We start from the raw sequence: 65103 nt of genomic DNA on the forward strand, positions 1-65103 counted from the left end.
TATAGGTTAATATCTAGAATATCTTTTGTTGCCGAGGTGATTACTTTTTGGTTATGAAGGCTATTTATTGATTCATGGTCATGATAATTTAGAGGAATAATCTATCAATGGTCAACTTTGCTTTTCTTTTTCATGGATGATCAGTAGTGCTTTATTATTTTTCTCTAACTATTTATTTATTTGTTTGTATAATGATTTTGTTTTGCTCCTTAATTCCCCTCGATTCAAGGTCTCATTGCTCCTCATTCCTGTGCATCATTTTTTTGCTCCTCAATCCTAATTTTTTGTTCATGTATTGCTGGTTTATGGGGTTATTGTGGATTTTTTTCGTTTTGATGAAAAATTTGACAGCTGACTGTTGGTGTATCTGTTGTCTGTGTTCTCAACTTCTTGTTTGGTTGTAACATCTTATTCTAATTTATTTTTTTATTTGTTACAATTTATCTATTATTTGTTGTAACTTCATACTCCTGAAATCTGTTTATTAACCTCTATGAAGTAAAGAGGTAGAAACTAAAAAGTGTTTTACTCATTTCTCATGTTTCCACATGCTGAAATGGATAAAAAATTAACCTGTTTTTTTAAATATGCATCTTAATTCTACATTTTAAAGTTGCCATCTTTTATATATATATATATTTTCATGTTAAAACCCAACTCAAAAGGTTACTAAGTAAATGAGGTTTGGCCATTTGAAAATCGATTTGGCCATATTTTTTTTAAAATAAGCGATTTAGCCACACCTTGCATTTGATAACCAAGTTACTGAGTAAATGAGGTTTTCTCTCTTACTACCTTGACTCACAACCCTTCAAAGAATTGGGAACATCATGCTATAAAAATATATGCTCTCAAACCCAATTCTAAACGGTATTAAAGGGTTTTTCAACATTAAAACAACTTTTTTCAATATCAACATTAAAACAATATAGAAGTATATATTGTTGCATCATCCATAGTTTATTTTTTCTTTTACTATTGTCTTCTATGGCGCATAAAGAAATAGATATAAATATTTGTTGCAAATATTTTAATTTTAACAATGAAATTTTGTTTGTACTTCATTTATTTATTTATTTATTTTGTGTGTTTAATTGTATGCTTAATTACCTTGAGTTGCATTATGCAAAAAGGGATGGATCAATTTGTAACACTTTATTTCGTTTTGGGGTCATTGAAAATGCAAAGAGCACATTGCTTGGGTAAAATATTGAGGCAAAAATGTCTCAAACAAATATTTTTTTAATGAATTTTTATGTTCAGGAAAATTTACAAGCAAATAAGAAGATGAGGAGGGGACATGTGACGTGGCAGTATGGCACAAAAGTGAATGATAAAATAAGAGTTCGATGTAATTTTTGTAACAAGGGAATGGACACCATGATCCCCATCACCACTCTCATTACTACTAGCCATTGTTAGTTGGACTTTGTAACTTCATTAATTGAATTAATGTCAAATTATAAATTGCCTTGCATATCTCCATAGTATTTAAATATTAATTTATATAAAAAAAAATTTCAAATTTTTTTGGTAAGATAAATGCATGTAATATGATAGTATACACTTAATCTAAGTTTTTCTATTTATTTTTATTTATTTTTTTGGAGGTTTTTGACTCATTTTTTTTAAAACAAATCTACTTGACCGGTTAATCGTTCCGGTTCAATTTTACGAACACTGATATATATATATATATTCTTGATTTTTACTTTTAGCAATGCCTATGTTGGAAGCAACATGTTGTCTGATTAGATCACATATTTCAAATGTCTTATAGAGCTCTATTGCTATTTCTCAAGGTAATCCACATTGATGTAATAAAAGTGAAGGGCTCCCACAACAATAGAACGACCCGAATAATTGACTCGTTTACCGATTAGAGTTTCGTGAAATCTTCTCTCTTTGCTTTCAACTATATCTGAAAAAGATTTGTAAATTTTATTGTGATTGTCTCTCATTGATTGTGTGCGGATCCCATTATCAAGAAGTCCATATATAAATATATATATATATATAGAGAGAGAAAGAGAGAGAGAGAGTATTACAGTGCTCAACTTCCATTTGATTAGAACTTTGAAAGAAGGAAAACTTGTAGAAAGGACCATTTCAATCTCATTATGGACCAAATCAAACCTTACAATTGCAAAAGGGCAAAGTCATAGAACTTCAATTGCAGTAAGCTGTTCTCCTTATTATATTCCAAAAACCAGACCTTCTCTTGCCAAGATAAACATGACTTCCCTACTAAGGAGCCTGCTAAAGACTCACATAAACAAAACATAAAACCATAAAGAAATAGGAAACTGTGCCAAGAGATATAGTGACCTTCTACTAAAGAGCAACTTCCTTTGATATAGCAAACCAGGCAAGAGAGAGACTCATCAGAGAGAGAGAGAGAGAGTTCTACTTTAAACACAAACTTGGAGAGAAAGAGTTACTATCCTACCACTAAAGGTAGATACTGGAAAGAGGCGGACACTGAATACAGAGAGAGAAGTTTCTAAACACAAGATATATATATATATATATATAGAGAGAGAGAGAGAAAGAGAGAGAGAGAGAATTAGTAGGAGTACTTTTCTAAACACAAGATGAGAGAATTACTAGGAGTACTTTGCTAAACACAAGATGAGAGAATTACTAGGAGTACTTCTCTAAACACAAGATATAGCTATGGAGATAGATATATATTTAGTTAGACCACTATGCTAAACAGAGGACATAGGGAGAGAGAGAATAAAGAGTGAGTATGAAGAGAGAGTAAAGAGTCACTATATCTCTTGTGATCATCATGGCTTGATCACTTCTTGGGCTGCTGATCTCCCACTCCAAGAGTGCTCTTCACACTGTCCACAGCACCCTGAGCCATGTTCATCATTTGCTCTCCAGTCTGCATCACAGGCACACACATTACATAGCCATCCATTTTATCCACATTTATCGTTGGGATAGCATATACCATTATTATTCTTTATTTTTTATTTTTTAAAATTAACAAAGAGAATTGGGTGATTCTCAGTTCCTCTACGGAACCGGTCGATCCCAGTGGCAATTTCATCCTCCCTAAAAATTAGCGGCATATAAAAAATAGTGATTTTCGTACAGATCTTAAAATTTTAGGTAAAATAGAATGTTCCACTTATATATGAAAATTACAAACAAGATAAGTCAACCGGCTTTTGTTTTTCTAAAATTGCCCCTCGGTCAACCTAATTTCGATTTATTTATTTATTTTTAGTTTTTAGTAGGGCAGTGCCTTAAAGATTGGGGCACTACTATACTAATGAAAAAACTACAAAAAAAGCTTAAAAAAATTAATAATCAAAATTCAAGTTGACCGTGGGGCGATTTAAAAAAAAAAAAAAAAAAGCGGGTTTACTTGTAATTTATCAAAAAGTACCCAATATAGGAAATAGTCTCACCTATTCCTTTTAATTCAATTTCAGAATACCCATAAGTAATACACCCATGAATTACAATAGATATTTAAGTGTGTTCCATAAATGGGCGGAATATTAAATAGTTGATGTGTTAAGAGTGCTTTGGTAAATTCCCTCATGGGCGGAATATTAAATAGTTGATGTGTTAAGAGTGCTTTGGTAAATTCCCTCAGAATCAAGAAAAGTTCTCTTCTTAGAAAATTATCAGTGGATCTATTGCTAATGTTGGGAAAGGCTCATGCATCACCACCCAACATTGGAATATTTCAGTGCTAAATATTGGGAAAGCCCGTGAATTCTTACCAAACATTGAAATGAGCAGGATTCAAATTCATGGATCTCAAAAATTTATAAGAAGTTCTCAATCAGATAAATTCCCTTCCAAAAGTTTTATTAATTTCTTTTTTTGGGTGGTTCAATGAAGATAAGATCCTTTATTTGTGGATTGAGTGAAACTCTAGACATGGCAACCCACCATCCTAATCCTGACCATCTAGCTTAAAGCCCATTCCTCAACAAAAAGATAAGGTCATGATGGAAACGAAATTGACCTGTGCGAAGAAGTTGGAGGTCTCATCCTTGCTCTGTTGTGCAGAGTCTCGGGCAGATTCGGCTGCATCACATGTCTTATCTTTCGCCGCATTTGCGGTGTCCTTTGCAGACTGAATCCACTCGTCAGTCTTGGCCTACAAAACAGAAATTCAAAAAGTGTTAAATGTCGATCATTTTCGGGGCAACCTATACTATAGTCCTAATGACTATGTGAAAACCATAAGCTTCAAGGCTCCACCATCGTCCATTTAGGTGTCAGACAGTGATAGAGCAAGTGGGACGCATTACTTATGTGATGGTCGGTCCCACTCTCCCTCTCGATCATCATCTGTTGCTTTAAATCGACGGTGATGATCCTAAAGATCATGGAATAAAAGAGGCGAGCCAAACCTGAGCATGGCCTCGGGCTTCCCCAGCCTTGTACAATTGCTGAGAGTGGTCCATTTTCCCAGAAAACAAGTTTAAAAGTAAAACAAATGGATTAAAAAAACCAGGGAATTAACAACTAAATGTGCTCAAGTTTTTGTAAACTTCTTTTGGTGCCAAGAGATGAAGTGGAGTGAGGCTTATATAGCTCGCCATGCTTGACACGTGGCTATATCTGGTGGCCCCAAAGTTGAGGATGAGCGGTTCTCTTGTCCTTGTGACTTGGGCCTGGTTTGTTAGCACAAAGAACACGGATTATAAAACGTGATTTATGATCCCTCTTCCATTAACAATAAGGACATTGACCAATATGTCCTTCAATTAAAAAAGTTATTTGAAAGGGTCTTGAATGTTAAATATTTAAGGGACCCGGTTTTTATGATTCCCCCGTTTCATACTATTTTCATGGGAGCTCCCTTGAATACCCATTATTTGTATATCTAAATTTGTAGTGATCCATGATCTACACTATGATGGTCATGAATATAAAAATATAAAATAAGATTTTACAATATTTGTATTAGTATTTTTTCCTATCCATTGGATAGGAATCTTTAGTTGTGGATGTTTATCTTAAAGATGGACGTTTGTGATTGTGCGGGCTAGTGAGTCCCTCAACTCACAAAACACTTTTCATATCTAAGAAAGCCCCCCAAAAAACCAAAAAAAGTTGATATAATGCCATGGGAGCATGCTGTCTATTCACTTTTATTATCTTAATCATACAGGAAGTATTGTAGGACACCACAGGGATATAACCTTAGCAACCCAGTGAGTAATATCAAAAGAGAAGATTTTCATGCGCCCCTAAGCCTCAAAATGTAATGTCCTAATATTGAAGAGAGGCTGTCTAATTTTTGGAGTGTTGGATCTTAGTGTTTAGGAACTAAAAATAAGTTTATGATTTCTATTAAATACTTATATGGAGATTCCAAAATGGATCCTTAAAATAATTATCTTATACCTCATTGCATGAAGAAAATCCTCTCATTTACCTAATGGTGTATATTCAGTGTGCTCGAGCAGGAATGCATATCACTGAAGATTTTTGGGATCTCCAAAATGTTTGAGGTCCGGAGTTTATGATTTGACTTATGATTTTGCCGTTAGAAAATTCGGGATCTGAATTGGTGCGTCCACGATTTCATGCTGATTCTATGAGTGAGAGAGTGAGGGGGAGGGGGAGGGGGAGGGGGACGGCGAGGGGGAGGGGGGGAGAGATTGAGATTCTATCAGCAAGGCAACAAAAATAAAACTTAATGTACCACGCTTGTAGAAAGTACTGGAAATCAATATTAAAAAAATCAACTCGATTTGGCCAAGGTACTTGGGTCCTAGCCGAGGCGAGGTACTCGAGAAGTCCGAATAACCTGTCCATGTCCATCTCATTTTCTTTTTAAAGAAATGATGAAAAATAGTAGTTTATATATATATATATATAAAAGTGCCTTTTTTTTATCAACGAAATAAAGGAAGTCCGAGTAAGTTGTCAGATTCCATCTCATTTTCTTTTTATCAACGAAATAAAGGAAGTCCGAGTAACTTGTCGGAGTCCATCTCATTTTCTTTTTAAAGAAATGATGAAAAATAATGGTTATATATATATACAAGTGCCTTTTTTTATTAACAAAATAAGGGATGGCATGTTGGTTATTGCACCGTGTTAAAAAAAAAGGTATGGCCAGGATTCCATCCCTCATCAGGGTGAAGTTCTATCCAATAGACCATTCCAACATATCTAATATAAGTTTGCAGTAATATTATACTTAAAGCTTGAAAATATTGTGTACAACTAATTCGGCCAAAACTTACCTCGGCCATGGGTTGAGGCCAATGGTTTAAAAACCGGATCGGTGACCCGGATCGGGCTTTTCAAAAACCGATCCGGATCGGCGAATCGGCGATCCGGATCGGCGAATCGGCGGTCCGGATCGGAATCGGGTGAATCGGTCAGAATAAAGCTTCAAAAAAATCCGAAAAAATTATTAAAATTCATTATAAATATTGTTTTTTAGGAATTCAATAAAAAATGAGGGTACTCCATTAAGAATTTTCATGTTTTTAGATGAATATGCGAATATTGATATGTTCTTTCCCTGCATGAACCGCCATTCAACATTTAATTTACATCACACAAAAGGATAAACATAGAATTATCATGGAATAAGTATATCAACATACATGGACTACAATAAAGCATAAAATTAATAACATACGATCTAAAAATAAAATGATAGACGACGTTGTTGTTCTTCTTGGTCACGCTGGTGCCATTGATTGAATTCGTTTGACAATTCATTGATTCGATCTAAAAACGAATCATCGATATTAGCGAGCGTCTGACTATTCCCAAATCCCTGAGTGTTAGTGTTTTGTTGTGTTCCCAGTCCAAAATCCCCGAAGCTTGTCCATCCTTCATGCTCACCTGCACTGTCGTGCTCATCCCTACACTGTTGCTGTTGGGACTCGATATGTGAATAATATGGCTGGGATAGGGTGGCCTCAGAATCATCATCTCTCTCATTTTCTCTTAGACCCCCTTCCCACTCTCCCTCATTAGGTGCAATATCATCGACATATTGTGGATACATTGGCTGGCTGCTTCCTCTTTCATGCCGCTCATCAGTTTCTTCAATATCTTCATCACCGATAGCCTCAAGGAACGCTCTCTTGTGCAACACTGGCTCCTCCTCTTCGACTACCCATCGGTCTGCTGTGTCTGTGACAAATATTGTGTCTAAGTCTATCGGCCCATAGTCTTCAAGCTTCCTTCTTATTTGTCGCTCTCTGAGGTTTAAATTATAATGAACGTAGACTAGTTTATGAAGCTTCTCAGAAGCGAGTCGATTCCTTCTAGTAGTGTGCAACCATTGGAACGTACTCCAGTTGCGCTCACAGCCAGTAGCAGAACATGTTTGGGAGAGCACCTTGATTGCTATCCTCTTTAGGTGAGGTGCATCAGTACCATATATCTCCCACCATTCAGCTGGATTAAAATGTAAAAAGCATTGTAAGGGCAAGAACAATTCATAAGATTAAATATATGAATAAACAAAATATTAGCGAGGGGATAACCTGGATCCATCATAGTTCGAGAATTTCTGGCAAGTCTAGTTCCGAAGGATCCTATAGCATCCCTATACATAGCAAGCTAAAACAAATATATTACGTTTTAGTGCATTATTCCTCACAAATATAACAACTCAATGAAGTTCTTACCCGAACATTAAATAATACCTCTTGTATTGCTGCTACTTGGTTTCGATGGCTTCTCTCCAACCTTGCAATAATGTATCTGACCCCTTCCATAATCTTGTGGGGTTGTTCAGGTGTCAAATAGAAAAATTTTGGGTTGAAGTAGTAACCTAAAAAATATATAGGTAGAAAAATGTCATTTACAATTTCATAAAAAAATGATTTAAACTGAAACATTGTAATGATATAAATATATATTTACCAGCATAATGAATTGGACGTCCGAATTTGGTGTTCCACCTCTTTTCTATAATCTCGATCACTTTGCTAGCAAAATTACACTTCTCCCCAATAGCTGATTTCGCCCTCTCAATACCTTCATAAAGGATACCCATGGTAGCTTTCTTATCAGCATCCACCATTCTTAACACCGTGACCAAAGGGGCAGTGGCCTCTACAACACTGGAACATCGAGACCAGAACAGCCTATTTGAGATTATGTTGTCCACTTTTATACCGGTACTGGACTTCGAGAGGCGGTCATTTAACCACTCTTCACAAGTAAACAATCTCTTTAATGCACCTTCAGATTGTCGAATGGAGTCCACAGCTAAGTAATCGGTCGCAAAGCGGGTTATGGCAGGCCTGATTATCTCTTTTTTCTTAGAGTGTTCTCTAAACAGAAATAATATTTTCGAGTGGTTGTATATAAATCTCGACACCAACCTTGCTTCATCTAGAGTCTCCTTCACAATTTTGATCTCACCGATTTCCTCTAACATAAGATCGATGCTGTGTGCAGCACACGGGGTCCATACTAGATGCTTCCTCTTATCCATCAACTTGCTGCCCGCAGAAACACATGCACGCGCATTGTCCGTAATAAACTGGACTACATGCTTATCCCCCACCTCCTCCACTATCTGATCATACAGTCGTACGTAGAAATTTGCATCCTTCTTCGTCCTTGATACGTCTTTGCTAGACAAAAAAGCTGTACCTTTTGGGGAATAGGCCAAGAAGTTTAAAAACTCCTTTTTGCTAACTTTATTCAACCAACCATCACTCATGAGAGTAATTCCTGTCCTTGGCCAACTCTGTTTATATTCTTCAATCCACTTTTTAACTTCCTCTACCTCTTCGTCTAATATTGGCCCACTGAGCTCATATGCCGTCGGGGGTTTTACCCCGGGCCCGGCTCTCTGGATTGCACTAACCATAGGTGGAAAATATGGGCTATTGGCTGCATCAAAGGGAATCCCTTTATCGTAGAACCATTTACCAACATATCTCCCTAACATGTTTCTTGTACCTTTAACCATGCCTTTTAAGGTCATCTGTTGTGACTTAGGCTTTGAGAGAAATGGGTCTTTACGACCATGACCTGCAATACTGGCACTCCTAGGTAACTTAGAAACAATTTCTTCAACAACTGATTCTTCTTGATACATATTGCCACCAACCTCTCCATACATATTTGAGCTGGGCCCGCCATACATGCTCGAGCTGGACCCGCCATGCATATCTGAACTAGGCCCACCATGCATATCGGAGCTAGGCCCACCATGCATGTCTGAGCTAGACCCACCAGGCATTCTAAACCCACATTCCCTCTGATATTGTTCATATAAACTCAATCTTGTGGCCATGTCCAGCTCATTATTATATTGCTCTTTTAGGTCATAATTATATTGCTCTTCTGTATCATTCCTGCTTGATGGTGTATATAAACTAGCTATCTCCTCATTCATCCTATGTTTGGCAATTTTTTTACCTTTGCTAGCATTAAGAATTGCCACCATCTGTTTTTTTACATTACTAGGGACACTAGTGCATGCAGAAACTTCTCCCTTAACCCCTGCCAAGTGTTGCTTGAACCTATGTACCCCACTACTTATCACTCTTTGACAGTAATTACAAATAATTTTGTCTTTCTTGTTGAGATCAAGTCTGACCCCATGTTGCCATGCAGGGTCTTCTATAGATCTTGACATGATTCAACTGTTTTAAGATGTAAAAAGTTTAAATTAACCTGACAGTTCAAAAAGAAAAATAATCACAATATGTAGTGATAATATGTTGCGGTAGTTCATGTAGTCATATTCGTTGTTATTTGTTATTGCAAAATACCTTTTTTGACAATAATATTTCGTACATATCAATTACAAACATTTAGAATAATACAAAATGCAAGCTCCAAACATGGCTACAACTCAATTATCAAGAACATACATTTTTTGCATTAAAAAATTAATAATAAAAACAATTCTTCAAAGAGCCGGCTAACATCAGTCATTCCAACTTAAAAATCCATGAACAACAAATAAAAAAAATACAGTTTTGTATTGAAAATATAATAACATGCATTTTTTTGCATAAATAATCCATCAACATACAATTTTTTCAACAAAAACTTTAACAATAAAAATTTAAAATATGGTTTAATACCTCATGATAATTAAAACCTTGTCACGATTTTCACATCTTTTTGGAAAATCATCAATTTTCAAAAAATTCGATCATGAAAAAAAAAAAAAAAAAAATTACAGCAAACTCAAACAATAAAAATTAAAAATTAGGTTTAAATGTTTAATACATCATGATAATCAAAACTTTATCACGATTTTCACATCTTTTCGAAAAATCATCATTTTTCAAAAAATTCGATCATGGATAAAAAGAAATAAAAAAAAAAAGTACAGCAAATTTTCAAAAAATTCGATCATGGATTAAAAAAAAAATTAACAAATTTTCAAAAAGTTCGATCATGGATTAAAAAAAAAAATTCATAAATTTTCTAAAAATTCGATCATGGATTACAAAAAATTCGATCATGGATTACATAAAATTCGATCATGGATTACATAAAATTCGATCATGGATTACAAAAAAAAAAAAAAACATAAAAAAACAAAAAATTCGATCGTGGATTACAAGAACAAAAAAAAACAATTCCATCATGGATTACAAAAAATTCAATCATGGGTTACAAAAAAAAAAAAAACACAAAAAATTCGATCAAGGATTACAAGTAAAAAAAACAAACATTTTGATCATGGATTACAAAAAAGTTGATCATGGATTACAGAAAATTCTATCATGGATTACAAAAAATTCGATCATGGATTACATAAAATTCGATCATGGATTACAAAAAAGTCGATCATGGATTACAGAAAATTCTATCATGGATTACAAGAAATTCGTTCATGGATTACATAAAATTCGATCATGCATTACAAAAAAAAAAAACAAAAAAAAACAAAAAATTCGATCGTGGATTACTAAAAAAGAAAAAAACAATTACATCATGGATAACAAAAAATTCAATCATAGATTACAAAAAACTCTATCATGGGTTACATAAAAAACAAAAAACAAAAAATTCGATCATGGATTACAAAAAAAAACAAATATTTCGATCATGGATTACAAAAAATTCTATCATGGGTTACAAAAATAAAAAATAAAAAATAAAATTCGATCATGGATTACAAGAAAAAAAAACAAACATTTTGATCATGGATTACAAAAAATTCGATCATAGATTACAAAAAATTCTATCATGGGCTACAACAAAAAAAAAAAAAAAAAAAAAAAAAAAAAAAAAAAAAATTTGTTCTTCACAGAGTCGTTTTACATAAGCGATTTTAACTCAAAAATTCACCTCCAAGTGAATAAATTACATCCAATTGACTATATTTCTGATAAACAACAATATAAGGAATCAAAAACCTAAATTTTTAACACATTATTTCTAATATATCATGAAAACAAAATCAAAAGGCGGAAAAAAAAAAAAAAAACAGCGGAATTTTTTTCCCCTGACATCTCACTGTTCATATCAAATTTCTTGCTGTAATTGACCAGATTACGTAAAATTAAAAATTTTAAATCATACTAGACACAATAAAGATTAAAAACCCTAATTATTGAACTCATTTTGTTCAAAATATGCCATGAAATAAATCAAATGGCGGAAAAACAAAAAAACCCAAAGTTCTTACCTGTTTTTGTGAACCGAAGCCTTCAATCTCCAAAAAAGTCTGTTTTTCTCAACGATTTTCACAAATTAGTAACAAAATCTTTTGATTCACAGCTTTAAGATCAATATGCCTACAAATTTTGAAAGATTCATGCCCTATTTGGCATGAAATTTCAAAAATGGCGGAAACCCTAAACCCCGAAGTTTTCTTGATCCAAAAACAACCAATTTTTCCACCATTAAATCGTTAAAAAAGCTGAATAAAGCTGTTTACAGCTTGAAAAACAGATCACGTGCCGAAAAAAACAAAAAAAATGATCAAAAAATGACAAATTTGAAAAAAATCCGTGAAGAACACTGTGCAACCCGTGTTCTTCACGGACTCGCCGATTCCGCACAGTGAATCGGCGAGTCACTGTGCGGAATCGTCCGGTTCTCTCTAGAACCGGACGATTCCCGGTTTTTGAACCGATCCGGTCCCTTTTTCGTGAATTCCGAGTCGAACCGGGCGAGTCCGGTTCGACTCGGCAATTTTTAAAACGCTGGTTGAGGCCGAACTTACCTCGGCCATGGGCTGAGGCCAAAGTTTAGAACGTTGCTGGAAATTTACACACGATGATCCGTTTCAATGTTTTTTTTTCCTTTTTTGGTAGATAAGGGGAATACAACACCTATCTATGTTTAAAAATAATTGGTAGTTTAAGAATGGGGTTGAGGTCAAGGTGGTAGCACCACTTGTGACTTAGCTACTGGACTAGGTTTCCATTCTTATCAATGCCTAACCCATAATTAGTGGTCATAAGTGGGAATGGAAACCTAGACCGGTAGCTGAGACTGTATTCCTACCCCATAATTAGTAGTCATCAGTGGGAAACCTAGTCCAGTAGCTGAGGCTCAAGTGGTACTACTACCATGACTTTAATCCCCTTATTAAAACTACCCCATAATTAGTAGTCATCAGTGGGAAACCTAGTCCAGTAGCTGAGGCTCAAGTGGTACTACTACCATGACTTTAATCCCCTTATTACTTCGCAAAATGTTTAGTATATATCATAAACTAATGATGTATTTTACATGGTATGGCGTAACGGGTAATCTTTGTTTATGAAAAACTAACAATGGAGAAGACAGACCCCTACCTGTTTTTTCAAATAAATTAGGAATAAGCTTTTTAAAAGTATTAATAAAGTGATGTTAGTGGTGAGAATGAAAACATTGGTGAGTAGGGTGTGAAGCGCCACCATGACCCAACCCCTTCTCTAAAAAGCAAAAATGTGTTAGGTATATGGCTAATCCTCAAAAAAAAAATGGTTAGGAGACTGCCCTGTGTTGTAGCGTATTTCATGTATCAAGCATGTACTATACATCCCGTGAAGTACAATCTCATATTTTTGCCCCTTACAACTTTATCGATTTATTCTAAAATTTTAGGACTAGGCTAAAGTTAGGTGGTGAGGGTAAATTTTAGGATTAGGCTAAGGTTAGGTGGTGAGGGTGGCGGGTCGCTACAACGTGTGGGTGAGAATTTTTTGGAACGGGTTTGGATCCATTCAGATCTGGATCAGGATCCGATCGAATCCTAACTATTTGGCTTTGGATCTGAATCCAAAATTTTATAAAAAATCTGAATCAGAATCCAAAATTTTATATAGGATCCAAATCTAGATTCGGATTCAGATCCAGATCCAGATTTATTCCATTTGAATTCCATTCGTAATTTATTCCATTTGAATCCTATTTTGGGTCTTAGATGAACAAACTGTTGGCCATCCGTAAATTTTGACTAGTGTTAGGAATCTAATCTTCCCAAAAATATCCAAACCAAAAAAGAAGACCTCAAAAAGTCAAAATTTATCCAAACTTGAGGTATTATCGCCCGGAAGCCTAAATTGTGAAAAAATTTGATAAATAACAAAAATCAACGAGGGAAACCAAAAACGTGTTTGAATTTGATACAAAGCGAAGCAATAACGTGTTTGAATTTGACACGAAACCCTTGCTCCCAATTTTTGCAAAATAAGAAAACTCAATGATAAAAACCATTACATGTTTGAACTCTCTTTCTCTCTCTAGAAAAAAAAAAAAAAACAATTAGAAATGAACTCTCGTTCTCTCTCTAGCAAAATGAGAAAAAAAAAAAAACTCAATTAGAAAAGGCAACGACATGTTTGATATCCATGCAGAGCCCTTTACCTCCACCATCTTCACTCTTGCCCTCTCCCCAATTCAAAAACTGAAAATTTAGTGGAAATCACATGGTTTTCAACTAAAAATATATGTGGGTCTAAATGCTCTCCAAAGCCAATCGAGTTGTAAGAAGAGGACTGAAGCTCAGGGCATGGAGGATAGTGATTTATCCTGAACACTGATTCTTTCTCGCTCTTCTCGTTTCTCAAGAACCCACTAAATGCATTCCTTGGCTCAATTCCCATCTCTTTTGCCAATAAATCCAGAAGCTCACAAGCCAATTTCCTCACTGCTGACACATAATCGTTAACAGCCACACTGCAAAACAAAAAAATTACAGAGATGAGAGTGATGACAGAGAGAGATGGATTTCACTTGAGAGAGATATGAGAGATGGATTTACAGAGAGAAACCCAAACTTTTGATCGAGAGAGAGGCGAGAGAAACTCTAATTTTTTTTATCTAGAGTGACGAGAGAAACCCTAGGTTTTGTTTAAAGCAGTCTTATTAAAAATCAGCTATCCGGATAGGGTATCGCCCAACCTGTTCTGGTGAGAAGAATAATCGGGTCGATCTGTATAGGGTATTATTGGGTATCGCCCACCCGGTGAAAAAATGAGATCCTTTTTTTAGAATTTGATAATGTCATGAAAAACAAAGATCCTTTTTTTAGAATTTGATGATGGCATGAAAAAACAAGATCTGTTTTTAGAATTTAATGATGATGTCATGAATCATTTTGCCTTGCAATTTGCCATTGTCGAACACATCCCAATAACACATTCACGTTAAGGTGCATGCGTTACAAACTTTTTATAACAAAGCTTGGATATGGGATAATTCAATGCACACCATTTGTGGTGCACATCTACTTCTTAAACTCTTTTATAAATAACTCTCTCTCATATGTACAATAATGTATAAATTAAATACTCTATAAATAGATATCTCTATTATAAAAGGACATCTATCAAATGAAATGATCTATAAATTTTTTTTAAATTAATATATTTATTTATTTTTAAGATTTAATATTTTTTAAGATTTAATATTTTTTAAGGTTAATTTTATTTATTTATTTTTTATAATATACAAACATAAAGTGCATATAATTAATCTTTAATTACATATAATTACAAATATAAAATTCCATGTAATAATTTACAAAAATTAACATAATTGTTGTTTATTTATGTTAATAACTTAATAGAATTATGTTAAATTTATATCAATATAATTATTTTTATATACATTAAAATTATTTTTAAATTATATAGAAGTGTTTTCTAATATTTTTAAATTATTTTGATGTAATATTATAATACTATATTATAATTCATAATTATACAAATATCTAGATTATAATAATCCTATATTATAATTAAAACAATACTAATCTTAATTTAACATAAGTTCATACAGGGAAAGAACATGGATGAAAAAAATGAAAGTTAATAATGTAGTACCCCTATTTCTTATTGGATTCTTTGAAAACAACATTTATAATGATTTTTAATAATTTTTGTGTATTTGGTTTTTTGCCGAACCCGATCGATTTTGCCAATTCTTGATCTGAACCGTTGATTCACTGATCTGGATGGGTTTTGGGGTGCCCGATCCAGGGCACCGATCCGTTTTTTAAACCACTGGTTTAAAATGATAGAGAGAGAAAAACAAAGGATCCCCACCATTCATCTTCTATTAACCAATAGTGGGGGTTAGGTTAAAAATTTAAATTACATTCATAAATTATACTATTTAAATACATATGTATAAAATAAAAATATATTATTTTAGAAAAAAGGTTAGATCCCGATCAGGTCCACCTGTAATTTCATTTGGATCTGAATTTTGGATCAAAATCCGAATTTCAAATCCAATTCTAGGATCCATACCTGGATCCAAATAAAATCTAAAATCAAAATTTTAGATTCAGGTCAGGTAAATTCTCAGCCCTACTACCAAAGGGTTATGATAAAGACCTTCCTAGCCGCAGTACCCAAAATAAAAACTTTATTCCAAAATTTCATACACTTCTCCTTATGCCCCCAACCGGGAGTAAAATTTGTAACACGACCACGTAGGTTTTTAAACTCGATATCAGGTGTTGAATTGCTATTTTCGATCTCCCACTCATGTACCAATTTGGATTGGCCAAACAAATTAAAAATCAATTAAAAAAGGAAAAAGTTTATAAATGGTTGCAACTTTATAATGTAGAGCTATAGATGCGTCTCAAAAATTCATCGAAAAAACTAGTTTTAATGTTGAAAAACCTTTTGATTGATCATCTCGACATCGAGATGTATGACCATGAAAAATAAAAAGATTTTAAGTCTCAGAAATAGTGCATTTTACAACATATTATCTATACTGTCCATTTTCAAGATTTTCATATGTTTATAGATTTAGTTGATTTTAACTTTTTTTTAAATTTAAAATTTTATAATTAGATATAAAAATAAATTTTGAGATAATCCTAATAACATTTACATCAAAATTATATACCATGATAAAATTTGAAGGCGCACCTTACCTCAACAGCTAAGGATGCATGCATATGCCAACTGCACCCATTAAAAAAAAAACAATAAAAGATAATATTGATGGGACTCGGTGGGGTTGGGGCTAGCATCGCCGACCCAGTGATCGACAGTTCCTAATGGGATAGGAAGTTTTAAAGCCCGTCTATTTCCATTATACATGTTTCCCACAATTTCAAACTTAAGGCATGGTTAGGACTTAATTCAAAGTTTTAAGCTCACAATTTCTAGGGGCAAGCCTCTTTATGGCCTTCTACGTGGGGTATTTCCTTACCCTTACAGGTACGGCTACCACCGGGCTGGACCGCACCCGGTAAAAGCCTGAAAACTATTTTGGCCTGGCTTGGTAAGGCCCAGCCTTGATCAGCCGAAAAGAACATGTTTGGGGCCCATTAAGAGGCATTTTTATTTTTTAAAAAAAATATTATCTCCCTTCAAACTTTTTTTTGTTTGAAGTAAGAAAAAAAAAAAAAGTGCTAAAATACTTTTTGGGTTTCAAGAGAGATTGAATTTTTAGAGAGAGAAAGACATATGGGTTTAGAGATTGGGTTTCTAGAGAGAAAAAATGGGTTTTTAGATAGAACAAGAGAGATTGAGTTTTTAGAGAGAGAGTGGATTTTAAATTTTCTAAAAAATATGTTAGCAACTATTTTTTTTTTTTGGCTTACTACAACAAAAAAAAGTTTGAAGAGTGAAGATTTATTTAAAAAAACAGAAAAAAGAAAAGAAAAGAGCTTCTAAATGGACATGATTGAAATATTTTCGGACTCCCTAGGCCAGTCCGGCTTGTTGGCAAGTTTTTGGGCTTTACTGGCCTTTTCAGCCCGGCCGGAGCACATAAAAGGCCCAATGGTGGGCCACAATCCCGGCCTGGTCCGAAAGCCCAAAGGCTGGCATGGACCATTGGAAGAGAGTGAGAGACCAAGGCTTTTGCGTTGCTTTTAATTTGTGTGCACGTACACGGCTGGCTAGGACACATTTAGCCTGAGCCCTGGGCCAAATCCTTTTGGATATTCTGAGTTAGTGGCGTTCAATACCTGGAAGACACATGTGAGTCAGGGTGAGCCTAAGGATTGGGTAAAAGTCTTTTGGATCTTGCGAGTCTGATGCGTTAAATATCCCTAGGACAGCGAGAGCCTCTCGTGCCTTTCATTATTGGAGCAAATGGATCTATTGTCAAAGCTAGTTTCAAGTTGCCCTTTTGGGAACCCAGAATAATATAAATCAGATCAATCTGAGTTTTATTTAGAACTTGGAATTCGCAATGATACTACGATTTGTAGAGCTTGGGTTGAGCAGTTTTAGACCCTGGTAGTTCAATTCACAAGGATTATGACCCATAAGAGACATAACAATCTGTAGAAAGGAGAATTCGGTCAGATCCATTAATAATGATTGCTTTCGTACTGTTTCGAACTATCATGTCTGTTTTAAACTCATTCGAACTTTCTGTTTCCAAGGTCCTCTTCCTAGATCTTCAAGAATTTTGAAAATTTCTCAAACAAATGAACAATTGAAGTAAAAAATGATGCTACTGTTCCACCATTTTAGAGTGAAATTCTATTGAAAATATATGATTGTTTGAAATTGATAAAATTAGCCTTCTAAGGCTACCCATTAGGAGGATTTAATTTTGTTACCTCCGACGAGATGTTCTTTAATTTATTCCTAATTTCGGTCAAGTTTCTCTACATCATCTGTTATTTTTTCAAATCCCCATTCGAATGGTACCACGGTTGCTGCTACAAAGATTCGATTCCCATCAAATTAATAGAATGATTTCTGCCATGAGGATTCAATTTCATAGCTTACCCCGAAGCAGCACCATGTCCAACATATATTGCCTTCGGACTGCATATGGTGAAAAGCCGCTCAATTCAGATTTTGCATTGCATTTTCCTTCACCCGTAGATTCCTATTTCATAAACATTTTATTATTCTATGTTGTTTGAAGAAACTTTATTTTTCATAGACAGTTGTTTGATGAAACATAGATAGTTGTTTGATGAAACATATTCAATGCTTTTTTGGATTTTATTTATAATGTAAAGGGAAAAGTTTATATAGAGCCGAGGCTCTAAACAATCAAATTAGAGCCTACCACAAAAAGTTTACTAGAAGAGGTTGTTTTGATGCCCAAATATCCTCAAATTGATCATCCCGACATCAAGATGTATGGACATGAGAAAAACGTGGATTTAAAGTTTTGAAAATAATGTATTTTAATGCATTTTTGGACTGTCAATTTTCAAGATTTTCAATTTTTCATAGATCTTATGATCTACTTTATTTTTGAAGCTTTAAACTTCATAAATAAAGGTGAAATATATTTTTAAGGCTATTACAAAGATTTCCAGTATTGGAATCACATTTCTCGACACTATTTGAAGGTAGGCTCTAATTTGGTTGTTTAGAGCCTAGGCCCTATACAAACTGCACCCCTAATGTAAATCATTGGTGAATTTTACACATTTTCTCCAATATTTGATTTATGGTATTTTTTTAAAATGATTTATTTACATCTGTTTGCTTCTCCATTTTAATTGTGTATTGCATGTATACACATAAAAAATTATTCATTAAAATAACGGTCCAAGACAATTGTTTGATAACATATGCAGTTCTCTAATGTTTTATTTCAGTTTCAATTTGAAGACTTTTGATTTAATATTAAGTTGAATTTTTTAGCTAAGAGTTGTATTTGAAATGACTAATTACATGCTTGCTAACATGTATCTCTAACTTATAATTTTGTACAATTTGTCTATACAGTTATTTTTTGGAGGATAATTGGGTGTTGGTTATAATGTGTAGTTATAGGTAAGAGGTATGCTAGCTTGGACCGCGGTAGGTTTGAATTAAGGGTGTGGTTTGTATAAGGTTGAGGCTCTAAACAATCAAAGTAAGGCGTACCTCCAAGTAATTTCGAAAGATGATTTTTCAGTAGTAGAAATCTTTGTGATGACTTAAATTTTCATTTTCATATCTAATTATAAATTTAAAGCTTCAAAAACAGTGTAAATTAGGCTGATCTATAACTCTTGACAATATTAAAAATTGAAGGCCCAGATAATATATTACAGGAAATCCATTTTTTTTTCTTGTCTATACATCTCGAGGTTGAGATAATTGATTTGAAGGTTTTCCGACATTGGAAAAACCTCTTCTAATAAATCGTTTTTAAGTGCACTATATAAACTTTTTCCTTGATTTAATGTTTTTTTTCTTCGTTTGATAATTGTGTTTGATAAAACGTACACATTATGTTCTCCATTATTTTTCCCCATTTTTGTTGAAGTATAACAATGAGGTATGCTGGATGTAAATATAGCAAATGGGATGTTGGCATTGGCAAGATTTTAGAGCACTTTTTTGCTTCTTTGATTGTTGCATGAATATGACCAGGTAATTACTTCTTAAATAAAATAGCCAACATAATTATTTGATAGTAGATGCTCTTTTGTTGTTCTTTTGTAGAAATATAGTTACATTCTTTTAGGTGAATATTAATCGAAGTGGTCCTAGACCCAGACTAAGAGCTAAATGCATGAGATTTACTTTCTATAGCTTTTTTTATTGAGTTTCTATGTTGAAAACAAATTATATCTACTAGCTGTTTTCCTAATGGTTTTGTTTTTTCTATAATTGCCTAACATAACTAATTTAGGCTTTGGAACCACCAAAAAAATGGATTCTCTCTCTCTCATTCTCTTTTAGCACAATAAGGTCATAATTATTCTTGTACTTTAGATTTTCAAATATAGTGATTGCAAACTTATGTTATTAAAATGTCCCTCTAAAATCTTTAAAAAAAAAAAAGTTGTTTTGATGTTGCTAATCGATTATCTTGAAATCAAGATGTATAGTTATCAAGAAAAAAGAGATTTTAAGTCCTAAGGATAATACATCTTGCAATATCAGGACGGTCTATTTTTCAGATTTTCAATGTGTTTATAAATCTGCTTGATTTAAATCAGTTTTTGAATTTAAAATTTTATAATTAGAGACTAGAAGAGAATTTCCCAACTGCCTATGAATTTTTCACACCAAAATTGCATCTCATGATAAAATTGGGAAGAACACTTTAATTTGATTTGATTGTTTAAGAATACAGCCATACCACACCCATGTCAATAAACTTATTTTCTTGGTCTTGACTCAAAATTCTTGGCCTTTATATTGAAGTCTTTTCTTCAAACAAAGCAGGAAAACATATGACAAAGGGTTTTCCATGCTCACATCCTCCTCTAACGAAGCGGACGCCAAGGAGACAAACAACAAAATAGGAAACAAAAAAACCAAAGAAAAAAAAAACAAGACAATGCAATCTCAACAAATAATCTCAAAAATCCAAATAAAACCACGAGGCCACACATGGACGGCATCAATTGGGTCTGTTGTCGTTCATGCCAAGTGTGTTCTTCACAGTGTCCACTGCTCCTTGAGCCATGTTCTTCACCTGCTCCCCAGTCTGAAGAAAAAGGAAAAAGATAAAGAAAAAGATAAAGACGAATTTGGGGAAAGGCAAACATGAAAGACTTTTATGAGTGACAATTTTGAGAGAGAGACCTGTTGGAGAAAACCAGCAGCCTCTTCCTTGCTCTCTTGTGCAGAGCAACGAGCGGATTGCGAATTGCTGGACATGCTATCCTTCGCCGATTGCGCCGCATCACTCGCCTTATCCTTCACCGTCTGAGCTGTGTCTTTCGCCTTGTTCACCATCTCATCTTTCTTCACCTGAACACCACTCCACACATCAAAATTTTCAAGTAGAGGTCTACACTATCAAAAACCAACATAAAATTCTCCAAAATACTAGAGAGAGAGAGTACCTGAGCATGGCCCTTAGCTTCACCAGCCTTGTACCTAATATCCTGAGAGCGATCCATTCTTCCGTTTTAATCTTTTTCTCTTCTTGTTACAGTTGATATGTTAGTTTTGCTTGAAAATGGAGCTTTATATAGGCTACGGCTTTCCATCAGATGAGCAACAAGTGTACAAAATTTTACGTAGAGGAAACTTACAGTTGTCAAGCATTGCATAGGTCTTGTTGTTCAGTCATTTTGACTAGGCCTCAGGAGTGAACGCTTCTGAAGCATCGAAATCAAAGAAAGAAACACGTTTTATTAAAAGAGAAGTATTACTATATTAAAAGAGAAATATTACTATATATTAAAAGAGAAATATTACTATATATTAAAAGAGAAAGAAACACGTTTTATTTGTATGTTACGTGTCGCACTCTATTTTTTTTCTCATTCTAAAAACGATTCAACTACTATCTCACTATTCAAAAATATCGAAGTCAAACGTTCTCACCTTCTTAAATTTCTCAAACAATTTCTCTCCCTAAATAAATGGGGAAAGCTCTTTACGATCTCTTTCCTTAAATAAATGAGAAAGCTTTCTATGTTCTCCCTATAGAAGTTCTATCCAACCATCTATTTTTTAATGGAGTATTAAGATTGCTCCAATCATAATGTCATGTCTTTATATTATTTTATTTTTAATTTTTTTTCTATAAACTATTTTGATATCAAATTTTGGACGTCCATTCCTCTATTAAACTCGCACTAATGAAAAATATAAAAAATATATTTTCAATAAAATAAAATGACCAAAATACCTCTAAAAATCTCAAGGGGTATTTTGGTCATTATATTTTATCAAAAAATTATTGTTAATATTTTTTATAGGTGCGCTTCAATGAGAAGATATCACGTACCAAATTTCATATTCATAAAATTTGTATTAAAAAATTAAAAATAAAACACTTTGAGACGTCGGATCTAAGATCAAACAGCGAGTCGCTCTCTTGATAAAAATTGATGGCTGGATGGTAGGGAGAGGATAGAACTTCTATGTTGTAGAAAGAACATAAAAAACCTTTCCTAAATAAATACCCTCGTAATTTCCTCCTTATTTCTTTTCTTTTTCCCCTCTCACTTACCTCTCTATCCTTAAATCTCTCTCCATCTCTCCTTAAATATCTTTTTTTTTTTTTTCTCTCCTTAAATCTCTTACATTCTCCTCTTTTCACTTCTATATTTGTTGTGCCGTTTGCCACCTAGCCTAATCATTTTTTATTTATTAAATTAATAAAGTTAATTTATTATGTGATTCAAAAATAAAGAAGAATATCATTCGGCGTTAGGATTTGTGGTTGATCTCTATATGTACTTTCTATCTTGTTTTTAATTTTGACATTTTTTTGATCAAATCGTGATTTACGGCCAATATACCAGTTAATCATAGATATCTGGATGTTGTCAAATTTTAAACATCCTCTTAAAATATTAGGCAATAAAATGACTTTTTTTTATTTGTTGTAGTTTAGTATTCTATTTATTTGTGTCATTTGCCATTTAACCTAATTATATTTTATTTATTAGATTCAAAAATAAGGAGAATATCATTTTGCAGTAATTGTGGTTAAGTAATTTGAATAATGATGATAATATTTTCGTTTATTTTCATAACTATAGTGTTGTATAGAATTATCTAAATTATATATTTTAATTAATCGATTAGTAGCACATTAATTTGACAATAACAATTAATTATAATAGTATAATGACAGTTACATAAATTAATGTATTAGCATCGTTCATTGCTAATAAAGAATTATATATAACTAATATATACCTTATAATTAATACAAAGAATTAATAAACATAATATATTATTACGAAAACTATTATTCATAATAATTAACATGAATGGGGATATTAATATGAATAAATTTAAAGTTATTGAAACCATATAATATTTATTATTTATTCAAAAAATTATTAAATTTTACAATTTTTATATGTTTTATATCAATTTGTAATATTTATCAATAATAATTAACCATTTTGATTATATAAATAGTATAATTCTAATATTTTACTTATTGTTATACTTATTACACAAATAATTATTATAAATAGAACTATACAATAGTAATATTATTATAAAGAAATATTCCACATTAATTTTCTTATTTTTCGAGATACTTTTAGTTGACATTATAAATGTGATCAAAATGTGTACATAAATAATAATTATTATACTTTTATAATTATAATTTATTTAGTATAATGATAGGAAATATACTTTGATTTGTCCTATACGACAATTATGTTACATTCTTATAATTTTAGTTAAATACTATTAATCTATTTTAATAATTTAATAACATATGAATAATTATATAGTACTAAATTTATTTTTATATGTAATAAGTAGCACTATAGTTGAATTAATAATCATATAATATCCTTTCTATGTTATTAAATTTGATTTATTAAAATTTCGTGTTATTTAACATTATGTATAAACAATTTAATCATTTCGTAAAATTTGTCTAATTTCAATTGTTTATGAAAAATATTTTATCTCCCTTTCATTTTCTCCCTATATGTGTGAGAAGTTTATTCTAGAATTTTGTTTAGTTTTTATTTCATTCTATATTTTATTTTAGATTTTTTAAATTTATTTTTCTCATAAACTATCATTAAAAGATATACATGTATAACATTTTAATAACACCTGCAATGCAGGTGCAGGTTACTAGTATTAGATAATGTGCAAATATATGGCATCATAGGAATTTTTTTGCAAATATCCATTATGTTTTAAAGTGTCTTTTTATGATTTTTAATTTTTCTCAAAATATTCTGGGTGAAGAATTTCAAATATCCAAACCATGGTATTATTTTCCTGGGCAAAAAGATGGTTCGAAATTTAAAGTTCCAACTCATTTTATTTAGGAATTGGGGCAGTAGGGAGTTTGAAACAACAAAAGAAAACGTAGAATGCGCTCTTGTGAAAACACAATGTACACTTAATCCGTCGATAAAACACATGTTTAAATAGAAAAATCAACTTTTATTTCTTTTTTAAAATTATCACATGGCTGTTGTAAAGCGGATCTCAAAATTTGGAACAAAATTTTACATTTTAACCAAGGGGGAAAGTTTATAGTGAGCAGAGCACCCTGAGGATTACCTTATAAAAAAATTAAAAGAATGATTTGTGTGCATTTAATGAGATGATGTTCATTTGATTAATTTTAATTCCAAATGTGCATCCTTTTTCACTTTTTTACAGGGTGAATGTATTATTCTATCTAATTTTGAATCACCAAATTATTATTTTGACAAAGAAATTCGGATATCTAATTTAATTAGGTATTTTGTTTTGAGGAACAAAGTCTACAATGCACTCCTATAAGAGCACGCTACTTTTTATTGGGCTGAAAAAGCACATATATGATTGATTAGAACTTGAAGTTCCAAACCATCCCAATTACCAAAAAATTCACTAAAAAATTCAGTTCATAAATTCAAGTTCTGGACGAATCGCTCAGCCAAAAGAAAAAGACCACCATTCTAAACATAAAGTAATGAACTAAGGGTATTTTATAAAAAAAAGAAAAAAAAAAATGAAACAAAGGACATGGGCGTAATAAAAAAGGGGATATCTTCCAGCACCTAAATTATAAGGGCTTGGCATAATAAAATCTCTAGAAACCCTGTATTTCTCATTCACCATCGGATACCAAAGTTAATTTTCAAAAGAATTCTCCACCACCATTTTGCCAAACTAACCCGATCGACTGATTTCAATTTTCTTATCCCAAAACCTCCCTCAATTTTGGCTGCACATATCTTCTTCCAACTCGCCAAATGATACTTCTATTGCAATTCATATGCCCCCATCAGAAATTCCTCTTCAGTTTTTCAAGTTCTTTGCACACCGACACATGCATCACTAGCAAAGACATTATATAAATAGGAAGATTTGCTAAACATGATCTAACCAAAGTGATATGCCCCCCCAAAACCAACTTTACATTTCCAGAGATCAAGTTTCACATAAACTCTCTTTAGAACTGGATCCCAAACTGTTCTTGATGGTTTACAATCAGAAATGGGCATACCAAGATAGTTTATAGGGAAAATATCAATCTTACATCCAACCTCTAAAACCAAAGCTCCAACAAGATCTCTATCACAATTGATTCTAAAGAAAGGGGTCTTCTTAAACATTACCTTCAAATCCAAACTTCCTCACAAAATAATAGAAAATTGGTGATATAAGCTACTTCTTTCCCATTGGCCTCACAAAAGATCATGGAATCATCGGCATACTTTAGATGTGATATGGCTCTCCCATTTTGACATACCTTAAACCCATTAAACTGGCCAAAACCTTCAACTTTAGAGATCAACTGACTAAAGGCATCTGCCATTAATGTGAAGAGGAAGGAAGATAGACGATTACCTTGTCTTAAACCTATGCTTGCTGCAAAAAAACCTTTTGGTGAACCATTTACTAAGACTAAGAAGTCACTAGAAGATAGACATCCCCAAATCTACCTCTTCCATTTTGCCCCAAACCCCATACATCTCGTAATCCCTATAAGCATTTGCCACTGCACCCTAAACCTTCTCCATATCCAACTTTAGCAAAACCTCCTTTGAACTAAGCAATATTTTTTAATGGATACACTATTGAGCAACAAACATACTATCTGAGATATTCATCGCCTTCCCAAAAGCTTATTGTGGACCTTTTATAACAAAATGTAACACCACTTTTAGCCAAGACTTCATATACACCTTTGCCAACAAACATATTTATTTAGTTAAGCCGATGACACGACATGAATTGATATTGCCACTTTATCTTTTTTCTCTACATATCAATGATGAGAATGGAGGGTGGGATATTATGTTGAGGTATCAGCTTGATGCAGGGAGAAAATAACAACCAGAATACTAAAAATAAAAAAGAAAAATGGTTGAGAAAATAAATCATCTCTCAAGGTCTGCAAGGGAATCCACCCAAAAAATAAGGTCTGCAAGGGAATCCAGCTCAAAAACAAATCATGCAACCAACTAGGTCCTCTTAAATTATCTCTTCCTATACCTAATTAAAAATAAAAATAAATAAACTCCAAAGTTTTATTTGCATCATTCTTTTCGGGTTGAGAGAAGCTTGACATCGAGCTTGAAGCGAATCACCATCTAATAATTGATAATATAATCCCACCATGTGCCTCAACACCTTTTCTTCAATTTCATTATTAAACTCATTCATCGAATGCTTCGTGTAGAAGTAGAACACATTGATTTCGGGCTCAATCTTGATTATCCTTCAAACTCACTTAGTTGGATTTCGGATACTGCATCACACATATCTTCATCATCATAATTGATTTTCAAAATTTCTTCTTTTTCTTCACATCAACGTCAGCTTTTGTATCGAGACTTACCTCTTTATATTCTTTTTTCTCTTGCTCTGATTGCAATCTATGAAATAGGTCTTGTAGATAATTTTCTACTACTTTGCTAAAACTCTTTACTAGGTCTTCTTTGATTCTGTAAAATCTTTGATCCAATCGCTGCCATCGCTGATTCATGTCACGAACTTCGCTTTGAAAATCTTCTAAGATTTCAAGGCTTTCCATATCAGCATGAATCTAAGGGCTTTGATACCAATTGATACAGGGAGAAAATAACAACTACAATAATAATAATAATAATTATTATTATTATAAAATGGTTGAGAGAATAAACCTTCTCTCAAGGTTTGCAAGAGAATCCACCCCAAAAACAAGTTTTGCAACGGAATCCACCCAAAAAACAAATCACGTATCCAACTAAGCCCTCTTAACTCATCTCTTCCTATCCTTAATTAAAAAATAAAAATAAAGAAACTCCAATTTTTATTTGCATCACAGCCCCCAACTACCAATGCCCTAACCCCATACCCGAACCAATGAATCACATTTGTTGTGCCATAAATGATTCCCCAAATGCACCATGATAGTGTCCCATTTATGTGATTAAACTAGTAAAACTCTTTTATGTGGCACTACCCATATATAAGACAATCATATCTATTGTTCCTAGCAATATGACCTAAATAAACAACTGAAATAGCTTTAGTCATAATATCACAAAATAGCCTTTTTGAGAATCTAATTTTGAACAGATGGCTCATAGTGTATCGCATTAAATTTTTATTTTTATTTTATAAATGTTTTGAAATAAAATTTGGGGCATGTACACTTCTCATAGGGATGCCCCTAATGAAAATAAGAACAAATATTTATAATAAAGTTAAATGACTAGAATGCATTTATAATTTGTATGCATATTTAGATCATTTTGTTTTAGGGGAAACATATTTTTTAAAAAAATTACTAAAACCTCTTCAGGTTGGATGTTCCCCTCATAATGTTTCTAGTTGAAAAGTCTCTCTCACCCATTACCCCAACATGTTCTTTTTTCATATTAACCCCCGAGGTATTTTTATATCTTTATTTATGACATGATGCCCTTATAGCTCTCTCTCTCTCTTTCTTATTTGTTCTCTCTAGGCCTATATTCTCATTCATATTTATATCTCTCTCTAACAATATGAATGAGTTAGTCAATTTCTCTTTCTAGAGACATAATGGGTTAGGGATCTACTTAGAGAAAAAATGGGAAAGAAAAGAAAAACCAAAAAATCCATTTATATTTTTAGAAAGAGAAACTAACAAAATCTATTCATACTTTTAGAGAGTGAGAGGGCTTTAAAGAGAGAAGCCAACAAATCTATTCACATTTTTAGAGAGAGAGAAGAGAGAGATAGCACTTTAAAGAAAGAGGCCAACAAACCCATTTACTTTTTTAGAGAGAAAAAGAGAAGGATATGAATGGAAGGTACACTAAGAGAGAGAGAGAGGGAAAAAAAAAAGTGGAAAGAGAGAGAAATATGAATGTTTATTTTGTTTTTTGTTGGAGTCATTAACAAAGGCATTTTTGCCATCATTTGGAGGGGTTAACAAGAAAAAAAACATATTATGAGGTAAAAGCTGAGAGAAACTTTTCAACAGTAGGCATTATGAGGAGAACCTCTAACCTAGGGGGTTTTAGTATTTTTCCTACTCTTTATTTCTTATTAGGTACACGCATATAAAATCTAAAAACACCCTAACTTTCTTGTAAAAGAATCTAAATGAATGTAAAAGACAAATAATATAGGGTATGACATTGTGATGAATTTTTGTAACTTTCTATTTCGATAAGACAACCAACCGAAAATTAGAATTAAATGTGTTTTTTGTACCTAGGTAGTGTCGCATACAAAGATTTCTCTTTGAAAAATCCCCAACATACCCATTCCCTCCTACCATCTCCAGTATAGCAATGTTTTGTAATAGTTTTTCTTTGCATTGTAAATTGTCAACTTAAGAGTATGTGCTCATGGCTTGCGATTTTGGGCGATGAGTTAAAGTTTCAAAAGTATGTTTGAGATTCCAAACATAACCTATAGGAAAAAATACCCACGTTTGAAGGAAGAAGGCTCATTACTTTAGGGTATACTTGCCAAAACAGGATTTGAATATTTAGATTTTTAGAAATCTGAATGAAGATCTTGCCTTTTTTTTTTTATATTTAAATTTTATGTTATCCTGATATTTGTTTTTTTCTACACGTTTGATTGTCTATCTGTATTTTAGGATTCTACTGTAATTCTTCATTTATTTTCTACAGAATTCTTCATTTATTTTCCAAATTTTCATGCCCACCATCCAATTAAGAAAAAAAAAAAAGAAAAAAAATTGGATTAAAAAAGGAGGGAGCCTTTGCTAGCGAGAGAAGGTTTCCATTCAACAGCAAAGGAAGGCGAGTCAAAATCCTGAAGATTCTGGCCATCTTTGCATTTCTTTAAAGAGAGAGAGAGACCTCGAGATGTCACTACCTGCATCAGAGGCCTTGTCCTTAGCTGTTGAATTGGGTCAGTTCCATTGTTGAAGTTTGGATTGTAAATTAGAGAGAGAAACCTATTTGCTAACCATTAAAAAGAAAGAAACTGATTTGTAAAATATACAATGTGATTCTCATCGAAGCCATTACAAACATCTATAGAAGCACTAGTCCCACATTAAGGTCCTATATTATTACATGCTGACTTGATGGGGAGAGAGAAGCTACAGGAGTGGGCCTACTCCTTTGCCCTCTATATCTTTTTGTCATTTTATTGTTTTATTTTTAATTTTTTTATTGCATTTGTGTATTTCTATTGAATTAATTGAGAGAGAGAGAGAGAGAGAGGGAGAGAGATTGAGATTGGATTAATGGGTTTCTCAATTTTTGTCTTGTTATATAGCATACTTGACGGCTAGAACTCAATTCACCTATGTTGCTCCTGCTTCTACTGCAACAATGGAAGAACCAAGTTGGGAATTGAGAGTTTTCTCTCTCCAATATAGAGAAAAAATACACATATTTCTTTCCCCAAACTTGGTGGGAAGAAAATGAAAGTGGTTAGAGAGGGTGAATTTGGACTATTAAGGCAACAAGGACAACAAGGGTTGGTGTAAATTGGCTTTGAAATTTTGAAAAGGAGATAGAGAAGGAGAAGAAGAAGAAGAGGAGGATTGGATTGAGGTGTGTGGTTCTTTAGAAGAAGGGAAATATGAGGGCTCGGTATTTTTATTTTCATTAAAGGGGGAGGCAAGGAGGAGATGAAGAAGAAGCTAGAAAGCGAAAGATGTGGTGCATTTGTGAGGTGGATTTAGCTAGGTATTTTCCAAAGCTCCATTTGAGCATGCAAGAGATCATCGTGGATGCCATTCTCTTCTTCTTTGCGACTTTTACCTGGGTGATTGTTCCAGGTGAAGAAAGAGACGAGGGATTTAAGTAAGAGAGAGAGAGAATAGGGCTGGGAAGAGAAAGAGGGTCTCGTTTATAGAGAGAGGGTCACATTTATGGAGGGAAAGAGGCAGACGAGGGAGATGAGTGGACTCGCGAAGGAGAGAGAGAGCGCGAGCATCAATTGCGTGGAGTGTCACTCACAATTTTTTAAATCCTTTTCTTTGATACAACAATAAAAGAAACAACTTATCGTTCTGATCTCTGAATGAGGAAATCAGCCTTCACTTATTTTTTCCTCCAAGCTTGATGGGCAACTTCCTTATGGAGAATGAACAAGAATTGGGACCGTCACCGTCTATTATTTCCTTCTAATGTTTCTTTCCTTTATCCTAATCCATCATAAATAGTTATTTTTAAGAGAGGGTGGAGGAGATGATTATCACTAATCTTTAGCTTAATACTGGATAATTGATTCACTTAAATTGTGGATAATATTACCTTTATACAATTTTCATCAGACCACAAATTCTAACATTCTCTCACTTCTCCTAATAATAATTATAACTAAAAATACATCATCAATTTAAGCAAATACCAAAATACTCTATTAAAATCAAGACTTTGACAAGTGAAACTATTAATACCAAATCATGAAGGCTAGTTGTATGATATAAATGACACATTGTCAGTCCATGATTATAATATTAGCACTAAGACTCTTTATAGTCTCCAACATTTAACTTTAGTGGTGGACAAAAACTTTATGATATGCTAAAATACATATCCCACCTAAAAACGGTCCAAAACTTTATATCATGTTATCCTTATGTATACTTATAAAACAAGAACTTTGAGGCATCCAATATGCATAAATCAAATTGAATGAGTGTCACATACTGTATGCTAGCAATATACTCCCACTGACCAAGTGCATCCCACATATTAGTTAAATCCATATGAGCAACATGCTCTACAAACCATTTGGGACTCAAACATTTGGTCAAAGTAACAGCGACCGTCAGTTTTGTACTGATGTGCTCAATGGACACTACAAGTTCCCTTACCTTCTCCCTTACTACAAGATATTTAATTTCTATATGCTTGGATAATTCCAAGCTATTGTTGTTTAAGAGAAGAAAACTGCAAAGGAATCATCACATAAAAATATTAGTGGCTTGGAAATAAAATCTACAACCTGAAGCCCCGAGATAAAATTCTGCAACTACAAAGCTTGATTGGTAGCCTTAGAGCAAACTGCAAATTTTGCTATTGTAGTCGACGACTCTATCATGAAACGGCTCCACCAGCCGACATGAAAATATAACTTGATGTCGATTTCCTATCATCTGGATAGACAACAAAATCTGTAACCAAATATTCAACCCTATCAAGATGATCAGATTTACTTTATGTGAGCATAATGTTCTTAATCCTCTATATATACGTCTTTATTCTCTTAGCCGATTTTCAATGTTCTAGCCATTGGTTACTCTAATATCTAGCCAATATACTGACCACAAAAACTATATTTGGACAGATGTAGTCCTGAGTATACATTAAACTTCCCAAAACTAATCCATAAGGAATATTTTTCATATTCTTCCTTTATAAGTTATTTTAGGAGATTGTAATTTTTACTTTATCACCCTTAATAATAGGTGTTATACTTGGAGAACAATCATGCATATAATACCTTTTGAGCACCCTCTCAATATATGTCTTTTGTGATAGTCCCAGAATCCCTAAATGCATTTGTCCACAAGATTATCCATAAATCCAAATGACCTAAAAAGTAACAACTTATAGACCTTAAATCTAATTTTTTAAAAAAAGGCTTATCAAATTTGGCTTCTACAGGGCATCCCCATAGATGCAAATGTCTTAAACTAGGCTTCCTACCAGTCCATAACTTCAAAAAAGGCCTTTAGTATAACCTTTTTTTTCTTTTTACTAAAAACATGATTCACTATATAAACAATAGTCTTCAAGGCTCCTGGTATAGAAATATGGAAATTTGAGTTATAAACTATGCTTCTTATTTGACTAATCTCTTAGGCATTTCTCTTGAAATATGCCCTAGCCTCCCATGCCACAAGATTGAAGAATTCTCATTCACACTTGCATGTTTCACATTACAATATGAAGGGATAAAAGAGATGGGAAAAGTTTATATAAGGTTTGCAACCTTAAAATGTAGAACTACGGTTGCACCTCAAAAATCCATCAGTAAAGATTCTTTTAATTTTGAAAAGCCCTCTAATAGATCATCTTGACATCGAGATATATGACTATGAAAACAAAAAAATGGATTTTGAGCCCTAGAAATAGTGCATCTTATAACACACTATCTAGACCGTCCATTTTCAAGATTTTGACACGTTTATAAATCTACTTGATTTTAATCATTTTTGGGTTTAAAATTTTATAATTAAAATTTAATTTAAGAGTATCTCTAAGTATACTTAATTTAAGAATTAAAATTTTAAACCCAAAACTCACAATACACTTATAAAGAGTATCTATCAAGTCAACTACAAAACTACCATCTAGAATTAACTTAACTACTCATAGCATCTTTATTTCTTCTTCAACTCCATTTTCCATAACAAGCCTCCATTCTCCATGACTGAGTCTTTGATTGCTGATGGTTACCATTATTTTCTAATCACTTATTATATTTGAAACAATTTCTCTTCATATGCCCTTTCTTCCTGCAAAAGTTGCAGATTCTTTCATTCCAATCATTTTGTTTCTGAATCTGAGGAGTTGTCCCTTTTGATTGATAATTTGTATAAGTCTTATAGTCCTTATTTTCTGATGCTCTAAAAGTTCATTTTCTGTTTGAGTTAGTCTCTGCTAAATGGACAACTTCTAGCTTATTTTGATTTAATCTTTCTTCTTCTTGAACACACATAATTTGAACTTCATTTAAACTCTTTTCCTTCTGAGTATTATAAGCAAACTTGAACTTATCATACTGCGTAGGCAAAGAGTTGAGAATGAACAACATCAGAAAACCATCTGAGATCTCCAAGTCCATAGATTTCAACTTATTTGTGATATAAATCATTTGCATCATATGATCCTTAATAGAACTGTGATCATCATACTTCATGATCAGTAACTTGTCATAAGGGTGTTTGCTAGGGCTTTAGTGGGACCTAAAATTGTTCATGTACCATAAAACTCTTAGCATTATCCTTATTAGGAATAGCACCACATATAGTCTTACCTAGAGACATCTTCATAATCATGAGGCTCATCATGTTAGACCTTTCCTATTTCTCATATTTAGCTTTCTATTTAGTAGTGCTCTCATTGTTAGGTTTGGGAGGTTCATCTTCACACAAAGCTAAATCAAGATCCAAAATACCTAGCGTGATCTCAATCTTTAGCTTCCAATAGAGTTTCTATTCCGGCTAAGTATCCAGTATGTACATAGGGATTTAGATCTACCATGATTTTAAATTTATTATGCTCACAAAACTGTATTTACTCATAAAACTGAGTAATTAACATTTCATTATTTTAAAATCAAGTACCTTTAGTAAACCAATGCATCATCAAACCCCTCCTTCGGACGGAGATTATGACACGCTAATGGTCTCCTATTAGTGAACAATCAATCTTTATGTCCACTACAAGGCTGGTTGATCACATACATTATTTATAACAAAGACATTACTTCTTTGGGTTTAACGTCGTCTAAGTCTAAAGTGTTCACACCAAGTACCCTATTTCGCCAAGTCGTACAAATAAAAAACCACATTTGTATTTGATTTTTATCTGTAAGGGATCAACACTAATTTGTGGGCTCTTTGATGATTCACACAAATTTTTTTATTTTATTTTTAGTCAAAATAAATCAAAACAAAAAAATTATTATTAAGAATCATTAAATATTTTAATACCATCCAAGTTCTCATGATTGCACCACTTTGGTGGTTACACAATCATTCCAACATATTTGGTTTAAAATAAGGATCACCACCCTTAATGTACTAAACCAATTTAACTTGGTCTTTTTATTAATTTACTTATTTACTATAAGCAAATTTTAGTTTGCTAAGGGATAAGAGATTGCACAATAGACAATAACATAAATAAATTTGCAATCTGGTTTGAATTTTTTTTTGGGGGGCGAGGGGGGGGGATTGATTATTGAGATGAAGAGATTGTGCTTGCAAAATTTAGGGTCATACAAATACCACAAACATGGTTTTCTAGAAGTGTCACTGCATTATACTATGATACAACCGTTGTATTGGATCATTGCTCTTTCCAAAGGAATTAAGATAGGGCATCCCACATAAGGGACCTTATATCAGTACTACCCAAATAAATCTCATAACTAAGGAAACCAAATAAAAAATATATATATTTTGTACATGAATCCTTTAGAAAGGAAAAATATACCATACACAATATGTGTTGCTTTACATGATACAAGCTTCCCATACTATACATAACTTGAGCACGACATAGTTCCATCAGCAAAAAAAAGAGAGAAAATGAGATAACTACCTTAATACATATACTATATCAAAAGTAGATTGCAGAAAAATGGGAACGAATCTCGAATCTCAATAAGGCAGAAAAATGTGAACAAATCTCAAATCTCAATAAGGAGTCAAGTCCCTGTTGAAAACACTCCCCAATCTCCATTACAGGTTATATTTGGGCTTCCATAGGATCATATAGAAAAGGGCTTCCTATGTTTCTCTGGAAGACTCCTGAATCTTACTTTGGATACAACAGGGGTGAAAGGATTGGAAGAGGTAGCAAAACAGTCGCAAAGCATATCCTCAGAAAACATCATTTTTCTTTCTTCGAGATCTCCATTGTCTTTATTGTTTAACTTACCGAGCATTTTTTTTATTTTGGGTAAGTTAGTGGGGGAAAAGGTCCCCCTCCCCGTTTTTCATTAATAAATAAGAAATAGGAAGCTTACAGCTCATTACCGTATGACCCAAGAATAGGGCACATGTGCCAAACCATGAGTTAAAGCAAGGCAAATAAAATCCGGCGAACGCAAACGCCAAACACTTACCCAGCATATTTGCCTTTCCAAATATATTATATTTCTTATAAAATATGCCTTCCAAAAGGTCTTTAGTATACTATATGTTTTTAGAAATATACCTTTCAAAAACTATACCCATTAAATATATCGTACGGTTTTAGAAAGGGGTGCGGTTTGTATAGAGCCTAGGCTCTAAACAATCAAATTAGAGCCTACCTCAAAAATTTCAGTAGAGGAGGTTGTTTTGATGCCCAAATATCCTCAAATTGATCATCTCGACATCAAGATGCATGGACATGATAAAAAAATAGATTTCAAGTTGTGGAAACAGTATATTTTGTAGCGCATTTTTAAAAGGGAAAAGTTTATATAGAGCCGACGCTCTAAACAATCAAATTTGAGCCTACCTCAAAAATTTCACTAGAGGAGATTGTTTTGATGCCCAAATATCCTCAAATTGATTATCTTGACATCAAGATGCATGGACATGAGAAAAAAAATGGATTTCAAGTTTTGGAAATAGTGTATTTTGTAACGCACTTTTGGACCGTCAAATTTCAAGATTTTGAAGTTTTCATAAATCTCTCGATCTACATTATTTTTAAAGTTTTAAACTTTATAAATAAGGATGAAAATAAATTTTAAGGCTATCACAAATATTTTCAGTATTGAAACTATATTTCTCGACACTACTTGAAGGTAGGCTCTAGTTTGATTGTTTAGAGCCTAGACTCTATACAAACCACACCCTTTCGAAATATAAATTGTCTTTGATATATATCCTTAGAAATATACTTAATTCTTTTGCTTCTCCCTTTAAATTTAATCCTTACCACATGAGAAATATACGGTAATTAATAGATCTCCATTAGCTAAAAGTTTTCTGCCTTTTGTCTTTAAATCAAGTAAAAACAACGAAAATATCAATTGCCAAAAAGTAAGCAACAATCGCAAATTTGATTAAACCAATCATCAAAGATGATCCATCTTGAAAAATTGCCCGTTTTGATAGAGACATATAAGAGCACAAACCCTTCCCATTTTTTTTCGATGAAATATGTATTTTCTTGACTAAGCATCTCATCATCAACTTTTATCGTTTAAGTATGTATGAACAAATCAACCAAAGCTTTGATATCACATGTAAAAATAAACTATAGATTTATAGATTTAAGAATACGAAAAACATGTAAATCTTTTTTGGATCGTTGTTCATGATTACCGAAAAACAAAAATAAAACAATAGTTATAAACATACCTTTCATGATCTAAATGAAGAGATCGGCCTTCACCTTTTTTCTCTTCCAAGCTGTTGGGAAACTTCTTTATGGAGAATGAGCAAGAGTTATGACTGTCACCTTATAACCTTTCTTTATAATGTTTCTTTCCTTTATCCTAACCCATCATAGGTAGTTATCTTTAAGAGAGAGTGAGGGAGATTATCACTAACCCTTAGCTTAATATTGAATAGTAGACTCACTTAAATTGTGGATAATATTACCCTTATACAATTATCGTTAGACCACAAATTGAAGATATTTTCTAACATGGGCGTGTCTCAAAGTCCGAGAAAATTTCTTTTGAACATTGAGCTTGGTCAATGAAATAAATGCAGTCATCCAATTTCATATGTAATGATGAAGATTAATTGTGACCATCTTGTACCAAAGATAAATGGTCTCGTTATATACTTTTCCTTATCTTATATACCCTTATTTGTGTGGTCTTGATGATAAATGTAATTCAAAATTGTATAATATGTTACATGTGATCTACGTTGTGTTTGGATGATATACACACGACATAGGATTTGCATTTTTCCCTTCCGACGATAAATGGTGGATATTAACCTAGTTTAAGACGATATTGTACCTATACATACGGGCGTGGGTTATAGAGGCTCATTCTAGAAAACTTTAAATGACTGACGTCTACAACTTCGAAACTTTAAATGACTGACATCTACAACTTTTATCAAATCAGAATAGTTATTAGGTCATCAAGGGGTTTGGTTTTGTTAAAATTGATGCGTCTGTCAATTGAATCAATTTGATTGAATTTTTAAAATATTAAAAATATAAATAATAGCTTAAAATATGTAATTTATTAAAAAATAAAAAAGTTATCCACTTTGTTCAGCTAGTTAAATCAGTTTGAATTAGTTGGTCGGACCAATTAAAGACTAATTTTGACCAATTGTTTACCATTCGAGTAACTGTGAAGTAGACCGGCCAGGGCATGATGGGCTCTCCGATCGGTTAGACTCTAGTCATGTGGCTCCCGATCTTGATAACTATGCTTTTAATTTATATCAAAGTCAATTGCTAATGAGGGTGAGAGTGTAATTTATATCAAAGTCAATTGCTAATGAGGGTGAGAGTGAGAACATTTAATAAATGGAGAATACTAGATATATGATTTGATCATGGGTATTTCTTAACGAGAATTTTCGTTAAAGAGCTAAATATGATAATATGGAGGGAAAAGATCTTTAAAATAAATTAAAAATGAGATGCCTTTTTATCATGAAAAAAGTTTTTATAGAGCCGAGGCTCTAAACAATCAAATTAGTGCCCATCTCAAAAATTTCACTAGAAGAGGTTGTTTTGATGCTCAAATATCCTCAAATTGATCATCTTAATATCGAGATGCATGGACATGAGAAAAAATGGATTTTAAGTTTAAAAAATAGTGCATCTTATAACGTATTTTTGGACCGTCAAATTTCAAGATTAATTAAAGATGAACATATATTTTAAGACATACAAATTTCCAATATTAAAACCATATTTCCCGACACTATTTAAAGGTGGGCTATACTTTGATATTTTAAAGCATCAGCTCTATACAAACCGCACCCTTTTTATCAAATTGCAATATGGTATTAAGATTCAAATCAACTCGTCCTTACGGTCTTATTTTGTTCATAAGCTATTTTGCGTGAGTCCTGTCATGAGACTTCGGGCTAGAATGGGGCGGGCTACCCCTATGGTCGGCCCGGTCCTATTTAGGCCCAAAGAGCAGCTGCCAAACTTGGTGTTGATTCTTTTATACCAAGGCCAAATGAAAAAAATAGGGGAAGAAAAAATAGGCAAACTTTCGACGCTTTTTTTACTCATAAAACTTACATGTTACTCCCTAAACTTACATGTTACTCCCTATCCAACTATCCAGATTGAATGGCCGAAATGGTCTTGTCATATGGCTATATTATTTGTTTTTTATTATTTTTATAAAATGTTTTTATGTTAATTTTTGGCATCATTCATCTCTTAAACTCTTATTTATAAAAAATAAAAATAAAAAATTTTCAATAAAATAAAATAATTAAAATATTATTAAAAATTTTAAATAATATTTTTTATCATTATATTTTATCAAAAAAAATAAATTTATATTTTTTTAAAATACGCCCATTGATATTGATATGATGGCACCTACCGAATACCAAGCCGATCTCGCCTAGCCCCTAGCCTAGCGAGCTGAGCTGTGATAGCCAGGCTCTTAGACCATGCCCATGCCTCATCTTTTTTCTTTCTTGTAGGACTGGACCAAGACCCTAGTGACCCTCGATGAACTAATACCACTCGACGCCCACTGCGAGTCCCGAGTCATACACTGACCAAGACAAAACCAAAGGAAACGACAAAAAGAAAGCAAAGATCGTTATAAGTAAAACTGACACGCGGATACGTGCATGGCCATGACACCTACTCACCTAATACAAAAAGGACAACACAACGCCGTAATAGACACGAGAACCCAACCATGCGTAAGCACGTGCGCGATAATCACGAAGCAGCTAAAGCGAACGAGATAAGCGAACGACACGAGCTCAAACGTGGCAACTCGTGATACCATTAAAGGAACACGTGTCAGTTGAAGACAATCCACAAGACCTATAAACTGATACAGGAGTATACGTAGGTGGTACTGCATTGGGACATTGTTAGCGGAAGGAGTCGAGTTTGTAGTGTGGGCTTCTGTTCGTGAATCGAGTTTGCTGGACTTTCGAGTTTGTTCGGAGTAAAGAGAGAGAATGGCTCAGCGATCTGAGGATATTAGCCACAGCGCTGGAGAAACCAAGGGCCAAGTTCAGGTGGGTTTATGTGGTTACTTAAATATTGATTTTTATGTTTAATTGAGGGGGGGTGGACTCGATAATGTGCTTGGGGTTGTAGAAGTAATTTGTAATCTTGTCAAGGTTTTGGCTTCCATTTTCATCTATCTAACGGAGTGGTACTATTAATTTGTACCCTAAGATTTTGGCTTTTATTCTTGTCTAACGCATTAAAAACATATTAACGGTTTCGAAAGGGGTTCGTCATCCGCACTTAATTACCCAAAAACCAAAAAACTGCAATGGTCTCCTTCATTAAGGACGTCAAATTATTGCTATTAACTCCTTGAGTACTTCACTTGTTTTTCCGTTTTATTTTTATTTAGATGCCTCTTTCAAAAAAAATTAAAATACCTAAATTGCCTTTGTCTAGGTTTTTTTGGGAAGGCAGAGCAATAAGAGGCTTTTAGTATTTTGGCCTAAACGTTTTTTCCAATGTTACCAAATTCGATTTGCTTCGGCCAACTTCAAATTTTAAGCATATTGAAGAGAAGCGAAATTTGGTGCGATCGCTTCGGTTAGAATCTGACCGCGTGGGGTTTGTTTTGGGTGTGCTTCGGTCTGCTTTGGCCAGCCAAAAAATAGTTATATAATTTATTTTTTATTTTTTTATTTTTATTTTGATTTTAATTTTATTCGATGTATATGTTATATATATAAATATATTTTTTATTTATTTCAATTTTAAAATAATAAAAAAAAAATCTGAAGCCTTCTCCGAAACTTTAAAAAAATACGTGTAGTTGACCCTACTTACCAACAAAAATACCTCTCAGTTATTTTGCAGGTAAAATAAGGAATGAAGGGATTCACTTTTGAGTATTAGTAATGAGGAATAAGTAGGGATATTTTTTTTGTAATTTGATACGCTTAAGCAAAATGACAAAAACGCCGATAACAACTTGCATTTTTAATACGGTGTGTTCCTTATTCCTAATGTAAAACAAGGAGGTTTTATTCTCATGGGATTGAAGCCCCTTGTGAAGCATCTTAGGGCTTAAATTACATATTCCGCATTTCATTTCAAATGCTGAATGAGGCCAAGTTAAGTATTTTTAAAAACAAATTAATGGGTAATGGAAATACAAAAAAAAAAAAAAAAGAAGTAAAAAGTGTATTCTCATGTTACTAGAGAGAATTTGACTAGAGGGCTTCATCCTCTTTTAGTAATATTAACCCCCTTTTAACTCATCTTTTTACTAGGCATCTCTCTCTCTCTCTCTATCACACACATTTAACATGTTGTTTTATGTAAGACAAGAATATAATGTAGAGTGTGTAGTCATGTTGTTTTATGTAAGTGGCAAGAATATAATGTATAGTGTGTAGTCTCTATTAAGCAAGATGTTCTTGTGGCTTTTTCCCTTATATGTATCAATTTTTCTCATTGGCATTTTTTTTGTGTTTTCTTTGTTTTACCCCAAAGATTCATAACGAGGGAAAATCGTCCATGTGGCCTGGACCACGTAATTACATATGTGGTCTCAATAATGGTATAGCATCCATCTTATAGATGGTTGCAAGTCGGTGTTATGTCTAAAAACAATGTAAACTTACCGTCTAAATGTTTTCTTGTTACTTTTAGATTTAAAATTTTATTTAACTTTTGATATTCATGATCTTCGTGTTAAATATTACGGTCTTTAAAAATTAAGTAACATTTATTAATAGGCCCGCATTTATACATATGCGGGCTTGGCCGCGTGGAAACGGGGTCCTAGTGAGAGGCTTACAGGTTAAAAACTAAGACTAAGGTCTTTAAAGAATTTGTTGCCCCATGAAACCAATGAATGACGAAATTCAAAAGAGCTTTAGTGGAAAATTTAGACATAAAAACCAAGGTTACAAGCTTGAGGATAGAAACCTAGAATAACCCAATGATTCAACAAATAAATATAATCACTGTTGTTGCAATGTGTTTTAAAATTCACAATTTTGAAAGTTCTTTTCGCTTTTATGAAAGGTCAAGAAAGATGAGATGATGGAGAAGGGGAGAGAGACTGCTCAAGCTGCAAAGGAGAAGGCCGGCAGTGGGATGCAGGCTGCAAAAGAGAAGGCCGGCTCCGGTATGCAGTCTGCAAAGGACCCCGACACCACCGCCAAGGAGAAGGCATCTGACACGGCCACCGACACTAAGGAGAAGGCCTCCGATACTGCACAGGGCACTCGCGACACCGCCCATGAGCGCAAGGAGCAGACCGGAGGGATTCTTGAAAAGGTTTGCCTTCAACAACTACTCTTTCTTTGTCGTCCCTTCCTGCTTCGAAGGGAAATTCGAACCACGTGATTTGGCAGTTGTAATTTCTCTTCTTTCGACAGATGAAGAATGTAAATACTGAGAATTGTTGATATTTTTGTGGCCTGGCAGACTGGGGAGCAAGTGAAAAGCGCGGCGCAGGGAGAGGTGGAGACTGTGAAGAGCAGTGTGGGCATGGGAGGAGACAAAAATAAGGACGACACCAACAACTAAGAATGTCATTTTCAATTTCCTCTAGCTTTTTTATTCTCCTGTCTTTTGCCATGCCTTCTTTGAGGGTGTTGTATCCTTCGGGAAATACCATTTTACTTTCTTATAACAAGACTCTTTAGAATCAGCTCTCTTGGACTTGCTACTTCTTAAACTACCCCTCTCCCTCTCTCTCACACACAAAAGTAACTCAATTGAGTGGGGGTTAATTCAAGAGGGGAAATCGAGCCCCTGAACATTGTTTTGAAACAGTTGTTGGTGAGTTTTTTAAAGATTTGTTTTGAAATACTACCCTTTTTAATGGACTTCCCAAGTAAGCTATCCAAATAGTACGAGATTATTGAATTGCTGTGGGAGTTGTGTATGATGGTTGTTTGCTCGATCTTGCAACTCGATTGATGATGTCCATATTTGTATGAACTTGGGGTCATATGAATCGTTAAAATTCAAATTTAGTAGGAGCTTTCGGTGTGTAGACCACCACTCCAAGAAGATCCGAGGTAAAAGAAATGATAAAACCTTAAATTCCTACTCTACTTGATAAAACGGATCTTAAACTTCTAATCCACTTGGTAAAACGGATAGGGAAGGATAGGGGGCCATGAATTATATCCCAATAATAATAATAAATAAATAAGGTACATGAACAAATTATCTCGTGGGTTTAATCCATCTACGGTAGATTCCTATGATCACATGAGATTGCTGGGATCAATGGTAGATGGAGGGCATCCTAACGGACAATAATGAAGAAAGTAACCATTGTGATCTACTTATAGCCCTTCATTGTATATATTTCCTTGATTAAACCTTTTCCTCTCCAACCAAATATGACCCCTGTAGAATTTTTCAATTAGCGAACCCCACCTTTGGAATATGGGCTATAATATCCAACACATTATGTTGTAAGACCATACTTGTCCACATCATTTGAAAAACAGCAATACCAAATTATGGGAGATGAAGGAACAATGGATAAACAAATCGGCTTCCATTTCACCTTCCTTATACATCAAACACACATTCGTGATAAGTAAGAATCCCTTATGCATCAAACACACATTCGTGATACGTGATAAGTAAGAATCCCTTATGCATCAAACACACATTCGTGATAAGTAAGAATCTTATTTTGTGCTGTCAACCAAATAAAAAGTAAGAATCTTATTTTGGGCTGTCAACCAAATAAAAACTTACATTTATGTGGGATAAATCATTTCCATACTTGAGATTCCATACTTGAGAAATCATAGGTAAAGACCACCGCCTTCTATCATTGAAAAGCAGTCTATATGCGAAAACTGTCCATCACATTCTACCTCATATACAAAATCATCCTCTTTATGCAATGTAGGTACTCTCCAAATCCTGCAAAATATTCATCAAAAGAAAATAAAGGTCATTTTGCAATCTATCATAAGGGAAGGTGTTATTCCTGATCTTATCATTCCAAACTTCAACCAAATCTTCGACCCTAGCATTTGGCATTGCAACTTTCTCAAACAGTTGCGGGTAGACTAGTTTCAAGGTGAAATCACCCAACCATTGTGCCAAAAAGTCACGAAGTTCCCTGACTCCACAAACCATCTAACATTTCGATCCATCACCGGTTTACACGCATATATATCCTTTCATTAAAAAAACATATTAGCCCTGCCACTTCCTCTAGCTACCCACATCCCTTGCCTATCCATCCCAAATTTGGCTATTATAACTTAGCACCAAAGCTGCTCCTTAAACTGAATACTCCTCCATTACCAACACTTACAAAGAAGTGCATCATTCATGAGTGAAATCCTCCTCAAACCTAAACCACCCCTCTTTTGGGTACAAACCATAGTTATCGGGAGCGCCCCACTAGGTTGACACTCCCGCTCCGGAACCCAGGTCTGGCACTCTGTGGTCAAGATCTCTTCCAAAACCTGTTTCCAAGATTTTGGGAGCTCGCTCCTATTTTTAGGATTTTTGATCTCACTCACAACGGCACTCGCTCCCGCTATCGCACAGAATGTGTTCCCGAACAAATTAGATCCCCGCTGCCATAATTTTAGGATTGCAATCCCTTCGTTCCCGGAACTCCATCCTTAGGGAGGATCCCATCATGAACAAAAACAAAGCCACCCATCATTAAAATAGTAGGGTTATCAACTAAAAAACGTGTAGAAATTGAGTCTCTAAGACTCAAAGCAGCTATTCTAGTCCTAATTTTAGATGGATAATTTTTGGGTACTTCATTAAAAATGTTAATTTTCTTTTCCAATCCTTTATAAAGGTTTTTCATTTGAATTCCTATAGAAAACCAGTCACCCCAATTCTTGAATTCGTCAAGGCCAACTTTTATAACATACTTGAAATCTTATTGTATATTCAGGCGTTCATGGTTTCCCTATATAATTAACAGCTTCCCATTTGATTTCTCTATGTCTTGCTTGACTTTTTCTAAAAAATAAAGGAGCTTGAACTCTTATCTCTGTCAAGGATATCACCAAGCTTCACAACCATGAAGTTGCCTGTTATCCAGTGAATAGGTTTTCATCGAAGATTTTAGCCATTTTCAGAGCTTGTTTGGAGATCGTCATGGAGGTTTGGAGATCGTCATGGAGGTTTCGAACTTCTAGCAAGCGAGGTTAAGATGGGTATGTAGATTTTTGTTATTGTTGTGCTTCTAATAAGCAAGAAAGAGTCTACTCACTGTGAAGTCAAACGAATGTGTTCATGAAGTTAGAGAGAGAGAGAATGGTGCTTTTTGGCAGATGGGTCTATTGAATTACAGGTGCGAAGGTTGAAGAGGTGGTAAATGTGAAGAGGTAGTGAATGTCTGGTCAAGAGCGAGAGAGATAGAGAGAGAGGGATAGAAAGAGATGACAGGCGGAGATTGGCTTCAAGTTAAGCAGAACGCGATCCAACCTTGAATGGAGCTCGATCCATTCTACATAGGAACACATTTTTTTTAGATGGGGGCGCGTCTCAACTTTAAATGAGAGTGCGATCCTAATGAACTTTGGAACATGATCCCATTTTACATGGAACGCGTTCCTGTTAAATAAGGACCTCGATCCCAATGTATCGGGAATGTGCTCCCAGTTCATATGGATCTCGATCCGCAACTTTTACCCTCACCGAAACTCGCTCCCCAAACTCCAAAGCTTTAGGCAGCCCTCGATCCGATGCTCCTGTTCCCAAAACCGAAGCCGTTCCCACTCTCGCTATCGGTAACTATGGTACAAACCTTATCCCACCTAGTGATATTTTCTCTCCTCACCACATGAGCCCTAGAGAAAATTTCTCATCATGAACTCAATATGCTTAGCAACTGCTGTTGGCATATGTAATAAGGATATATTATATATATATGAAGGTTAGCTAAACAACAGTTTAAGAGAGTAAGTGGTTGGGAATTTATGGACTGTGAATATTCAATCCTGCGGATGCAAAAACTGGGAGCAAAGACCGGAGAAAAAAACAACCCAAAATCAAGTATTATACCACTGGAAAAAGTCTTTTGTAATATTAGAAAACGTTTTTGTACAGTATTTTTATATTTATTAATAAAATAAAATAAATGAATATAAAATCTGTCGAAAAAACGTTTGTTTCGATTTTATAAAAGAAATATATATAATGTGACCATTTACTTCTGATACAAAGGAGGTTACAATTATCATCGACTGTTAGATTTGAGATTGGATGGTTGAGGGTATGTTATCGCTTTACCACAAAGGCCAAAATAAAATTTTTTGAATTACTATTTACTTATGATACAAAGGAGGTTACAATTATCATCGACTCTTAGATTTGAGATTGGGTGATTGAGGGTGTGTCATGGCTTGACCACAAAGACCAAAATAAAATTTCTTGAATGTTGTACAATTGTATTTATTGGATTTTATATCTAATGCCCTTTTGCAGAACCTCCGATTGAACATTTCGATACATAAATCTAATAAAAATGGATGCGTAACTGGTAATAAAAAAAGGAAGTGCACCTTATAATAAATTATCTAACCATCTAAATTTCAAATTGGGCAGTGTTCACAGTTCTACATGATTGATATTATTTTTGGAATTGTTATAAGGAAAAACATGCCCACATCATGTGGATAGGTGTTGAGATTTCATGAGGAAAATTCAACGGCTACGACTTAGTCTCAAATTTTATTTTTTATTTTTTATTTAAAAATAGTAATTTTGTGAGATGGGTGTATTTTTCTAAATATAACTAACTAAAAAATTAAAAATAGTTTAAGAATACAATAGCCAAACCACCCCTAAATTTTTATCAATATTTCTATCCAAAATATTTTTGGATTATTTTTATTCAATTCTAGCAATAAAAATGAAGTTTATTACCAAAGACTATATCAATATTATTTTTAAGATAAAAATTAAAAATAAAAAAAAAATTTAATTTCAACCCTCGGATGTGGCTTTTTCAAACTAAAAAAATGTGCACCTTGTAAGTGTCCACAGCCTATGGATGCAATACCTTTATATATGGGAAAAGTTTACACAAAACCAAGGCTCTAAACAATCAAATTTGAGCCTACCTCAAAAATTTCACTAGAATAGGTTGTTTGATGCCCAAATATTCTCAAATTGATCATCTCGATATCAAAATGCATGGACATGAGAAAAAAATGGATTTCACGTTTTGGAAATTGTGTATTTTATAACACCTTTTTAACCGTCAATTTTCAAGATTTTCAAATTTTCATAGATCTATTGATCTACACTATTTTTTTGAAGCTTTAAACTTTATAAATAAGGATGAAAATATATTTTAAGGCTATCACAAATATTTTCAGTATTGAAACTATATTTCTCGACACTACTTGAAGGTATGCTCTAATTTGATTGTTTAGAGCCTAGGCTATATACAAATTGCACTCTTTATATATATATATATATATATATATATATATATATATATATATATATATATATAGTGCGATTTCTGTAAGGTTGCAACCTTAAACAATCCAATGTGCACCTCCAAATTTTATCCTAACATGTAATTTTATTGTAAAAAATTCTTAGTATTATCTTAAAATCTATTTTCATATCTAATTAGAAAATTTTAAACTCCAAAAATAGTTAAAATCAAGTAGATCTATAAACATATAAAAATCTTAAAAATGGACGGTCTAGATTATGTGTTGCAAGATGTACTATCTCCGGGACTCAAAAACTTTTTTTTTTTCATATTCATGCATCTCGATGTCTAGATGATCGATTAGAGGGTTTTTTCAACATTAAAACAACCTTTCCGATAGATTTTGAGATGCACCTGCGATTCTACATTGCGATTCTACATTTTAAGATTGCACCCTTATATAAACTTTTCCCATATATATATATATATATATATATATATATATATATATATATATATATATATATATATATATATATATATATATATATATATATATATATATATATAGATCTTTAGGGTTTTACTAAGAGTTTTTAACACCAAAATTATATCTTCATATCTTTATATATATATATATATATATATATATAGAGAGAGAGAGAGATAAAAATATATCTTTAGGGTTTTACTAAGAGCTTTTAGCACCAAAATTATATCTTCTTGTAGATTGGGGACGTGCATATTGTTAAATACGTGATGTCCATGGTTGTTAGGACTCACATGACTAGTTTTCTATTAATTAAATTCCGAATCCAAATCCTGTTAGTTAGGAAACAAAAATCTCTAGGATTTGTGCATCCACGCGATTCATTAGATGGGGATTGATGTTATCTTATTTATAAGAGGATTAGGAGATGAGGGTCACGTGGGTCTTCATATGGGATGTTTCCCTTTATAGAACTTGTTTTCCAGAGAGAAAATATGTAGAAAAAAGAGCGCAAGAGAGAAAGTGATGCAGAGAGACCGGCCGAGACAGTATCCATCAGTTTGCTTTCATTTTGGGACTTGTTGTGATTGCTTTACACCATTCTGGACATGGCTTCATCATGTTAAATCTTTCCATGCACAATAGGAAAAACAATAATATAATATGTATAAGAGAAAGCAAAAAAATTTTAAAAATCAAAAGAATGATAAGACATATTTTTATTGTAAGAAAACTGTACACATCAAGCTTAATTATCATAAACTGAGAAATAAAAATAAGAACCAAAATAATAATAATACTTGGAACAATAATAATCAAAATAGAAACAATAAGTACTTGAATTGTGTAGTCTTAGAATTATTGGCTACCGACCTGAAATGAAGAATTGGTGACCAAATTCATAGAGTTGAGAGAGATCGCAACTAATGATTAGCAAATTTATGTGGAAAATGACATCTATTGTGATGTACTTAGTATCGGTACTAACAAGTTGTGTCTACTTGGATGAATGAATTTCATACTTACTGATACTTTGCATGCGTCCAAAATGAGACACAATTTGATTTTTATTTCTAGGCTAGATGACAAAGGATATGAAATAAGGTTCAAGTTAGGTCGAGTTCACTATTGATATATATTGTCGAGCATTAATGTATGCTACTAAAGTTAACAAATTGTACCGCTTGAAAATTGATAAAAATTCATTGTATTCAGGTTATAGTGATGCTTATTTGTGTGTGTATGATTCATATTTATCATATTTAAGATTAAATATATAAATAAAGATAAAATAAATAAATATAAAAAAAATAAATGGCTAAAAGAGGCTTGCTTCCCAACTTACAAGAAATTGTATTCAAAACATACGATCTCTGTATTTATGATAAATTAAATAAGAAATCTTTTCCTAAAAGAAAAAAGTTTAATGAGTTTCTTAATATTGTACACCCTAATATATGTGGTCCATTAAATGTAAAAATACATAAAATTATAGAATATTTTATAACATTTATAGATTGATTATTCTCCTTTTGTATACATAAATTGAATTAGTAGAAAATCAAATGCATTAGAAGCCTTTAAATAATATAACGTTGAAGTAGAAAACTAGCTAAGAATAATATTAAAATTCTTAGAATTGATCGAGGAGGTGAATATTGCTCCGACTTATTTGTTCAGTTTTGTAAGGAGCATGGTGTATTTCACCAAACTACCATGCTATATACGCCACAACAAAATCGTGTAGCTAAAAGAAGAAATATAACTCAAATGTACATGGTTAAGTCTATGACGAGCTAGTTTGGGTGAGGCTCTCAACACTGCAATGTATATTATTAACTGTATCCCAACTAAAGCCATAGACTAAACCACACATGAATTATGGCCTGGGAGGAAACCAGACCTTAGTATTTTGAAAGTTTAGGATTCTTGGGTATATGTGCTCATACCACCACAGTATAGAAATAAACTACAAAGTAAAACTATCAAATACTCATTTACATGTTATTCAAAATATTCTAAAGGCTATAGATTTTATAACCATGATATTATATCATTAGTTGAGTGTCATGATGCTCATTTCTTAAAAAAACGTTGATGATGAAAGTATATATTAAATAAACGTGTTGACTTATATGAAATTGATAAAGATAAGGGTGGCTTGAAAGCCCTATTACTCAGTTCCCTCTAGAATTAGGGAAAATTGTTCGTTTGAACCTAGTATATCAAATAGACCCAAAAGAACTAGAGCCCCACTTACTACCTTAGAGAAAGTTTTCGTATTCATGAATAAAGATAACTATTTTCCAAAGAGTGAGGATGCAATTTATGAACCCCAAAGTTACAACGAAGGTACTAGCTCACATGACTCAGCTAAGTATATTCAAGTTATAGATGATGAAATTCAATTAAACGGAATCAAGTGTGGGAGTTGGTTGATCGCCCTGAGGATAGAAACACCATTTATTGCAAATGGGTCTTAAGGAAAAAGTTTAATATAAATGGATCCATAGAAAAATATAAAGATAGATTAGTAACTAAGGGGTTTACCCCCGAAGAACGGTATAAGATTAAATAAAGGCATATTCTCCAATAGCCAAATTTATTTATATTAGGATCATCATAGCATTAGTTGTATATTATAATTTGAAATTATTTCAAATGGATGCTAAAATGGCTTTCTTGAATGGAGAATTAAAAGAAGATATTTAGATGAAGCAACCAGAAGGATGTGTTATTAGAGGCCAAGAATACAAAATATACAAATTTAAGAAATCGTTATATAGCCTAAAACAGTCTTCTAAGCAGTGATAATTCAACTTTCATAATGCAATCACTGAAATTGATTATGTAGCAAATAGATTAGACCAATGTGTATATGTCAAAAATAGTGGAAGCAATGTAGTTATCTTGTCATAATATGTAGATGATATTATGCTAGCTGGTAATGACATCAGCATGATTAACCATACTAAATATTGGCTAATTTTCCACTTTGAGGTGAAAGATATGGGAGAAGTGTCATATGTACTAGGCATCATGATAACAAGTAATAGAAGTTCAATACTCTTATGTTTATCTCAAGAAAACTATTTAGAAAGCACTATAAGAGATTTAAGTTGATACACCAATTTGTAAAGGCTTGAAATTATTAATAAAAATGTGTCCATCAAATGATAATGATGAAGCTGAAATGGAAGAATTTCATATGCTCAAGGTGTAGGATATATAATGTATATCATGTTATGTATAAAACCTTATATGAGTCATACATATGTTTTTGTGAGTAGATATCAAAGTAATCCTGAGATAATTCATTGGCAAGCTGTAAAAAAGTACTCAAGTATATTCATAAAACTAAAAACTATAAATTGTGCTTCAAAGATGATAATTTAGAGGTTATTGGGTACTCTAATATCGACTTTGAGGGAGATCCAGTTGATAGAAAATGAATCTTAGGATATGTATTTCTCTTTAGGGGTGGATATGTTTCTTGGTCGAGTAAAAAATAATGTTGTGTAGTTTGGTATACTATGACAGCCGAGTATATTGCTTGTAGCATCACTACAACTTTTTTTGTTTAGATTAGAGGCTTCATAAAGAATTTGAAGCTAGAAAGAGCCGACGGACTAGTTAAAATCTTTTGTGATAATTAGGTTTCCATTTCATTAATTAAAAATGGATCCTATAGTTCCAAGATAAAGCATATTGAAATTGATTATCATTATATTTATAGTATTATTGAAGAATGAAATAATTGTGAGTTATTTACCATCAACTGATATGATTGCAGACCCTTTAATAAAATGATTAAGTGCTGAAATATTCTCAAAGCATATAAATTTAATGGGACTTAGAAACAGCTAAGTCAAGAACTTCTAAAAGGGATATCTTTTTTTTGATGTTTTGCTCATGAATGGAAAAGCCACATTTGTGTGAAAATCCCATGACAAGACTTTGGATGATTTTTTTGCTTTGAGATTTATAACCGCACTAGTGTGAAATGCTTTATAATATGGATATGCTCATAAAGATTAAATCTGGTAAACAACACATACTTTAAGGTATAAAAATGTATTTAGCCCTCATGGCAATTAGTAGATGTTGGCACGCGTGTGTGTGTGGCCACAGAGCCTCACACTACCATGTATTTTTTATTTTTATCAATAGCTTTCTAAAAAGATTTTATTATTTTTTAGTTATCTTTTTAGATAGAGAAAATATTTTTCCCAAGGGATAGTTGATAACTCTCCTTTCTATTAGATATTGAGGGTCACTTTTCAGATATTCTAGAAAAGAAAGCCAAACACTAAAGAACAAACTCCTCACACCTCTCTATAAATTAGGGATTCATGGTCATGGAAAAATACAGAGAGAAAGAACACTCAATTGTTTTGGAGAAACCCTGGGCTCTGCGATATACATCTAGCGACATCGCCTATCAATAATTGGGATCTTTAACGAGTTCTTCACCATACTTTACCCCACAATTTTGGGTGAAATAAACCTATGATAATATGAAGAACCCGAAAATGTGCTTAGAAAACAAATTGTATCGAAGATAGACCACCCATTGCAATGAAATTGCAAGTTTTCAAATAGGTAAAAAATCCGTCGAATTTCAATTTTTTTTATCAAATATGATTGATCTGGTGGATAGATCATGCAAAATTCAGTAAGTAGATGAAATTTGAGCTCAAATTGGACTCTGTTGAGGCTATGGAGTCCAAAATGGTGAAAGAACCCTTCTTTTGGTGGAAGAACCCATCATGGTAGCCTATGATATTCTCTAGATGAATAATTTGGTGGTCTAAAATGTCAAGATGTAAAATTTTGGATCCAAATTCCATCTCTAAAATTAAATTTTGGGAGGGGTGGCACATGTGAACAGTTTAGTCGGCTGTGAAACAAAGTCTCAATTAATATTGCCTCATAGATTCAATTATTGTTCACAATGAATTTCAATCTCCTGATCATTTCAATCATAAGTATTCTTGGAAAGGCTCGTAAAAAGCAATGTGCACATACTTTCTTCTTTTAGCTTATCTAGTAAGTTCATTGCTCCCCACTTTTTAATTCCCCACCATAAAACTCACTTTTTTTATTGTTTAATATTTTTTTGGATCATCAAATTGAACTGATTTAGACCTATACATATTAATGATTTGTCGATCCAGTATGGATCCACCCCACAAATCCATGTATTCAAACATTGAAAAAACCTAAACTCATGGCTCAGGTTCATCATTTTTCTAGGCGAGTGGTTATCCCATTGGCCTCCAAATATGTGTGCATTAACCACATTACTAAGGGACCAAAAAGTTATTTTTAGTTTCACAACTATTTTAACACCCAAATTGGTGGGTTGGATCATTCACTTACAAATGTCTGTTGGATCATTGGATTGGTGATCCGAGTTGGGTCTAGATTGGTCTGAATTGGTAATCCAAAAACCTATTTAAAAACAAATAAAATACAAATACAAATTTAAATAGCGGCTTATGTAGTGGGGATTTAGAAGGGAATTCATAAAACATTAGACAATCTTTAAAAAAAAGGAAAAAATTATACGGGATTTTAGAGGGAACTAATTTGGGAGTTGAGACCCATATCATCCCAGAACCAGTTCAGTCCTGACCGATTCCCATCTGAATCAATAATCCAGATTGAAAATCACCGGTTTTAAAACACTCATTTATTCCTCTTGGTAATAGACACAAATTAAGAATCAATTTTTTTTTATTTTCTAAATAAGAAGGCAAAATAATAAAACGAAAATATTTGGGATGCTTTTTTAATGTGATAACACCCTAAATATAAACGTCTATACATCTACCATATTTGGGTTGTTGGTCTTATGATGTGATCCAATGATTTAATATTCATTGCTTCCCTGTGCATTAGTAGTAAAGTTGGGGATAATCTTCCACATTTCTATCCTTGATGTGAAAACTGAAAAGATTTTCTGCTCCAGGGTGCCCTAAATTTCCTTCTTTCTTTTGACAAAATTTCGACCAAGTATTCAGGAACATTTTTTTTTTCTGTTTTTCTTCAAACCCTAGACCTTTTTCATGGAATATGGGTGCGTTAATGCTGGACCAAACCACTGATAAAGCATAAAAAAGAGCAGTATTTAAAAGTCACCGGCACCCCAAGCCAGTTCTGTAACGAGTGGGGTACTGTCTAGGCCTAAGGCCCAGTGGTTATCCCTTAATTTTCACCAATTTTTAATGAATTTTTTTAGTTTTTAAAAAAACATTTGTACACATAACGTAAGAAAACCGGCTCAAGACCTTTGGGGAACCGATTTGACCCACTATTTTGGATTTTAAAACATTGTTTGGAAGAAATGGAGAAGTGTACAAACACCTCAGCTGTATCATATTAGTTGTAAACAGTGCTTTAAAACCTGGATCAGTGGGAACGATCTTCGTCTCATAAATTCATGTTAGAACGCTAAATTGGTTATCGGGATCGGCTTGATTTGGAAATCCAAAAAATACAAAACAACAAATAAAATTAAATAAGTGAGAACTTCGAGTAACATAAGAAAACAAAGATAAACTTAAAAAAAAAAGATAAAAACAATAAAAAAAAATGATTTTTAAAGAAGATTGAGACATGACCTATACCATCCTATAATCAATTTAGTCCCGACCGATTTCTATCCAAATTGACAATACTAGTTAGAAATTGTCTAGTTTTAAAACACTGATTGCAAGTGAACATCTGAGTCTAATGATCTCTACCATTTGTATTAGGATCCGGACGATGGATGCCCATTGTTGACAATTAATCCTCACCACACTTAAAATTTTCCTTTCTTATTTTCTTTTTTTTAAAAAAAAGAAAAAGATCAGAGAAGGTACACATTGGGCTTGAAAAACCATTGGCAAAAATCAAGTTCAAATGACTCACAATTCTTGAGCTAATTCAGTCTTGGAATTCGAGAGCATAACATAATCCATTGAAAACAAAATTGATTCGATCTCTGAATTTATTAAGTAAAAATGATCAATTGGATGAAAATATTTGGGATACTTTATGAATATAAAGGAAAAAATTTATATAGAGCTGAGGCTCTAAACAATCAAATTAGAGCCCACATCAAAAATTTCACTAGAAGATGTTGTTTTGATGCTCAAATGTCAGCCAATTGATCATCTCGACATCAAGATGCATGAACATGAGAAAAAAATGGATTTCAAGTTTTGAAAACAGTGCATCCTGTAACACATTTTTGAACCATCAATTTTCAAGATTTTCAAGTTTGGACCATCAATTTTCAAGATTTTCAAGTTTTCATAGATCTGCTCGATCTGCACTATTTTTTAAGCTTTAAATTTTATAATTAAAGATGAAAATATATTTTAAGGCTATCACAAAGATTTCCCATATTGAAACCACATTTATCGATACTATTTGAAGTGGGGAAGACAACCCCCACCCGTTTTTTCAATAGATTAGGGAGATCTATTTTTTAAGGTGTTAATTGGGGGTGTCAGCTGTAGGAATGGATACCGATATGATAATTGAGAATACTACCACCACAACCGCATCCCTTTTTCTGAGACTTAGGTTCGTTTAGATACCTGAAAATATATTGTATGTGAAATATATTATTGGTATAATACATTGCTGCTTAATACATTACTTGCAAATGGATTGTTAGTGTTTGAGTAGTATTTAAATGCAACCTGATAAATACATTGCTACTGTTTGGCTATGTTGAGAAGAAATATAGGAAATACATTACCAACACTTGCTTATAAACTATCATTTCTTTTTTTTTTGTCACAAAATTCCATTGAAATACAGAATTAAAGTCCTCATCACACCATTTCAAAAAGATTTTCTAATAATAACACCATCACTATTCGAAAAAATATTTCTAATAATAAGTTGTATCATTCTAAAGTCATCATGACACCATTTTCTACTTATTTTGCATACTTACATGGAATCACATGTCTTCTAATATGATTAGACTTTGGTTTCAATATGATAAGTCATTGGAATAATATGATTGGAATAACATATTTTTATTGTGATAAGTCTTATTTTTATTTATTTGTTATAAAAGTCTTTTAAATGTATTTTTATATAATTTCAAATAAACAATAAATTTATGATACCAAATTCAAAATCTTAATAGTAGAAATTAAAAAATAGGTAGGAGTTTGATTAGTAAACCAGAAGGTTTGGTAATTGTAATAAAAAATTTTGAGGTATTAGAAGAGACTAGAGAGGTATCTTATTTCAATTAAGCTTTTACTAATATCTTATGAAGATTTTATTGTATGAAATTTTTTTTATGATTGTATTGTGTAATTTCTCACTGATTACCAATTATTATTTTTATTTTTATATGAGAGTTGATGGTTTCAGATAAGTGATCCAGCACAAATTAAGATAGAGGGATGTAGAAATGGATGTGAACATGAGAGTGTAGAAATGAAAAAAATGGATGTACAAACGCTTAGAAGTAGAGTTTAGAAAGAGATTATAAATGGAGTTTAAAAAGAAAGTAGAAATGGATGTGACCATAGAGAGACTAACTGGAGAATGAATAGGAAAGACAGAAACGCCTAGTTAGATTACTCGTTAGGTGGGTAATGAATTCCACAACCATTATGGTCCTAATAGATTTCACTTATTCAATTCTCTTATTTCTTTGTTTATTTAAAATGGATTTTTAGTATCTAAACGGCCCGTTAGCACTTCCACATTTGAAGTTGAGCTTGAGTGGCGCTCAATTAGGACGCAGAATTCCTTTTCCATAAAGGCACGCACTAAAAGGGCATTCTGGGCATTTTGATTGAAGGACGAAAGAGATTTTGCACTGTTGCGTAGGTGACAAAGACGCAGCCCATTTCAGATGCCAAAAGATACTGTATTCCTTCGAGAGTATGTTATATATTTACTCCTTTGTATAAAACCCCACTCACGGCATCGGCGGTAAAAATACTTGCATGAAAAAGTTCGGTCATGTTGTTAGATACGAGAATATTTTCATATCAATTAGCTATGACTTAGTGTTATAAGATATACTCGGGTCAATTGGTCACATAAGAAAACAATTTCACGTGAGAAAAATTTTCATGCCACACAAAGTTGCACACCCCAAATTTGGGATATATTTTCTTTAAGATATAAATTGACCTCAACGAAAACAAAAATCTTTTAATTGCAACTTTTTAAGCCCTAGAAAAAAATACTATCTCAAGATCGAATAAAAACTACGTAAGTTTCGATATAAGTGATAGAAAACTCCAAAAAAAAAATTTTTTTTTTTTTCCTAAGAGTAACCCTCTATTGATTTTATTCAAAATTTTAGATTTGAATAAATCCTCCGAAATAGTTCTAGTAGAAACCTCCAAATTTTTCATCTTTTTTTTTTTTCGTAAGAATAACCCTCTATTGATTTTATTTAAAATTTTAAATTTGAATAAATCCTCCGAAATAGTTCATGTTAGTACAAGTAAATCATATTATACGTTCTCTTGTCTCTTGATATAGCTTTTATGGAAAACCAAATTTCATATAGCCACCTAAATTATTTGGAAAAAAACTAAAATGAAGATACGCTCTTCTTTTAAACTAAAATTCAACATTTTCATCAACAGAGAAAGAGGTAGAGAGAGAGAGCGCAAACATCTGAATACCCAAATAATGCAGAAAAGCCATAATGGAAATGAAAGAGAATTATAGCCCTTATTCCCCTCAAATTATAAAATAAACAAGTGAGAGAGACATGTACAGAGAAAATTAATGGGCAAATAACCCTTCACCCATCAAGTTACCCACACCCAGCACAAGAACTAAACCCTTAACGTCAACCCTCTGATTCTTCTGATTCCTCTATCTCTTGATCCCTTTCATTCGAGCTCGAGTCGTTAACAATGGCCAATTCCTCTGCTCTATTCTCATCTTCCTCCTCTTTTCGAGACCCAAAAACAGAACAAGCAATCCCAGAAGAACCCAACCCCAGTTCCTTGAAGAATCCAAATTTTGGGGTGGATTCTACGGTGGGGGAGATGCTCGTATCAAAGGAGAAAGAAAACCCAGTTGGATTTTGTGGGTTTCCTTGTGACCCACTTTCTCTCTCATCAAGCTTCTTGCACACCTTTGCTTGGAATGTCTGTACAGCTGCTGGGAATAATTTCCTCCTCTTGGCCTCGTGGACACTTGTTCTCTCTACTTCTTCTGTTGATTTTCGGGTGGGGTTCTCAGGCTGATTTTGCTGAGAGAGGGGTGATATTTGACCGGAATCCGACGAGGTTGCCGGGAATTTCAGGGGATTTTGGGACATGGCCGAGGACGAGTGAGGAAAGCAAGGTAAAGTTGGGGGCCTTGATTTTAAACGTAACGATTCCTTGCATCTTGCTTTAAGTTGACTTGAGACTTCGTCCTCTTGCTTTTCTCTCTCTCGTGCAAGAGAGAGAGAGAGAGGGGCCACGAGTGAATCGTGTGGGGTGTTCGAGTGAGATTGGGAAATTATGGTCCTAGTGAATTTAGGGGTGGCAATGTGACGGGTGGGTCGAGGTCAACCCGGACCGGACCTTGATCGGACTAACTTTTATATGGACCCAAACTCAGGTTAGATCCAAGTTATTTTGGACATAGATCCCATCTAGAAAAAAACGAAAATATAATATGACAGTTCGGTTGGTTCCTTTTTTTAAAAGAAATATCAACAAACCTCTATCTATTGTCTGCTAAAATTATGACGACTGAAGCTTCGATGGAAGCCCTTTATCCTTTTTTAACCGATGACTTACTCCTTACCATGATATTACTCTACCACAGTTGAAATTTTATCCAATTCATGAGTTAGCCCTTTAATTTATATAATATATATTTATATATAAAAATATATATTTTATTCCACATCGACCTAGACCCAAAGCCAACCCAATAGGGCTCATGCCGGATCCGATCGACCAAATCCAAAACATAGACCTGTGTCAAGTCGACCGGCAGGTTTGGGTCGACCTGCCAGGTCGGCCCAACCTTATTGCTACCCTTACTAATGATCCTTAGAGAGAATCTCTGAAAGAGAGGGGGGGAGAGTGAGTGAGAGTTTTTTTTTTTTTTTACATGTAGCACATTTTAATTATTTAATCCAATATACAAAGTGATTCTTATGGAAATTAGGATGGTGGCGCACCTGACACTATCTTCATCTATAAGATATGGAAAGCATGTATGTGGTGGAGATAAATCCAATCTTTCACAGCCTAAAATCTCTTTACGTCTAGATTACGCTTTAGCTTTCGTACATAAGGTCATATCTCTCTATCTATCTAGTGTATATTAAGTAAGACGAGTTCTCATTTATTATTTTGACAAGTGTCTTTTGTCATATCTATTTTGCATATTCAATTCTCAATTTATTTCATGATTATCCTGTCATTATTTTCACTAATTTCACAGTCTTATGTTTTCTTAAAACAATCTCTCTCTAGAGTTTCATAAATGTTGCTAAGAGGTCTCTCTAGGGTTTCCTAAAATCTCACTCTCTGGTTTCACAAATGCTTATCCTTAAAAATCTTTCTGATATCTATCTCTCATAAATGATCAATTTATAACATCTCTTAAAATCCATGTCCCTCTTATCTATCAACATTTTAAATCTCTCGTTAGGGTTTCCTAAATATATCTCTCTACTATTTCACAAATGTCTCTCCTTAAAAAACTCTCATATCTTATTAATTTAAAACCTCTCTCACTCCTATAGTTTCCTAAAATCTCTACTGTTTCACAGGAGGTGATTTAGAAAATGTACATGTCTCTTCCCTCTTTTTACGATCTCTTAATGTCTCAATCTCTCTCAATTATTGAATTGTTAGATTTTTAAAGTGCTTCTCTCTTAAAACTCTTTATCCCTCTTATATATCATCATCAACATTTAAAATCTCTCTCTACTGTTTCATAAATGTTGTCAAGGGCTGGTTTAAAAAATGTCAGTATTCATCGTAGCCTTTTTTCAATTAATTGTCACAAAACTCCTCAAAAAACATGAAAATCCTCATCTCTACTCTACCTCATTCTCACTTCTTTTTACCTTCTCTCTACCCTCACTCTCTATTTACTTACCCTTGTGAATTTTATTACTCTGCTCTCTCTTTTCTCATCATCTATTTCACTACACTTTATTGTCTCCATCGTATTCTCTCTCTCTAAGAAAAACCCTGAGTCCATTTTGATGGTTTTGGAGGACCACTCGTATTAGTATCGATATTGGTACGTTTGAGTTTATTTTTTGTTGCTTTTCTCTGTATATTTTTGTGTATTATTATCTTTTGAATTTTTGTTTTGCTCAGGTTCAATGCTTCTTTCTATTTTGAGTTTTCAAATAATTAATACGAAATTGGAAAGAAAGTGAAAAAAGAAAATAGATTTCTCTGTATATTCCTTTGTGTTAGTATCTTTTGAATTTTTGTTTTGCTTAGGTTCAATGCTTCTCTCTATTTTGAGTTTTCAAATAATTAATACGAAATTGAAAAAAAAAAAAAAAAATGGCGAATTAAACTCACATATTAGCCACGCTGAGATATTCCCAACAATGTACTTCACTCATAATTAGTGGTATTGGAGCCACAAAGGAAGAAACAAAAACTATGATATATGAACAAAAACTAAACCCCAACATGATGCCCTCTGTTAAAAGGCCCGTGGCAATTGCCTTCTATGATGCCTGCAAACGAATCCAACAATGGAAAAACCATTTTAATAATTAATTTAAAAATTTATTTTTTGAGTCTCTCCCTTGGTCTCGCTTTTTGTGATCTTTCAGATTTGATTTTTCTCAAATTATTCGTGGGTATTTGTTGTTATTTTCATGTTGCTGATCAGTGATGATCTGTTGAACTTTGGATCAAATTTATGATGTGAAAGATAATGTAACGTACAATTGTTGTTGCTTACAATACATATCACGTAGTGCAAAGTCATTGTTCATGTGAAATATGATGTGAATTGATAATTTTAAACCATACATTTTTAAAATTACTTATTTTATAATAAATTATTGGAAAAGAAAATGCTATTTAAAATTTTAATTTTTATGTATTCACATATTTTGAGTTCTTTTTTTTCTTCTATTATTCTTTCATATAAACTTGTGCTGAATTATTTATTTAAATTTAAAAATATGAATACATCCAGTTTTTGTACTGTAGATTTAACCCTTCATTTTTTCTATTTATTGAAATAAGCTAAAAGACATGCTTAGTGTTTCACAATTAAATTTCTTTCATATAGGTTTCTCAATCATTTAAATTTTTATTTTTATTTCTAGATTTTTACTAAAGGATTGTATACAATGAGACCATTTACCTTTTATACAATGAAGTTACAATTACTTACAATCATTCGATGTGAAATCTGATAGTTTATGTATGTCATAAAATTTGAAAAAAATAATTTTGAACTTTGAGCTTGGTCAATGAATTAAATGCAGCCACCCAATTTCACATCTAATGGTCAAGTTTATTTATGACTACTTTATACCAAAGGTAAATGGTCCCATTATATACTTTCCCTCTTAAAAATTATAAACCAAAAGTTAAATAAAATAATAGAATGTTAGCTTAGTTTCTTTATTTCATTGTTTAAATATTAATATTTTTAAGTGCAAAATTTTATGCTTTAAAATTAATCTATATATTTATCCTCCTTTGAATATCATTGATGGAAAAAATAACCCTTTTAATAATTTTAAAATACAACCTAATTGTTTTAATCATTTTTCAATCTTTAATTGTTTTTCAGTAATTGATATGTATATGTCAACCTTCTTATCGTGTAACTTAAAACCTCAATTTCTCTCTTAAAGCCTCAAATTCTCATATGAGAGAGATGATAATGATGATTGCTTTGACTATAGAAATAATTTTTAATTATTTTTTATTTTTGTCAACAAAATTATTATTTTCAAGACAATTATATCACGTGCACCGACTTGCATAATTTTAGGAAATATATTCTACAATAAAGAAAATTATTTTAAGTAATATTACACCAAAAACTCAAAATTTTAAAAAAATCTATACATATTTTAAATATTTTGAGCCGATTTTGTAAATTTTAAAATCCTTTAAAAATAAGCTAAATATTCAAATAAAATAATAATAATAATAAAACCCTAATTTCCTAAATCAAGCACATTTATTTTTATATTTTCAATAGAAAATATCAAAGTAAAAAAAGTATTGTAGAATCTTGGTCAATAATCTCGCAAATTATCATTGCTTTGGCCGGAGATCTTGCCATGAACCATCAACCGTGACTTGAGCTTGAAAAAACTAAATGCTATTTAAAATTTTAAGTTCTATGTATTCACATATTTTGAGTTCCTGTTTTTCTTGTATGTTTTTCTCACATAATTTTTTTTTGAATATTTATTTCAATTTAAAAATATATCCTCTTTTTTGTACTATAGGTTTAAACATTCGCTTTTACTATTTATTGAAGTAAGCTAAAAGACATGCTTAGTATCTCCACTTTTAAATTTCTTTTCGTATAGTTTTCTCAATTGTTTGAATTTTTATTTTTATTTATAGATTTTTAAAAATTAGAAACCAAAATTCAAATAAAATAATAGAAAGCTTGGCAGTGATTTCATGCAACAGTTGTACTGTAATATGATAAAACAACTTCAAAAACTATGTTAGGCCAATTTATTTGATCCAAAATTTAAAATATACACTCTTTTCATTTTAATGAACAATTACAAAAAAGAAAAAATCTAAACAGCAACTTAGAAGGTATTTTTTTAACCCAATTAACATAGGTCGTCCATTTTGGTGAGATGCTTCGATCTAGGCCTTAGAATGATATTGTCTTTCTAAATTTTTAAATAATTTTACCATCATTAGAATAACAATATTAAAAAAGAAAAAATAATTTTGAATTCATAAAGGTCTAGATCTTGAAATTCATTAAATGAACGGTTTAGATTCGTTGTTGAAAGAGACTCATTTTTTACCATATATAGGGTGCAAATTAGTTTCTTTTTTTTTTTTTATTGATTATTTAGATGAAGAGAGTGTGTGGTTTTCTAGAAGTGTGATTGTATTATAATATGATACAATCGTTGCATGAAATCACTGCCTTCGAAAGCTAGGTTTCTTTTTTTATTTAATTTTTTAAATATTTGTATTTGTAAGTGTAACATTTTATTCTTTAAGATAGTTTATAAATTCTAATCTTTAAATTTTTATTGATGGCAAAACAACCTTCTTTTAAAAAAAATTTAAAAAAGAGGTAAAATTTTCAGTAAATTTCCATTCTTTATTTGTTTTTAATGTAATTGATAAGTATTTGTCAACCTTTTCATCATGAAACTTAAAACCCCAATATCTATCTTAAAGCCCCAAATTATCATTAAAGCCCTAAATTATCATGTGTATGGGTCTGTGTGCGCGTGAGTGAAAGAGAGAGATGATGATTACTTTGACAATCAAAGAGAAGAATTCCTTGAAAAATCTACAAGTGAAATCTCCAAACTATGCTCTTAAATAAACTTCAGCAATTTGAAGTATTTTCTATACTATATGACATATATGTGATACTAATACATGAATCTCAGGATGTATCCAACCCGACAGTTAAAACATACTAAAGATTTTGACAATGATGTTAATGATAATGATAATGATGGTGAGGTTGATGAATATTTTTGTATATTTTATGCTAATGGTGGTAGTCACGACGATTCAAAATAACAGTTATTTGTTGAGGGGCTGTTTGGGTATACGAAAATTTATTATAGAGAAACATGTTACAAGAAAATATGAAATTTACTATGTTTGGTACACTTCAGTAGGTAAATGGAAATAAATTACATAATATTTCAGCAAAATACGTGAAATCTATTAAGGACATAAGGATTGTAAAATCCATTTGCCTATCCATTCTCTACCGTTTTCTTCGGTACACATCCATTTCTATTTTATTTTTTTTAAACTCCACCTCTCTCGCCATTCTCTATCATGTCCCATCCATTCTCCTGCTCAAGTACACATCCATTTCTATCTTCTCTCCGCCCATATCCATTTCTTCCATTTCTATACTCATGCATATCCATTTCTTTCTTCTCTCCCTAAAACTGTTTGCACATACTGCCCATATCCATTTCTTCCATTTCTATACCCATCCATACACATACTGTCCATGTACATTTCTTCCATTTCTATACTCATGCCTTCTACCCCAATTTGAGTTGTAGCAAGCTATCACCTCTCATATAAAAACAAAAATAATAAAAATAATAATAAGTAATCAATGAAAAATTACACAATACAATCATACTAAAAAAATTCACACAACATAATCCTCATAAAAAATTTCACACAATATAACTCTCATAAGAAATTAATAAAAGCTTAATTGAAATAAGATATCTCTTTAGTCTCCTCCAATGCCTCAAAATTTTTTACTGCAATTACCAAACCTTCTAGTTTACTAATCAAATTTCTACCAATTTTTTAACTTGTACCACAAAGATTTTGAATTCGGTATCATAAATTTATTGTTTATTTAAAATTATACAGAGAGACATTTAAAAAACTTTTATAAAAACTAAATAAAATTAAGGCTTATCACAATAAAATCATGTTATTATAATCATATTATTCCAATGACTTATCATGTTGAAACCAAAGTCTAATCATGCTAGAAGACATACGATACCATGCAAGTACTCAAAATAAATAGGAAATGGTATAATGATGACTTTAGAATGGTACAAGTTATTATTAAAAATTCTTTTGGGAATGATGTTATTATTAAAAAATATTTTTAGAATGGTGTGATGATGACTTTAATTCCGTATTTCAATAGAATTTTGAAACAAAAAAGGAAGAAATGATAGTTTTAGAAAATCTTTTTAGAATGGTGTGATGATGACTTTAATTATGTATTTCAATAGAATTTTGTAACAAAAAATGAAGAAATGATAGTTTATAGGTAAGTGCTGGTAAAATGTTGATAATGCATTTCCCATATTTCTTCCAGATATAACCAAGTACCAACGTATTTCTCAGGTTGCATCTAAATACAACACAAACAGTAACAATCCATTTGCAGGTAATATATTACGGGAAAGCTTTCTATGTTGCCCCTACAACACAGAAGTTCTATGTTCCCCCTACCATCCAGCCGTCCATTTTTTATGTAGAGTGCCACTCACCATTTCATCTTAGATCCGACGTTTCCAAGTATTTTTTTTTTAGTTTTTCTAATACAATTTTTTTGGATATGAAATTTAGTATGTGTCATCTTCTCATTAGGGTGTACCTATAAAAAATATTAACAATAATTTTTTTGTATAAAACAATGACCAAAATACCCCGTGAAATTTTTAAGGGTATTTTAGTCATTTTATTTTATTGAAAATATTTTTTTTATATTTTTCGTTAGTGCGAGTTTAATATAGGAGCTTACACGCCCCAAGAATTTATAATACTGATATTCCTGAGTTGTGTCAGTCAAAACATATATACATCTCATTGATAGGACAAATTTACAGTGGCGAATTCTTAAAAAGTAACAAAAGAAAGTCTAAGCACAACTACAGTATCATCCAAAGTTGATCTTGATGAGCACTCAAAATGAAACCACAGTTATCTTAAAAAAATGTTTACCATAATTTGATGAGTTTGGCTACTCAGCAAGTGATCATTATAATCCTAAAAATAATCATGATTGAAAGATATCAATATTTTCAAAAAGGAGATCTACTAACAAAAATGCATTAACAGTTTCACTTTCGAAAAAAATGCATAATTAAGTGTAATTCGAATAACTGAAATACGTATAACATTTTAACGATAATGCATAATTCAAAGGATTTCACAAATTACCCTACTGGCGCCCCAAGTAGGTCACCTATATACCCCATCAGCGTCCTGATGGGTCCACTTAATCCCTATCGACGTCCCAGATAGTTCCACTTAATCCTTACCGATCCACTTATACCTCACCGGCATACCGGATGAGTCCCTTTAATCCCTACTGGGGTAACGGATAGGTCCACTTATACCTCACCGGCGAACCAGATGAGTCCACTTGCATACTTAAACTATTTCCAAATCTCTTTAAACATTCGAAAGCAGCAATATCATGTACTCAACATATTACTGAAATTATTAA

At 32.7% G+C, this 65103-nt stretch overlaps 4 protein-coding genes across 4 annotated transcripts; 1 reads left to right on the forward strand and 3 right to left on the reverse strand.

Moving 5' to 3' along the window:
* Positions 1 to 2092: 2092 nt before the first annotated feature.
* LOC18444155 (uncharacterized) lies at positions 2093 to 4541 on the reverse strand. Its single transcript, XM_006854333.4, has 3 exons — positions 4386 to 4541; positions 3995 to 4129; positions 2093 to 2893 (listed from the first exon to the last, which is right to left on the reverse strand). The coding sequence occupies exons 1-3, from the start codon at positions 4437 to 4439 to the stop codon at positions 2804 to 2806; spliced, it is 279 nt and encodes a 92-aa protein (XP_006854395.1). The 5' UTR covers positions 4440 to 4541; the 3' UTR covers positions 2093 to 2803.
* Positions 4542 to 6544: 2003 nt separating this feature from the next.
* LOC148781231 (uncharacterized) lies at positions 6545 to 9945 on the reverse strand. Its single transcript, XM_088872948.1, has 4 exons — positions 7879 to 9945; positions 7659 to 7786; positions 7497 to 7572; positions 6545 to 7407 (listed from the first exon to the last, which is right to left on the reverse strand). The coding sequence occupies exons 1-4, from the start codon at positions 9608 to 9610 to the stop codon at positions 6641 to 6643; spliced, it is 2703 nt and encodes a 900-aa protein (XP_088729074.1). The 5' UTR covers positions 9611 to 9945; the 3' UTR covers positions 6545 to 6640.
* A 10539-nt stretch (positions 9946 to 20484) lies between these two features.
* On the reverse strand, positions 20485 to 21250 carry UNE15 (Late embryogenesis abundant protein (LEA) family protein). The gene is made up of 3 exons (XM_006854332.4): positions 21164 to 21250; positions 20901 to 21068; positions 20485 to 20802 (listed from the first exon to the last, which is right to left on the reverse strand). Exons 1-3 carry the CDS (start codon positions 21218 to 21220, stop codon positions 20716 to 20718), a joined length of 312 nt encoding a protein of 103 aa, XP_006854394.1. The 5' UTR covers positions 21221 to 21250; the 3' UTR covers positions 20485 to 20715.
* A 17664-nt stretch (positions 21251 to 38914) lies between these two features.
* LEA7 (Late embryogenesis abundant protein (LEA) family protein) lies at positions 38915 to 41708 on the forward strand. The gene is made up of 3 exons (XM_006854331.4): positions 38915 to 39093; positions 41078 to 41332; positions 41483 to 41708. The coding sequence occupies exons 1-3, from the start codon at positions 39034 to 39036 to the stop codon at positions 41582 to 41584; spliced, it is 417 nt and encodes a 138-aa protein (XP_006854393.1). The 5' UTR covers positions 38915 to 39033; the 3' UTR covers positions 41585 to 41708.
* The last annotated feature ends 23395 nt before the right edge of the window (positions 41709 to 65103 follow it).

This window comes from Amborella trichopoda, chromosome 7 (genome assembly GCF_054954075.1).
Source record: "Amborella trichopoda isolate Santa Cruz 75 chromosome 7, AtrichopodaSantaCruz75HAP2 v2.0, whole genome shotgun sequence".
NCBI lineage: Eukaryota > Viridiplantae > Streptophyta > Magnoliopsida > Amborellales > Amborellaceae > Amborella > Amborella trichopoda.

What these genes read in the sequence shown, in the direction of transcription:
- LOC18444155 (XM_006854333.4), bottom strand. Translation starts at nt 4,439, where the DNA reads ATGGACCACTCTCAGCAATTGTACAAGGCTGGGGAAGCCCGAGGCCAT. An exon ending in AAGCCCGAGGCCATGCTCAG is followed by an intron (nt 4,130 to 4,385) that starts GTTTGGCTCGCC and finishes TCTGTTTTGTAG; the next exon opens with GCCAAGACTGACGAGTGGAT. An exon ending in CCTCCAACTTCTTCGCACAG is followed by an intron (nt 2,894 to 3,994) that starts GTCAATTTCGTT and finishes CCTGTGATGCAG; the next exon opens with ACTGGAGAGCAAATGATGAA.
- LOC148781231 (XM_088872948.1), bottom strand. Translation starts at nt 9,610, where the DNA reads ATGTCAAGATCTATAGAAGACCCTGCATGGCAACATGGGGTCAGACTT. An exon ending in AAGTAGCAGCAATACAAGAG is followed by an intron (nt 7,573 to 7,658) that starts GTATTATTTAAT and finishes TATTTGTTTTAG; the next exon opens with CTTGCTATGTATAGGGATGC. An exon ending in TCGAACTATGATGGATCCAG is followed by an intron (nt 7,408 to 7,496) that starts GTTATCCCCTCG and finishes ATTTTAATCCAG; the next exon opens with CTGAATGGTGGGAGATATAT.
- UNE15 (XM_006854332.4), bottom strand. Translation starts at nt 21,220, where the DNA reads ATGGATCGCTCTCAGGATATTAGGTACAAGGCTGGTGAAGCTAAGGGC. An exon ending in AAGCTAAGGGCCATGCTCAG is followed by an intron (nt 21,069 to 21,163) that starts GTACTCTCTCTC and finishes AGTGGTGTTCAG; the next exon opens with GTGAAGAAAGATGAGATGGT. An exon ending in CTGCTGGTTTTCTCCAACAG is followed by an intron (nt 20,803 to 20,900) that starts GTCTCTCTCTCA and finishes CTTTTTCTTCAG; the next exon opens with ACTGGGGAGCAGGTGAAGAA.
- LEA7 (XM_006854331.4), top strand. Translation starts at nt 39,034, where the DNA reads ATGGCTCAGCGATCTGAGGATATTAGCCACAGCGCTGGAGAAACCAAG. An exon ending in AAACCAAGGGCCAAGTTCAG is followed by an intron (nt 39,094 to 41,077) that starts GTGGGTTTATGT and finishes CTTTTATGAAAG; the next exon opens with GTCAAGAAAGATGAGATGAT. An exon ending in CCGGAGGGATTCTTGAAAAG is followed by an intron (nt 41,333 to 41,482) that starts GTTTGCCTTCAA and finishes GTGGCCTGGCAG; the next exon opens with ACTGGGGAGCAAGTGAAAAG.